The sequence below is a fragment of the Cibotium barometz genome, chromosome 59 (genome assembly GCF_041138505.1).
Source record: "Cibotium barometz isolate CiBa-2024 chromosome 59, ASM4113850v1, whole genome shotgun sequence".
NCBI lineage: Eukaryota > Viridiplantae > Streptophyta > Polypodiopsida > Cyatheales > Cibotiaceae > Cibotium > Cibotium barometz.
Window position 1 is genome coordinate 39,366,336 of NC_141104.1, and position 72,089 is coordinate 39,438,424.

At 44.4% G+C, this 72,089-nt stretch overlaps 2 protein-coding genes across 2 annotated transcripts; one reads left to right on the forward strand and one right to left on the reverse strand.

Moving 5' to 3' along the window:
- Positions 1–23,599: 23,599 nt before the first annotated feature.
- On the reverse strand, positions 23,600–53,113 carry LOC147605786 (uncharacterized). Its single transcript, XM_086793689.1, has 2 exons — positions 50,224–53,113; positions 23,600–25,177 (listed from the first exon to the last, which is right to left on the reverse strand). The coding sequence occupies exon 1, from the start codon at positions 52,963–52,965 to the stop codon at positions 50,398–50,400; it is 2,568 nt and encodes an 855-aa protein (XP_086649815.1). The 5' UTR covers positions 52,966–53,113; the 3' UTR covers positions 23,600–25,177; positions 50,224–50,397.
- Positions 53,114–69,611: 16,498 nt separating this feature from the next.
- LOC147605787 (uncharacterized) lies at positions 69,612–71,602 on the forward strand. Its single transcript, XM_086793548.1, has one exon. The coding sequence runs from the start codon at positions 69,655–69,657 to the stop codon at positions 71,206–71,208; it is 1,554 nt and encodes a 517-aa protein (XP_086649674.1). The 5' UTR covers positions 69,612–69,654; the 3' UTR covers positions 71,209–71,602.
- Positions 71,603–72,089: the final 487 nt, after the last annotated feature.

A 72,089-nucleotide genomic window follows, 5' to 3' on the forward strand; every position in this document is an offset into this window, starting at 1 on the left:
TGGCAGGTTTGTTTGAAGATGTGAAATTTGAATGGAAGATTAATGAAGTAATCCTCTAAGGTGTGCATGCATGATGGAAAGATGGTTAGTAAGATGAGTAGAAATAGAAGTGCAGTGTAGACGTGAAATAGCAGAGTTAGAATTTCAAGGCATGAAATGGTGAGGCGGTCAGTGGTGACTTGTGTTGGTTTTTATCTTTGAATTGGAACATAGATGTTTGAGGATGATGATGAACAAGAGCAAGGGCTAACAGTAGATAAAATCCTTTATTAGACATGAGATGTGTGTATTTCACGACGTGAAGGGATACTTGATCGTGAAATACCAGAGTTTGGATCTCATGCCGTGAAATAGCAGACTACTATTTCACGACTTGAGATCTCTTCCACATTTGTGATTGTGATATCAAGAAATCATAAATCGTTCTTTCTCATGACTTGAGATCTCAATTGTTGATCAATTAATCGAGTTTAAGATTTTGATTCTAAGATGAAAAAGATAAGCATGATCAATAAGTAAAAGTGGATGTGATTTCAATCATGAGGAGAATCCTTGAATCATTAAGCATGGTTGCAAGCATGATGAGAATAAATGAATTATTAATGTGTCTAAGCATAAGAGTCCCTACCTGAGGAATGGAAATGGCAAAGTGCTGGGGGCTGATGATGCGCACGTGATGAACACGATCTTCAGATCTTAGATGCAAAAGTCGAAGGTCGATAGGAGCAAATGCAAGAAAAGGGAAAGATTTTTGCTTTCATGGCCCAACCATGAAAGCAAAAAAGTCGAAGGTCGATAGGAGCAAATGCAAGAAAAAGTGCTGGGGGCTGATGATGCGCACGTGATGAACACGATCTTCAGATCTTAGATGCAAAAGTCGAAGGTCGATAGGAGCAAATGCAAGAAAAGGGAAAGATTTTTGCTTTCATGGCCCAACCATCGGCATGGCGGCCAACTTAATTGGGGATGCCACGTGGTAAAATTGCTGGACCTTGCTGGCCATTTCAAAGCATGAAAAACCCTAGCTCTTTATGATGTGAAATGGTTTGCAGTGTTTAATGACGTAAAATGCTACTAAGTTGAGGTTTTTAGGGCTGAAGTGCTTTCCCTTGTTCATGCAATTGGTGATACCCTAGATGGTCCTATATGCTCATTCAGTCCAAGTCCCAAAATGTGCATATAGAGGAATAGATACTGAGCTCGTGAAACATATGAACCTTTTTCATGGCGTGAAATGGTTTAGACATTTTACGACGTGAAACGCTTAACCTTCTACCTTGTACGCATTGAAAATTAAAGTCATTTCCTTGGTATCTAGGTAATCATACTTCTTCACCTGCCCCTTGCCTTATTATTTCTAGAGAAACCAAGTTAGGACCTTGGAGCTTGTTGTTGGTATTTGTTGTTGTAGATGCCTTAGTTAGAAATGAGAACTCCTTAGTTTCCCCTCTATCCCCAATGGAGGAGAACATCTACGGAATCTTCATGCACCTATTGTTCTTCTTGTGCATGTGGGTCTACTTTTGTTTTACCTTTGTCTAGAACTTGGCCCCGCTTGATCTCCCTGGTGGGTGACGTTGGTATTGTAGGTGTTGAACTCTCTTATCTATTTGGGTTAATTGTTTCCTTCCTCTAGACTGATCTTGGTGCTGCCTTGACACATGATATATCTGGGTCCTGATTTTGCTTGTGCCCTTGTCTCTCTTCTTTTATTTTTGAAGTAAACCCTACACTTGATGATTTTTTATCCTTTAGTAACCATACTTGTGTGGGTCCTTTGATAATATCCTTGGGTGGCTAGTATGTCTTTTCTCATCCACCTCTTTTGAATTTTTGATGGTGCTCGAGTTTGGTTGTGTTGCTACTTCCTCTTGATGGGTTTGTTTCCTTGGCCCTTGCTTGTATCCCTGTTATGTTGCTTTGACACCTCTGAGGTGTTGACATTATCATAATAGCCCTAGGCCTTGAGCTGGTAATTTGGAATCCACTATTTCCTTGTTGGAGACACATGGTTGTCCTTACAGCGGTCCTCTTAAGTGATGAGGTTTGTCTAGAGGTTGATCCCTGTACCCTAGATTCTCCTAATTTGCTTGTTATTGGCATCTGCATGTCACATTCAATTTCTTGCTTTTCATTACTCAAGGGAATCCATAATAGAATGGTTAGGGGTTCATTGCCTTTGGAAATACACCAAAATACCATGTGACAGTGGGGCCATGGGCATATGGTTCTATGCTCTAGGGACAGTCTTAACATATAAAATAGTCCTTTTTTGGTTGCATTCGATTCTAGGCAATGGGTGCTCTTTTCATGCACTTTTGGATTAGGTAAAATGGATTATCCCTTAATCTCTTTTTTAATCACTTTAGCTACAAGCCTATAAATAGGTTGGCTACCCATTGAATAAAGATATATGAGATTTTTCTCTCCACTCTCTATCTTGCAATTGTGCTTGAGTTCTTTGTTTTTCTCTCTCTCATTCACCATGAATTCCAACATGATATCAGCCCCATGATCTATAGTTGATTAAGACCCTAGTAGCTATGGAGCTTTCATGTTTCTTAACTCTACACCCCCAGCCAATGGTGGATTGATCTTGTTTCCTACACTCCATCATTGATCGATCTACAACCTTAGGCGGTTTTCCAGCTCCTAAGTGGAGCACCTATGGCCTTCAATTCAAAGAAAATGCAATCACTTCCATCTCTGCAGATTAAAACACACCTATGTTTTTGGGGAAAAATGCAATGGCAAGCATCTCAGAGTGATTCAACCTAATTCCATCCTTCCTTGGGGGTTTTCAAATGTTGTGAATAAAGCTACAATGTTATTTTTGTGAATAATCTCTCGTAACAGCCACTCCAGCTCTATGGGGACCTCAATAAGCTTCTTTTTCAAAGTCATGATTAATCCTAGATTAATTTAAGTTAATCTTAAATTGTGGGCTTCAAACTTTAGCCCATGGGGTGCTATTTTATTGTCTTGAATCTTTCTTGAAGAGAACTTGAAGAAAGGTTTCAATTGTAAGCTCCAATGTGTTGCCTTTTTTGCCTTATGATTATCAATCATTCACTAATCATAGTGAATAATGATTGATTAAGGTCTAATATCTATGCATAATCAGAAAGACATTAATCATGACTTCATCTTGTGAATATTTGAATACAAGATACATCATACAAAGCAAGAAGATTAAAAAAGCCAAAACCAAACCAAGGCAAAATCCCATTGTTATTCGGTGGTGCCAAGAAAATGGGCTTCTCTGAACTACTTGCGGTCATGGTTTCCATACATGGTAAACCAAGATCAAGTTCATGCTAATGAAAAAAATGCTAATGAAAAAGGGTTTATGGGGTGTTACTGATAGAAAGGAGAGAATGCCTACTACCAAAGAAGGAGAGAGCATCTCAGCAGCAGGCAAAGATGAAAAGGCATTGGCGATCAATGCCTTAGGTTGGAGCTCAATCAAAAAACTCAAAAATTAGTTTGCTCATACAATTATTTAAGTTGAAAATGAATGTAGATAAATATCTTCCAGCTCATTTGAACTACATGAAGAGTATTTTAACTCAGTTGATAGGCATCAAGAAGCATATTGAGGAGGATGTTATCATTGCAATTCTATTGAGAGTCTCCCTCAAGAAGAATTCGGTAATATTGTTACTACCCTTACGAATTTATCCGTACCTACATTGATAGATGTTGAAGCATCTCTATTGGAAGAGTCGAACAAGATTAAGAATAGGAAAAGCATCTCAGAAGGAGGATTTTGCAACAAAGGTGGAATTAAGAAGTTTGGTCAAAAGCTTCTTTCAAGGGTGCACATTCAAAGGATTCTTCTACAAAATATTGTAATTTTTGTGGAAAGGCAGGGCATGAAGAGAAATATTGTTTCTTCATAAATAAAGCAGAGAAAGCTTTCCGTAGCGGCGGGGCAGGTGATGATGGATCAAGTGACAAAGAAGCAGAGGTGAAAGAAGAAGTGACCCGAACAAAGGTCAACTATGTCCAAGATGATTGGGCTTTCTAAACCAACTAGAATAAAGCCCACACCCCTCTATCCTAAGTGAATTGTAATCATAAAACTAGAAGTCTAGCATCCATCATTGTCTAGAATTGTAACCCACCATGATTAAGACCTATGGGCACTTGGATGGTCATCATAAATAGCTTTGTAGTAGTAACTAGAGCTAGCATTGAAATCATAGTAGCCATGGATCTTTTGTTGAGGGAGGGTGTTGTAAATACACCAAAATACCATGTGACATTGGGGTATCATTTTCTTATCCTCTAGCTTAACAAGCTTAGAGTTTGGCTTTGAAATAAGAATTTATCAATGAGAAGCATTCTTTTACTAAAGAATTAGCCATAGGAATGACTATTCTTTTTGGACAGAGAGATATACATAAGAAAGCATTCTAATTAAGCATTAGAATGACTAAAGAATTAGCCATAGGAATGACTATTCTTTTTGGACAGAGAGATATACATAAGAAAGCATTCTTTTACTAAAGAATCAGCCATAGGAATGACTATTCTTTTTGGACAGAGAGATATACATAAGAAAGCATTCTAATTAAGCATAAAGATTAAATTTTTCTTGATTACACATTAAAATTATTAGGGAAATCTTGATTTGAATTTAAAACAATCAATTAGAAACTTCTCAACCTTGAGAGGGGTTGAGAAGAGAAGTCATTTGAGAATATTAATAAAAAACCATAAAATTCATTCTTACCTCTCAAGGATTAGCTTGCTTCTTCTTCTAGAAGTGAAGCCCCCAACCAATAAATTGGTTTAGCAAGTGGAGAAGAGAGCTCCCAGAGTTGTTGAAGAGAGAGAGAAGCTCCAAGCTCCCCAAAAGTAGAGTATTTTTAAGGGATAATAGAAAATATGATTATTTTAATGTAATACTAGCATGGTATAGCTCATAGATTTTTCTTACAAAAGACTAAGGGTCTATTTATAGGTTAGGGAGGCCACTAACCAAGTCCAACTGGGTTCTATAATTTTTTAGGTTCAGTTTGTCTCAATTTGGACAAGATTTGGACCAGTTTGGCTCCCTTTTTTATCTAGTTTGATCCAGGAGAGAGGAGAGATAAAAATATCACAATTTTTTTGAATTAGAAAACCTTACCACACATGTGAAGGAGGTGCCTACCTCAAAGGTCCCCCCTTCCTTACCAAGGTGTCAAAAATTCATCATTTCTCCAAAATATATCATTTTTTAAGTAATATCTCTTAATTTTTAACTAATAAACCTTGTACTTAGTCAACTCATCTTATGTGAGCATTTACTCATTTTTGGGTATTTTTCTTTTAATTCTTTAGATTTATCTCATCCCAACACTTGGATTAATCCTATTGGCCCATAGGAACCTTAATTGGATCATAATCCAAAAATTTCTAAAAATCTAGACCCTTAGGGCCTAAGGTCCCTTATATCATTTTTAATTGATTCCTAATGTACATTGAAAAGTTCATTTTGAACTTTTGTTTCAGGGGAAACCATTTTAGACACTAGGATAATTTTTATATCCAAAGATATCTCAATTTTGGATTATCTCTCTCTAGACATTTTCTCTCTCTAGGATAAAACAAGATCTTTCTTTTATTTCAGAGAGGGGAATAATTACAAGAACAAAAGGGGAGGTTCTTACACCTTTACACTTGAAAAGATGGAGGGAGGAATCTTACATTCAATGAGCACAATATAGCAACTGTCTTGGTCTTAGGTGAGGATATTCAGTGCTTGTATGATTTTGTCTACAAATTAAGCACCAAATTAACTCTCTCGGGGGTAGATATGGGCATTCCCCGATGCTTTCCTCCCATCCTAATTTTTAGCTTCTCCAAGATGGCAATACTGTGATGAGTACTTCAACTATCATGTTGCCAACTTGCTTGTTTCTAGATCTCACGTCTTGATGACTAGAGACTCGTGATGTTGCTACCACCCATGGCATCTTCTGGTTGTGGCAACTCAAGCATATTATCTTCATACTCAATAGCCAACTTATAAGTATCCAAAGTAGTTGGTCAAGCTAACACCAAATAATCATGCATATTATGATCTCGTACTCCTCTTTGAAAATAGGGCAATAAGTGATCATTAGTTAGCCTTTCCCTCAATTTGCATCGTGATTTTAGATTCTTGAGTTGAGAAACATAATCCCTCATGAATTCATTTTCTTGTTGCCTGATGTTATGAAGCTAAGCCACATGACTCTATCTATCATCACTTCGAGTGAAGCTTGGTATAAACACATTCTTAAGCCGAGTGAAATTGATTGTCCTTAGGCTTTAAGGTTCGATACCACTGATGGGCCTTCCCATCTGGAGTTAGAGAAAAGACATGTATCATGGTCACATCATTCATCACCAGTCCCCCACAAGTTTCACATGTTGACTCAAATATCTCTAGGTGTTGGATTGGGTCCCCATCTCATTGTTGAGATATCGAGCTCATCTAGTGAGGCGGTGGACACTGATGACCCGCCTGGGGATAGGCCCCACACTTACACCACTGGCATGGTTGGTGAGATCATGGTGATATGTGGCTAGTGGGATGACAGGCTGTGTGACTGCCATTCTAGAGACTGGCATAGTTATAGTGCCAGCTCATTTAGTTGGGTTCACACTATAGAGAACCCTAGTATATATTTGGTTGAGTACCTTTTCATATTTGTGTACTCTTATCTTTGTATATTGTGTGTTGTGTTGTGTGAAGAAGAAGAAGATTTTCAGCCTCTCACCTTGTGTGTTCTCTTTTAGAGTTTTGTGAGTGTGTGTGTGCTTGCAAGAGCTCAAGCTCTCTTCTCCCCTGCATCTTTTCATGGTATCAGAGCCTGGTTTATGCTAAGGGCTGAGTTGCAAGCACAAGAAGCGGTACGAGGGTAAGAGCTTCAACTACTCTTTCCTATTTGTGTTGGCGACTACACCCTTGTCGTCGAGAGCTCTACGGGAGGCACCAGCCAAATGATCTCTAATTGAGGAGCTTTCTTCGCGGGAGTAAAGCTATAGGACATCTATACAGTCCTATTGGACAACATTTTTTGGGCCGAAAACATGTTTCGGGCACGTTAGGATCTCCGTTTTTCGAAAAGCAGGCGATTTTAAGCACTACGGGTAAGTCATCAATTCTCTGTAGAACTCTATTTTAAGAGCTGTAGGAAGACAGATTGGCTGTGCAGACATTGTGTGTGCTGCAAGGAGGTCAATAGTTGCCATTGGGTGTATGTATGCACATTGAGGTCACTGGTTGTGACATTTGAGTGTAGTACAGTACCGCGGCAGAAAATACAACAGTTTGTGCAGGACAAACCAGAGTACTGTTTTTGGTAAGTTTGTGTGTCTAGCAAGATGTCAAATGATGGCATAAACCAGATTGTTGCTGAGAAGCTTGATAAGAACAACTTCCATGCTTGGAGGTTCAGGTTGACAAATTTCCTGATGGAAAAGGGTTACTGGGACTATATAGAAGGTGAGCATGAAGAGGCACCGGAGACACCGGAGATCAATCCGATTGCTGCATATGTGAAAGAGTTCAAGGATTGGAACCAAGGAGCCAGAAAAGTTATGTATTGGCTCTCTATCAATATACAGGACACCATGATTGGGCACATACAGGATGCCAAGTCCCCCAAGGAGGCATGCGACACCTTGGTAAAACTCTATGAAACGAATACCAAGGCACGAAAGATACAGTTAAAGAATGAACTTCATACTGTGGAGAAAAAGAGTATATCTGTGAATGACTGCATTGAAGATGAGGGGTATTGTGGAATCCCTTGCATCTATTGGTAATTCAGTAGATGATGATGATAAGGTGAAAGTCTGTCTACGTGGTCTCAGACCACAATACAAGGCGTTCAAGACGTCTATTTCAGACTCGGGAAAATATTCCCAATTTCACAAATTTGGTGCCTATGTTGATTATAGAAGAGAAGAGCCTGGGTGAAGACCAACAGTCTTCACAAAACAAAAACAGTTCAGAGCAACAGGCCTTCTACACAAGTTCAGGAAGAGGACAAGGTAGAGGAGGCCGTTGGACGTGGCCAAGAGGTGGCCGAACAGGTAATCAGAATTATGGCCAGTAGTAGTAGTAGCAACAACAGTCCTAGAATTCACAACAACAACATGCAGGTGGAAAAGGCCAATTTAGAGGCAGGGGGAGTCAAAGAGGTCGTGGAAATTGGCAAAGGCAGTATAATGATATACGTGGATGCTTTTATTGTGGTAAGCCTGGACATGTGCAGGCAGATTGTTATAAGAAGCAAGCTGACATGCAAAATGAAAAATTGTAACAAAATAACTATGCATCCTCGAGCAGAAACAATAAGGATAATGAAAGGTTGTTTGTTATGCAGCATGTCGTTAATGCCATGTCTGAAAATGTTGAAGCAGCACATAAAGATGATGTATGGTATGTTGATTCAGGTGCTTCGAGCCACATGACAAGTCATGGGGGAAGTGGTTCAAGGAGATGGAAAACCTTGAAAGACTAGGTTTTGTGGAAATAGGAGATGACACTGCTCATCCAATTGCCCATGTTGGAGATGTGCCATTGTCTATGCAGGATGGCAAAGTGAAGTACCTTGCAGATGTACTTCATGTTTCGAACATAACAAAGAATCTGGTTTCAGTTGGCCAGATGATTGAGCAAGGTTTGCAGGCTCGGTTTAACCCTGATGGTTGTTATGTTGAAGACTTTAAAGACAAGTGTAGGTTGGTTGCAAAAGGCAATAGCGTGGGCAAAATGTTTACATTGAATGTAAACATGCCTGAAGTGAGTGCTGCAATGTTTGCAAATGGTTCAGGAATTGTTGCAGACACAAACACTTGGCATAAAAGAATTGGACATGTGAATGTGCAAAGAATGAAATCTATGCAAACTAAAGGAATTGTGACAGGGCTGCCAAAGTTTAAAGTTGAAGGTATGCAGAAAATATGTGAAGCATGCCAATTTGGAAAGCAAACAAAGCATGTATTTCCACGTGATAGAAATGTGAGCAGAAATGCACTAGATGTTGTGCATTCAAATGTATGGGGTCCTATGAAGACCATGTCTATGGGAGGCTACAGGTATTATGTGACATTTATTGATGACCACACAAGAAAAGTGTGGGTATACTTCATGAAGGAGAAGGGTGAGGTGTTTACTCATTTTCAGAATTTTAGAGTTATGGTTGAAAAGCAAACAGGGAAATATGTAAAGTGCCTAAGGTCAGATGGAGGGGGAGAGTACTTCTCCAATGATTTCTCTGAATTTCTGAAGAAGAATGGTATTCGGAGACAGTTTACATGCAGATACACTCCGCAGCAAAATGGAGTTGCTGAGCGAAAAAACAGGCACATTATTGAGATTGCGCGAGCATTGATGGAAGAGAAGAATATGTCGCATAGCTATTTGGCTGAAGCTATTTCTACAACAATTTACATCATGAACAGGACTCCACAACTGCAGCCATACATGATGTAACTCCAAAGGAGAGATTTACTTGGCAAAAAACCTGATCTGTCCTCATCTGAAAGTTTTTGGATGCATTGCGTATGTGCATGTGCCAGATGAGCTGAGAAGTAAGCTGGATCCAAAAGTTGAAAAATGTGTGTTTATTGGATATTCCCTTGAGCAAAAGAGATACAGGTGTTATAACCCTGCCTACACGTGAGTTGAGGGTAAGCACGGATGTTGTTTTTGATGAGATGAGCAGCTGGTATGCTGCTGAAAAAGAAGCTGTTGGGGCTGATGTGAGTGGAAGTGTAGTTGCATAGAATGCAAGTCAGCAATCACAGTCATTGAGTGGACTAGGAGAGTCCTCATCTAGTGGTTCAGTTTTGATAGACCATGGAGTGGCAGGCTGCGTCATAATACCAGTCCTGCAAATGTGATAGTATATCACATAAAGGCAAAGAGATAGTGGTTGAGCCCCTTAGTATGCCTGACATTTCTACAGGGCATTCTCATGTTGAGTGGCTCAGAGATGAACCTTGATGAGGATCTTGGGATACCAGGTACTATGAGAACACCTAGTGTAAAGAAGGCTATGGAAGCCATGAATGCAAAGCTACAAAGATCTGCGCGGAGGTTTACCTATGATGGTTATGTGGCACATCACTATGCATACATGGCAAAAGTTGCACAGGTTGTAGAGCCCACATGCATTGATGAGGCTGTTGGAAATGTGTGTTGGGAGAAAGCTATGGTGGATGAGGAGATGGATGCACTATATGGAAATGAGACTTGGGATTTAGTGTAATTTCTTGAAGGCAAGAAAGCCATTGGGGATGCAAGTGGGTGTACAAAGTAAAACATAACAGTGATGGAAGCATAAGCAGGTACAAGGCTAGATTGGTAGCCAAAGGATATGTGCAGACATATGGCATTGATTATGAGGAAACTTTCAGCCCAGTTGCCAAGATTGCAACAGTGAGTTGTGATAGCAGTGGCTCCACCCCCTCTTCTTCTTTTTAAGAGTTGATTTCTTAGGTGATGGCGATGTCGTGCAATACCTTGAGATATTTGAATCGGTGTGCAAAACTTGTGGGCTTACTAGAAACAAAACAAAAATCTTTGTGTAATCTCTTACATTACAAGGGAAAGCACACAAATGGTATTGATCGCTTAAGCCTAATGATAGGATTAACTTTACACAACTTAAAAAAGTGTTCATGATACTAAGTAGTGGAGCCCTATAGCTCAGCTATATAACATTAAGAAAGAAGAGCATGAATCTATAGAGATTATGTCTTGCATCTTAAAAACTTGAATTCGAGGTATAAACCTAGAGAAAGGTTAACCGATGAGAAATTATTATCTTACTTCCATAGGGAAATAAGAAACATAAGGATGCACGACTATTTTTTGTTGACTAACCTAACATTTCTTGATGATTGTAATAGCCATCGATTTTGAGTAATACATGCTCAAGTTATTTCAGCTTGTTGACGATGCTAAATCCGTCACTTTGGTAGTTCCATTGTATGTGTCAGCCACACACACGACAACCTTGAAGAGATGAATTAAGGATAAGACCTTTGATGAGCTAAGTATTATGATTATAGATAAAATAAATCTAAGGGAGGTAAGGGATGTGCCCATTACCACAACATCTATACCCCAGATGGGATTGGTATGGTGTTTGATATACAAACAAAATTACACAAGCACTGAATGTCCTTAATACAAACAAAATTACACAAGCACTGAATGTCCTCAATTAAGGCCTCACCCCCCTTGATACATTGCATGCATTGTATATAGTACATCATGGATAGTACATCATGGTTACCAAGTTGCATTGAATACAACTTGGGAACCATGATACCAGGATTTGTAGGTACCCACATCAACCAACAACAACAACCTCAATTACCTATGTTGCCTCCTATACATGACAAACTATTGGCTTTACCAGCACCACTTAGGTTAGGGAATGCTCCAGATGCAATTATATCAAATGTACAAAACTTGAAGAGGGGAATGTATAGAGTACTTGAAGTGCCTATACCGCCACATGTCCTACCACCACAACCATCGACACCTCTTAGAGTAATACCAATGAATCAAATGACCATTGAAGAGGTTTTAAAAGAAGGAGATTATGCATGAGAATCTTGATAAATCATGGAGTGAGATGACACTTTGGAGGTAACCTCGAAATATTTTTTGCTACAAGGGCACACACTGATACAAATGTTCTAGATTGCAGTGCAATGTAAGGGCAAGGATGCCACAACAAGAAGGAGAGCCCTACTACAATGTTATCACTACCAAGTAGCTCACCGTGTGGTGAAGTGTCCTCACAAGGTCAATACAACAATCCTACAAACTACCCAAGTAAGTGCATACCCAGGGTTGAGTTGTGTGAAATGTAGAATTGACCACCTAATTAAGGACTGTCTCATAGAAGCATAGGAGAGGATTTGACAACCACTAACCCAACCATGAGACTCCAAATGATTGGGGTGTGATAAAGGGTGGTGGTGACACCACTTAATGTCATGACACATGCGTAAGTGCAAAAGACCCCATTAAAAAATGGAGAATCTCTAGTTAAGTCTTGTACTCGTACATCAAGGAAAAGAAGAAGGGCTAAGAAAGTGGGACAAGGAGACTCTATTGTGGTGATTTTGATGAGTGAGGAACAATAAATGCTACATCCACTGAGTTAAGCCAAGATAATGTGTTAATAAGAAGAAAGGAAATGGTGACACAAGAAGAAGTCGAACTAGCCATTGAACCCAAAAAACCAAGAGGGGTGTGTGAGTTCTCAAATGCTCAAAAGGAAATAGAAAAACTAGAGGCCACACAAGCCCTAGTTTAGGATTTCTAGAAGTTTAAGGAATAATTATAAGCCAATTGGGCCATTAAAACGATCTACCCTGGATAAAACACCACGTGGGAATCAAAACAGTTAAATGTTATAGAGCCTATGCAAGAATGAGGGCGAGACTGACCCTGAAGAAGAGGGAAAGAACGATTTGTTCTCCAGGATATTTAAGGAAAGAGGAGACTATCCTCTATATAATTGGATAAATCCTAACCTCGAGCCTGATAATGATGTTGGTCAAGTCCAAACTCCCAGAGATAAGGGCTGACAACATTTCTCTTTACAAAAATAAGAATGCCAATTGGAACCTGGTTGAAGGGAAACCCTCAACTATGGGATGATTTGAAATCATGGGTGGAAGGAGGAATGTAAGCCAATCCGCTAACTAAGGAAGTATTACCCTTGCCTATCAAGGAAAAATTAGAATTAGTTGAAGGAAGGAAGGACCTGCCAAAATTAGCTCAAATTTTAATCAACCGAATGGAAAAGTATTATGAGAGTGATGACAAGAATGTAATACTTCCAAAGGTGCATAAGGGTTTTTAAGCTCTTCTGATACTTAATGGTGGAGAACGAGTGAGAATCCTCACGAAAAAATCTTGGGAAAAGTGGAAAAGACTAGCCTTAGAGAAAACAAACCTCGTTGTGAAAATGGTAGATGGACGATATCACGACCTATGGGGATTCTACAGAACTTGAAGATGAAAGCATTCTCATTCCTCTACTAACATATGTTTACAGTCATGAAATTTTTTGGACACATCGATTTGTATGATGTGATAGTGGTTGGGTAGACCTTTTATGAGGAGTGCTAAGCTAGTTCACTGACTAAGCAATGGATCAGATTTATCTATGAAGGAAGGACTCACAAATCCTAAAAATAGACGTGTGGACAAGGAAAACTCATTCCATAGATTGAGGATTGTTTGGAAACAATTCTAATACCATGGAAAGGATAGCCTCAATACAACTATGTACAACTCAGCAGGCGAGCGGCGGATGATCAAGAGAATCACAAGAAGAGGGCATCTTGTTTGCCTTGCTTCTTAATGAGGAGTTTTGTGAAAGCTGGATGCATGTACTAGCAACAATCGATGTTATGGGAAAGATTAGGACAAAGTATGTGGAGCTAGATTGGGAGAATGAAGATTCAATCACCACAATGCAATTGATAAGACAATCTATGATGGACGAATCATGGGGAAGCCCTTCAGAAGAGCAAGATTCTAAAAATGATTGTGGGAAAGAGACTTTAGTCTTCAACTGCTTTGAAGACGGATGAAGAAGAAGAATTACCATGCTAACATAGTGACATTATTAGAAGAAAACCCACAAATGCTCAATGGCTAAGATACACCAAGGCCACAAAAATTCATGAGGAGTTTTCTAATAATTGGAAAGAAGAGTTGTTAGATATTGCTGTAAGAACCTCAAGAACCAATAGTAAGCCAAGAAACACCCAAGCTCATGAGATCACAAAAAGAAGAAAAAGAAACAAGGCATTAGCTGAGGCTGAACAAGAAAGCAAAAAAGGCATTGGCAAAAAAGCAGGAGAATGAGGAGAAACATGAGTTATGAAAGGTTCCTAATCATTTCACCTTTGATGTCGACGAATTCACCTGAGGGAGAAACTTTCAAAGGTGAGCAAAGAGGCATTTTATACGATGGACTTGTGGAGGTAAAAGAAGTAGATATTGCAGAGTCTGGTGAGGAACCCAAATAAGTCTTTATCACCACGGATCTAACCCCATAGGAGGAAGAAGAATTGATTACTCTTTTGAAAGAGTTTAAGTATTCCTTTGCATTGGAACTACGAGGATGAGTGGCATAATGTCAGAAGCAGTTTAACACACCATCCCTATCATGGAAGGCTCAAGGCCAGTCAAGCATTGTACCTACCAAATGAATCCAAAATAGTCAGCAATTGTAAAGGAGAAAATTAATAAACTCATTGATGTGGATTTCATTTATGAGATTAACAAACTCCAATTGCAATTGTACCCAAGAAAAATGGAAAGCTTCGTGTGTGTATAGATTTGAAGAAACTGCCAACAAAAGGATCACTACCCCATTGCCATACACAGAGTACATTTTGGAGAGAGTGGTTTTGGCAAAAGATTACAACTTCCTAGATGGATTCATTCTAGAGTTTGATGAGTGAAAATTTGAAATACTACTTGCAAAAGTGGTTAGAAGTGTTCATTGATGATCTTTGTATGCATTCACAATGGGCAGAGCATTTAGCTTGCCTAAGAAAAGTGTTTGAAAGGTGTGGATTATATTGCATATCTTTAAACCCTTTGAAATAATTATAACTCATATTAGAGTTTCCATTGTGCCTACCAATTACAAAGGGATGAAATGGTTTATGGGTAGTATAGGGTACTTCACAAATTCAATGTGTCTCTACGCTAAGATAGCCAAGCCATTTTACAAACTTTTGATTATCTTCAAAAATGGAATGAGGAATGTCAGCAAGCTTATGATGAATTGAAGAGGGAATTATCTAGTGTACCTATCTTGAGACTACCAAATTGGGGCCTCATATTCCATGTGCACATCAATGTATCAAACGTTGCAATTGGGTGTGTTTTGTCACAAAACGAGAGGTTCAATGAAGAGGGAATTATCCAGTGTACATTTTGGAGAGAGTGGATAGCTTAATACATTTTGCAATTGGGTGTGTTTTGTCACAACGAGAGGTTCAATGAAGAGGGAATTATCCAGTGTACATTTTGGAGAGAGTGGATAGCTTAATGAAGCTGAGATAACTTACACCATAATGGAGAGGGAAGGATTAGCCATTGTATATGTTGTTAAGAAGTATAGACGCTATCTACTACTGTGGCTAATAAGTTTTTTTCCTTTGTGGATCATCAAGCTTTACTATATCTTACCAATAAACCTTACATGATAGGGGAGATTACCCACTGGTTGTCATTGCTGATGGGATTTTTCACTATAAACTTGTAAAACCTTGCAAGCTATAGGGTATGGTGCCAACTATGTTTGGCACCATAACCTCACCATCAACTATAAAAACCATCACTACTACACCAAAGTCGACTGGCCAAACTCGGATCGAGCAGAGCGAAAGAAACAATGGGTCCTTGCTGCCATGAAAACAAACACTCAAAGCCAAGTAACAAAGAAGATGGGGATGCTAAAACAGAAGCCAAGTCAAAATCGGACCTCACTAATCCTAGCCCAAGAGGTCAAGGTTAGGTGGGAATGGCAACGTAAATAGGTGTTTCCCACACTGAAGTTATCATTGGGAAGCCACAAGAACCTTACCAGTTCGTTACACCAATTGCTAATCAAACTGGGATACAACATGAGAATTGTGCAATTCCCTATCCCAAGTATAAAGCTATTGTTGTAGACACATAAGAACACATCTCCAAATAGGACATGTATCCAGAAGAATCCTACAAACTATATGGACTAGATTCAGTGTGGGGCTCAGTGTGGATGATGGAACAAGAGTTGCTATGTACAAGAAAAATCCCTCCACATCAAGAGTTCCATCGAGGTATGCTTGGGTTTAACCAAATAAGGGTAACGCCAGTTCCAAAGAAGCAAAGGAAGTCAAAAAGAAGTTGCAACATCAAATCAAGAGGATGATCCATGGCATGATAATAGTCACAGAACTAGCCCCAATAAGGTGGACTAACTTGCTAACAAAATTCCAACACTACTAAACAACCCATGGGAAGTCACTCCAATCATTGAGTAGAGTTCACATGTAAAGTCATATTTTAGCCTCACAAGGCATAACCAACCCCCCTAATACCTCAAAACCATGAAAATGTCAAGTTCTATTATCGTGATTCTGTAGAGAATCATGGTCTTGATTCTTAGCCCTAGAAAATCACGGCAATAAAAGTAAGTCAAAATGAGACAAAACCTCCATATCCTAAACCCCCATGATGTGCTGAGACTTCCTATGCTTGAATTTCACCATTCTCATGCATTTTTCATCATCATCCATCACCACCACCACCACACACATAGCATACTTGAGGTAGGAGCATCACCCTTTCTCTTATTGTTGAATTCTTTATCAATCCATCATGCATGTACACAAGAAGGTAATTATAAACATCATGAAAAATGCAACTCAAATCTCCTTTATCTCATAAGATGATTGTCACCATGTGCGCCTAGTGGACCACATAGACCCTTTCACATGAAATTACAAAAAAAAAAGAGAGAGAGACAACCTAGGTGAACCCACAAGAACAAGAAAATCAAAAAGTATGATTATGCAGTCTGCACAATCACGCCGATCTGCACTATCGTAACTATATAACCCAAAGTTCAACAAAATTCAAAATTGACAAGACAGAGCCATAATTGGTGATTGCAATGGCCCTCCTGAGAGCAAATTGCAACGCAAATCTAACCATGATTTTACCCTTTGCAAAATTATGCATTTGTTCACCATGTTAGCCACGTCATTAATCACGGCCATCGAACTTCAATAAAAATAATAGGTGACCATACAATGATACCATTAGAGGTGCCAATGGCCCTTTTCAAGATGAATTTCATCAAAAAAAAATCTCATTGTGATTTTACACCTGTAAAATCACGGCTGGGATTACCAGATCAACAAGAATCATGGCATCTAAAATCATTGAAAAACATCAATTAACCACTCCAAGGTGTAAAAGAAGAGGCCAATAGACCTTCGAAGGTAAAGCTACAAAAAATACTCACCGTGATTCTTAACCCTGCAAAATCACAAAAAATACTCACCGTGCTTCCATATTTAAGCATAAAAGCTTACCAATTGCAATAGAACCGATGATAGCGGAAGTCTTCATGAAGGTGGTCCTACCAGTCCCCCGAGTGATAAATCTTCTTTTTTAGTGGAATGGATAGGGAAGGAGATAATCCCCGACCCTTTTAATGAAGACCTGAGGTCACCATTAACCTTAAATGGAGAAGAAAAAACCCCAGCAAAGAAAAGCAAGGGCAAGCCAGTGCATACCAGAAAGCCAACTACCTTGCCCCACTAATGGATAAATACTAGGGGACAATACTTAGCCAGACAAAAATAGTGGACATCATAAATGTATATTTTCAGTACCATTCCCGAAGTGCGTGGAGTTAGTCAATGATGACGAAGTGAAGGAGAAGTTAGCACAGACAGGGTTGGGGAGTTTTACAGAAGTAGTCCAATGCAATGTCAACACCAAGCATCCTACCAGCAAGGTACAAAAAGAGGAATAGTAACCTACCTCGACGATCCAAAATGTCAATTTTAATCTCCACCGAGAAGCTCCTAAGAGAAGCCCTACAACTATCAGTACCCCATTCTCAAAGAAAATAGATTTCTTTGAGATCTACTCATCAGACAAAGTCAATAACAATGGAGCAGAGTTCACTTACCTCTGAGATCCCAAACTGGAGAAAGCCTGCAGAGTCGCATCAATGATAATCCAGGTGAAGTTTATAGATAGATACAATAGGGTTGACATGCACAAGGTGTACAGATTACGCAAGGGAGAAAGAGGCGACTAGGCAAGCATATTACACAAAGTCTTCACGCATTATTTGACAGAGGCCCATGGCAAGGGAGCAGCTGAAGACTTAACAAGTGAGCCATTGAATTGGCAGGTTTATTAGCTAGCTAGAGTATCATGTTGGCCCAAATAATGGAGCGCAACTACCATATACCGGCCTCTGCCAAGCTAGCTTCTCAAGAGGTATGCCAAGCACCTTAAGAAGGAGAATGACAAGACCAAAGAGCAAGTCAACCAGGTATAAGGTAGAAACAAGGAGCTCGAAGATAATAACCAAGAGTTAAGAAGATCAAAGAGCTTGTCAAGCAACTTTAAGAACAGAAACAAGAATTGGTGCAAGAGAAAGAGCACCATCAAGAGTTGTAATTAAGGGTTTCGATAGAATCAAGGAAATGCATGATGTGGAGGTAAAAGTCATCAAGTCCCAAGCACACAAACATACCTTCTTGAAGTAAAGACCCAGCTCAACAATGAGGAGGATAGTTGTAAATCCTTGTAGAAGAGGCTAGAAGAGAAAGAAGCTTCAAGCCATCGAATCCAGTTTGAAGACTCAGATCGTGGCTCTTGAAGATCAGAAGGAACATGCTAAAGAGATCTACACAGTCAGCCTACTACTATCATAACTATGATTTACAAGTCAATGATCTCAAGGAAGTACTGTGGGGGCATTACAAATAGAGAAGATCAACATGCTCGAGAGGTGGTAGATGTGCTACCACCAAAAGGCGGTAGCACATCTACAACCAAATGATTGATGCTCACACCATCACCCCCACAGGCCTACAAGACAAATTGGATATCCTCACTAAAGTAAAAGAAGATCTCACAGCAAAGAGCTAGCAACTCACTGGACATGGCAAAAACATGAGGTAGAGGTAGCACATGCACTACCAGCTTCGAAAAACAGAAGAAAGCCCAACAAATCAAAGGATGATACTTATGACAAACTAGTGGAACGGATTCCTTGGGCCCCCATCGAAAACTTTCACCATGTTCTTTGATTCACTAACCCTCTCATTATGCCAATATAATCTAAACTTAAGTGAGGAACTAACCTAGGGGGATCATGCATTGATTAAACAAAATACTTATAGATATTCAAATCCATACTATTATGTATGTGTTTAATCAATGGGAACTTAGAGCTAACAAAGGGGGGATCCATCTATATTTACCCCCTACATCCCATTGTTCTTAACTTTAGATCTTGGTGTAGAGTACTTCTTCATTCCACTAACTTTACTAAGGGTGAGGAGCTTTTAACCCCACTAACTTTGATTCTTGTGTAGCCCCCCTTCCCAAGATACAAAGAAGCCTTGAGTGGATGCTTACACATGGTGGGGTGGGTGGAGGCCTGGGATACACACCCACATTTGCTCTTACATAACAGCCAAACATATCATCCATATGCTATTCTAAAACTTTTTGATATAATATGTGCACATTTCCATACCTTAATGGATACACTTGTTTATGATTTTGACCAAGTACACATACCCAACATTTTCTAAGGAGGAGGAGGATCTACATGCACTTCACGACATATTCATCTCTAAAAATCCACAACCACCCTCCGATGAAGGTGATAAGGATAAGGATAAGGAAAGAAGACCCCACCTACCCAATGTTTAGCCTAGTCACATCTTATTTATCTAACATCTTTGATAATAAAAATGAAGGGGAGGCTAACCAACCACTAAAACAGAGAGTGAATTTCCTTCTACTTCTTTTGATTTCACTAGTAACCCACTCAACACTGAGGAACCATTGGACGGCCAGGCAAAGGCTGAACCTTCTCAACCAATTCAAGAAGAACCAGTCGATTATAGCAAGAATCCAATCCGGATCTCCCACCAAAAGAGTATGAGCAGAACAGAAGATTATGCTAACGCCCCACAAGCTGTAAATTTGCCATATCCATTGGTCCAGTGATAGAGGCCAGAGGCAATGGAGCTTGGACCATTGCACCAACAAGAGACATTGCAAATTTTCCATATCCATTTGTCAGTGATAGAGGCCAGAGGCAGTGTAGCTTGGACCTTTGCACCAACAAGAGACATTGTGGGCTAATGTGGCAAGGAATTTAAGGCTCACAAATCCATAGCTTGTAGATATGCTAGAGATCAAGGTGGTAATACTTATGATTGCTTATGCCTACAAAATACAGAAGAAATAAAATCTAGAAGAATCAAGATGTGGGTATCACAACATACATGCTGATGCTAATGGCCACATACCAGCAGAAAGGTTTGGTATTCAGCCAGCCATCCTGGAGGGCACTCATCCTTGCAATCAAGCAGTGTGCAGACATCTACATAGCTGCCCTAAGACCACTAAGAATTGACCCTCTATACAAGCTGATTTAAAGAAGTTATATAGAAAGGGAGTTTCAAGAACGAAGGGCCCAAGACCCTCACTTCATCTACAATTTTTTCCACTTCTAGCATAGCAGGTTTGACACACTGAATAAACAAAAAGATAGTGTATGCTCACGCTCACACTACAATCCAAGCGTGGAGAGCCATACTAGATCCTGCCATAGTCAAAACAATAAGATTCTTCAAACTAATCATCCTTCTAACCGACATCCAAGATGACTATGTGCACAGTTATAGCAAGGAGGGAATGAAGTTTGATCTGAACAAAGGGCCTTCAGACAGTAGCATAATGTACTACTACCATAGGCTCAGATGTCTTCCATCCTACATGCATACGATATTTGAAGGCATGATCGACACTCGATTCTAGAAAACACTATGCTTCCTACAAAGAACACTTCAAATGCTCCACACGAGGAAGAGCTGCTACAAAGAATATCTAGGGAAACATGCCCTATGGCAATGAGATTCCAAGGATGGAATCTACATCAGGTTGGGGGGATGTTAAGCCCATTTTATGGTTAATTGAGCATCGCTCCACTACCCATGGGAGATAGCATAACTAGTGCCATGAAATAGCACTATAAAAGTTAGAATTATGAGAATGGTTGGGCATGCCTAAGCCTAAGTGGCTTTATAATCATTTAGTTTATTTCTTTTTAAGGTTTTGGTGACCAAGTACGAGTAAGGGCCAGTTGTATAAATATCAATTTCTCATAATGCAAAGACACAATCTCCCTTTGTGCCAATTGAGTGTGGGCTTATCTCCTTGTTCTCTTGGGTGTGTCTGTGGTATTTGAGAGAGTTGAGAGGAGAGAGTGCTCTATTCTTGGTGCATGTTCCTCTTGTGCTTGTGTCTATAAGTGTAAGAGTAGAGAGGAGTGAGAGTCATGTTGCGAGAAGAGTGGCAACCTCTTGGGGTGACATCAAGTGGGAGGAGGTAAAGGAGTGGAGCTAGCAACTACTAGTGCAACTTGGAGTCTTCAAGAGATACAAACTTGCAGCCAATAAGTTCCCCACAACATGTTAAGGTAAGTATTATCCATTGCACTCTAGGAGGGGTAGTGTAGTCGTTAACATTTGGACTCAACAAAAATAGAGGCATTGCAAAAAGGGGGGTTTGTTCTCAAAAAAATAGGTGTGGCAGTTGGGCAGCAGGCAGTTCATGTGAAACATGTAAGTCTACGAATAGATGTAGATATAAAACCCTCACATCATTGGAGGAAAATTAGTGTTTGTGACAAGAGTGGTGACATGAGAGATGTAGATATAAAACCCTCACATCATTGGAGGAAAATTAGTGTTTGTGACAAGAGTGGTGACATGAGAGATGTATCCAAGGATTAAAAAGGCTTGCCAATTGGATTGTATTGTGCATAACAAGCATGTCGTAGAGAAGGATGAGCATGTGTAGTATATCATATATACACTTAGAAGGGCTAGCGAGGAGGGGAGGCATATAAAGTGATCATATTTGCTTTTCCTTCTTGCACCTGCAAGGACTTCCAAATCAAAATATAGGCAGGGAAGAAATGCATTCCCTTTAAGCATCTATACTACATGTACACAAATGAGCTAGGGTTGGATGTATGTGTGCATAAATTTGTTCACACTGCATCATTAATCAAAAGAGAGTTGCATCAAGAACTTAGGTTGGTGACTTAATTATTGGAATCACAATCATTAGGAGGAGAAGTTTTGGGCCAATCAATCACATGGCTACAAATTGTATAAGAAGTGTATGTGTGGCAAATGTTTTTAGAGTGAAAGAGGTGAGTCCTTGTAGGAAGGTGGCCACATTGAATGTTGTCTAGCTCCTTCTACAACGCGTGGATTCTTCCATGTTTACTAGCATCTTGAGATATATATTGTTTCGTTTTTAATGATTAGAATAAGCAAGGCATAATGATGAGAATGTGAGAGTATTCTTCCATTAGATGAGAGCCTCATTAAATAGGCTAAGTATAAGAGTGATTAGGTCAAACGAATCAAGCTTAACTACTAAAATAAATTTTCATGATTCTCTCTCATAATTCTCTCCATGATTCTAGCCTTCACATTCTCCTCCACTATTCTAGGTACAAAAGTCAACATAGGTGGTCACATTGAATGTTGTCTAGCTCCTTATACAACTTATGGATTCTTCCATGTTTACTGGCACCTTGAGATCTTCACTACTTTGTTTATGCATGGCTTTATTACCTTAGAACCTAATGCCCTTTTAATGTTTCATTTCAACAGGATCGGCACCAAATGTTTGAAATATTTTGTGGGATCTAACAAGGTTTGAGGGAGAAGCCTTGAGGTTCCTAGTCTTGCTTCTGCTCCTTCACTTGGAGCTTCACCCAAAGATAGGGCAGTTTAGTGCGGTGTTTATAGAGCCAATTGGTGAATCTAGAGCTTGGAGGATTGTGTGTGACTCCTTTTTCTAGGTGTTTTGTTGTTCCTCTGCTCACATTTGCATTTTTTTGGCTCATTTCATCCCAAAGCTCCTCACTATAGTAGAGGTGAATCTGACGGAGTTTTGCCTTCTTAACAAGGAAGCGTTTTGCTTCGTATTGTTGTGGCCTCCTAAGCAACACAAGGCAATATTGGGAGATCCCAATAGCCTGGATCGATGGATGAACAGAGTCCCCACTAAATATATTCAAGTCAAGAGCTTACCTTAGCCTTGCCCCAAAGCATGTGTTGTTGGGTTTTACCATAGAGCCACAAATACAACTTCCCTATACGGGTGGACTAGCTTGTCTGTGTTGTGTCCTTACTCTGTTGTCACATCAAAATGCTCCTTGCCGATGGGGTGAAAGGAGATCTCTCTTCACCTAGATGAAGGCAAGTAGAGATATTCCTTTGTGATGGTTCTCTCTCACAAAAGAGGAAGAGGAAGCGAATGCAAGCAAAATACCTACAACCAATCCTATCTAGCAAGAATCCATCAAACGTGCAAGATTCAATAGCAACAAAATACTTGCAATCAAGAAGAAGAAAAAGGAGAGCTCACAAGTATTCTATTTGCAAAAGAATGGTTCATAATCACTTATTATAAAAAATGACTTATATAAAAATAATTTTGTATTTGATTCTGAAATATTTATTATAAAAAATGACAATACAATTGACTAGTTTTTAAATTAGGCCCTCCAAATGATACAGTCTCTATAAGCAAGCATGTACACGGAGTCCTTGGACTTTCCTTATTCACATGATATTCATCCACAATCTCCCTCAACTATGCAAAGCTTTATGCACTCAAGCCAATAGAAGATGCTTTTGCACATGATTTTTAGGTATTGGTACCCAAGAAAATATGAGCAGAGATTAAAGGCAAAATCTACAATGTCAAAAGTGATACCCAAGGTAAAGCACTACAAGTTTTGTGGCTGCTATAATAACACTACAAGTCATATACAATGTTAGCATAGTCTTACATGAAGAGAAATGGAAGGGTTGGTACAAGAGAAGAAAGTGACAAAAAAGATGCTACGAGTTGTGGACTTCAGCTAACAAAGCAGCAAAAGGGGCTATGAGCTAAAGTCCTTGGCTCTTTTTTCACAAGGATGTGCTTCACCAAGTTGTGAATGGTTGGCTTCTAAAGTAGCTTCCATGCTTACGAAATAATCTCCTTTGGCATTTTCAGCTGAGGATGTGCTTTTCCAAAGATTATGTTGCTACAATGTTGGGGCCACACTTCATACAAAGGGCCTAGGTGATTGTTGTACAAATAGCTCATGCAAATGGCCTAGGTGATTGTACACATGGCTACTTTCACTTGGGTAGCAGAGCATGTAAGCTGACACTTGAGGACCTCAAAAGACCCTCATTTCACGCCTAGGATGGACAGCCTAGTAGATATCCTAGCATAGTTAAGAGAGATCACAATGGACCCTCTTCTCACCCTCCCTACAGAATAGTCCTCCATGGGAAGTATTTGAGGAGATCATGTACGTCTTGGCAAGGGTAGCCCTTACATGCATACACTAACTTTGGCCAAGTCTCTACAAAAGGTGGTATGACATAGAACGCCAAATTGCATGGAAAAAGGTGACTGGCACCAATTATAATCAAGAGTAGGAAGCATGTTAGAGTTGCCACACACTAACTGGACAAATGGAGGGCTTGAACAAGGGAAAATCAATGCCTAAATTCACTCAACTCATGAGAAACTCTCCCCTCTTTACCATGGAAAATATCTGAGCAAGTGTCCTCTCATAAAGCAGAGAACTTGCAAAAGATCAAGGTTGAGAAGCTCGAATGAACGTTATCCATTTGGCAAACACACCATGCAGTTCAACCCAGCAAATGCACCATGAAATGCCTAGAGGGGTCCATTGTTGCTTTGTGGATTTCAAGGAAGTATCCAGAGGAGCTCAAACGCACCATGAAATGCCTGCAGAGAGGGGTCCATTGTTGCTTTGTGGATTTCAAGGAATTATCCTGAGGAGCTCAAACAAGGATTTCTGCTTAACTCTGCAAGAATGCGATCTCTAAGATGCTAAGCAGGCATATAACAGTGTGTAAACAAGCCTCTCAAACCTGCTCTCTCAAGGCTATGCATTGACAAACTCTAAGCCATGGTTTCTACTTCCACGAGCAGGATAAAAATTTAAGAGCATTCTTCTTTTGAGTGAGGTTCTCATAATCCTTCCCCGCCTTTTGAGTGAGGCCCGTTACCCTTTCACCTTCCATCCATTGCTTTATTGAGGAACCATGCTCTCTTGCTTTCCTCATCTGGTGGCTGCTCCAATTGCTGGTCTTTTCTGGTACATTCAATCACCAAACCTTTACCTTGCACCACTCCACTGAGGAACCATGCTCTCTTGCTTCTCATCTGGTTGGTGGCTGCTCCAGTTTGCCGAGCCGGCCTTTCTTTTCAGAAAATTCAATCACCAAATCTTTATCTTGCTTCGCTCGTACGTGTGTTTTCTGGTAAGGATACCTGAAAATTGACATCATCTTAGAACAGATTTGCGTGCACACAACGCTAATGGTGGACATAACAAAACTAAAACCATGTTAGTTAAACCTTGGTAAGGGCCTCTCCTAGTCATGCTTTACCACAAGTGATTAAGAATTTGTAAAAATCATCTTTCTGGCACCTTGGTCACATTTGGGGATAGCATCTCAACCACAGATGCCAACAGAACTGTTGAATAAACCTCATTATCATTTTGAAAATCAAACACCAGAACCCATAACTGCTCCTGACGTCAATGAACTTGCTGATTGAAGCCCACAAAGAATGGTTAATTACAAACTAAGACTCCAGTAAATAGCCCTATAAGGTGCCAAAGCTTACATAGGAAGCAAGTTGTAAAGTGGAGAGCCAATGAGGTGATAGCCCAAGTGGTGAAGGTGTTTACCTAGGCCCAGGAGGTCTTTCGTTCAAAAACCGAGAGGTGCTTCCTCGACGGCATCGCCTACAGGCGGGCACCTACGGGCAGTGAAAAAAAGGCTAACTACGGGAGGATCTTGGGCCTAAGGCTAATTGAGGGGGGAGGAAAAGGGTTACATAGGAAGCAAGTTGTAAAGGGTTACATAGGAAGCAAGTTGTAAAGTGTAGAAAACATTTCAAAACTCTTGTACTTTGAGTGAATGGCAATAAATAAGATGCGGAAAGACAACAGCTCCGAATTCCATCACCTCGTCTCTGCCTGTAAGCTCTCCTTTCAGGACAGGGAATGTGGAGCCATTTGTTATGTGACGAGCCACTATATGCCATTTGCACTATTGCTGCCATTCAATGGTACCAATAAACCTAGGTCATAGGAACAATGTGAGAGACTGAGAAGCACATCACTCCATCATGGAATGTCCAACTTTTACAACCGTACTCAGTTCCCTGAGAGGCGTGTCAAATCTCTGAAAGAATTTACCCAACCCACAACATATGTGAGAGTAAGAGGAGAGCAAATCCATCTTTTTCAAACCACAGAACCAGGACAATTTTCATGGTATGTAGTGGCAAATCTACAACTTGGTAGGAACAGGAAGCAAGAAAGAACCCCTGGGGTACAACAGCTAGATGTAGGCCATTGTCCACATCCTCTGTAACATGCGGAAGCTCTGGGAGTCTTCTTTCAGCCCTAAACACTCCTGGCAACATGCTGATGCAAAACGTAGAGAGAGAGAGAGAGAGAGAGAGAGAGAGAGAGAGAGAGATGCTGGAAATTCAGAATATTGATATAGTACAAAAAGGTACTCTTACACACAGCCCTAGCCTAGGCTGCCTTGAATAAAAGGTGAATAACACCCAAAACTGTCCCCCTATGGGACTCCTACTGACCCAAACCCCTAGAGGGTTGAATGCCTTTACAATGAGCTTATGCGCCTATTTATAGGCCTTGGAACCATTGTAGAACTGGCCGACTGCTGGTCCGTGGGCATAATCCATACAAAACCTGCATTTGTGTCTGGTCTGGACCAGCCGCCTCTGATCTGGTCCAGCCGCCCACCTTTGCAAGCAGCCGACAGCTCCACCTTTTCCTTCCATGCCCCTGCTACAAGTCCACACTGGCCTCTGCTGCACTAGATGCTCCTAAATCCTAGTTCTACTAATCTTTTACTGGCTGCCCCCTTCTGGATTAGCCCTGAGAAGGTACGTGGCATTGATCATGCACATGACATCCTCCTCTGCTAAACTTGATGACGGGATTCCAACCTGCTCTTAAATGACTGTCATCATCCCTAATCTTTTCCCGAAGTCCCTTTGTCATCCATTTATCCCTGGCAACCCTTTTTTCTGAAAGCCTGGCCTGTTCTCCAAACCACTCTGTCTCAGACAAAGATCTATGCATCTGTTCCATCTAGTCCACAATCCATTCCTGCCTTGACTCTGAACACCGTCTTGGTCTTCATTCCTGAGAAATGAGTCTGGCACTCTCACATCACCCTTGGAGGATAAACCTCCCTGGGGACCGTTGCCAGAGAACCTATCTGGCTCACAGGACTGCCATCCCCTTTGGCTTTGTGGAACACCACCAACAAACCTCCTCGGAGTTCTTTCCGCTTCTTTTTTTTTTCCCGAGAAAAGATCCTTTCATTAGTTTTAAAAAAACGCCCACTGGGCTACAAAAAAAAGCTCTCCTGCTCATAAGAAGGCAGAGCAGAGATCCAATCAAGGCAGCTAGGGAGACTCTCCCTAGGTGCAAAAAGGTACAAAGATCAGTACAAATGACTGAGAGCTATATCATACAATAGGAGGGGGGGAAAGCCAAACAGGTGGCCTGTAATGCCAGCGGGGGGTACCCGCGTGAAGTGTATAGAAGGGGCCGCTGCGCCAAGTGGTGTGGAAGGCCTGGCGCCGCAAGATCGCCGCATCCGATGCGGTCATACTGTCCGCGTAGGGTGTGGATCAGCTCCTGCCAAATCCCCCGAACAGTCTCTGCTAGTGGCTCCAGTCTCCCCTCAAAGGCCCTGAAGCACCGGGCTCTCCAGGTGAACCAGATGGTGAGGCTGCTGAGGAGCTCTCATCATAAATCCCTCTCCTGTGTCCAGACGGCGGACGAGAAATCCGGTGAAGGAACAAGGCGAGGCTGGCCCCTAATGAATCTGATGGCCTGGCTGTCCTGCTCCGTCTCGTATCCCAGAGCAGGCCCTGATGATGTACATGCCCTCTAGAGAGGGGGGCCAAAATGCGCAGCATCCTCAGCCAAATCTATTGCGCCTGTGGACAGTCCCATAGGCAGTGTCTCTGTGTCTCCAATGGGTGGCCGCATCGGACACAGGTCGCCGGAAGACCACTGTAGACAAGCCACGTGCCAACTGCAGAGCCCCTGTGGGCAACCAGCCACTGAAAAGTCGAGATCCTGCGTGCCTGTCGACTAGCCCAGAGCCTGGCCCAAAAATCCTCCAGGAACTCCTGTGAGAGTCCCTGTAGCCACCAATGTGAAGGGAGAGAGTTAGGGTTTCATGTGGGAGACACACACAGAGAAGAAGGGAGAGAGAGAGAGACATATGGGGATAAGTCAACTCACAAGTATGAGTGTGTGACTCCCCTATCACACATGTATATTTGCTCTAGTACACATAGTGCACTTAGTACATTAAAAGTACTAAGTGTACTATGTACTATAAAACTTATGGGCTTGTACACACTATAAGGGTGGGCATAATGCCTTTAACCCCAACAACCTCCCACTTAAAGGCAAAGTGCCCTTAAATGAAGGAAAAGAAAAAATCAGCATGTACATGATAATATACAAGGCCATATCAAGGCTGAAACTGGCCTCATCCAATGCCCATCAAGTGTCTGCAATGAGCAAACCGCTCTGGAGGCAAACTCTTTGTCAACAGATCAGCCGGGTTGTCATCCGTATGAATCTTGACAAGCTGAATCAGCTTGTTCTCTATCACCTCTCTGATGAAGTGATACTTCACATCCACATGCTTCGTCTTTGCATGAAAGACAGGGTTCTTTGCCAACTGGATGGCACTCTAACTGTCACAATGCAACAATGGAATATCCCCTGTATAACCCAAATCAACCACTAACCGAGATAGCCATAATGCCTCCTTGCAAGCTTCTGTGGCTGCAATATACTCGGCCTCTGTAGTAGATAAGGCAGTGCACTTCTGCATCCTGGATATCCATGACACAGCACCTCCTGTGAATGTAAACACATAACCGGTAGTAGACTTCCGGTTATCTCGATGACCGGCATAATCCGAATCCGTGTAACCATGCACTAATGCATCCTGTTTGCCAAAGCAGATGCACATATCCTGTGTCATAATCAGCCCGCCTCTGAAGTGACTCAGCCTCTCCACCTGGACCGCCTCTAGGAGACTGCAGAAGGCTTGCCAGTCTCCAAAACTGCGTGCTGGGCCTGCCGCCAATGGTCCCCAGGCTAGACGAGGCCGAGAGCCCAGCATATGACCCTGCTTAGTGCGTACCGCGGGGCTCCAGATGAGCGGCTGTCTGGCCCGCTCCTCATCACAAGTAGGAGGTCTCTGAGAAAGCCCCGGTCTCAGCAGCTCCCAAGCTCGCAGGATGCTCAAGGCAAATCTGTCCTCCCATCCTCTACTGAGGCCTGTCCTCCTCATCTCTATGAAGATCCATCGTATCACTGGTACCCAAGTGCCCCCTGCTGGAGGAGCCCTAGCCTGCAGTCGCTGAAAAAGAAGCTCCTTCCAAGGCTCAGTGCCTGGAAGCAGCCCCCGAACAATAAGCTTCCCCAATAAGGCTCTACTCTGATCAACTGGATCTATAATGCCCAAGCCCCCCTGGGCCAGCGGAAGAGTAATAACTGCCCAAGCAACCTTAGCCCGGGCTGGCTGACCGTCCCACCCAAACCAAAGAAAGTTCCTGATCAGCCAATGTACCTGGCTGATGCAAGAGCTCGAGAAAATCCAACAAGACGTGATGTACCACATGGTCGCTAAAAGCACCTGATTTGTCACCACCACCCTCCCAGCCAAGGATAGCCGAGCTGTACTCCAATACAAAAGCTTCTTCTGAATGCTCAGAAGAAGCGGGGCGATCTGCTGCTCAGGTGACAAATCAAGTCCAATCTGGCATCCCAAATACCGCACTGCTGTGCCAGGAGGAATCCATCTAAAACCCGGGTCTGGGCTCCATGCCGGAGTGGGAGCGCTACTGATCCACTGTCTTGCGCCAATTGATCAATGCTCCCGAAGCTGCACCAAAAACCTGCAGTGACTGCTCTGCCCTCTGAAGACTGGCCTCCTGGCCATGCAAAAATAATCCCATGTCATCAACAAACTCAGAATCGAGCAGGTCCTCACCCCGGACTGGGAGCTGGAGTCCTCTCAAACCAACCTCCTCTGCTGTCAGATACATGCTCATAGCCTCAGCAAAGAAGAGAAAAAGAAACGGGGCGAGAGGGCACCCCTGACGGACTGATCCGGTCAACTCAAAACTCGGCCCCCGTCCTCTTGCCATCAGCACCTGGCTACGAGCTGTGGAATATAGAGCCGCCACCCCTCGAATCCAGACTGGCTCAAAACCCAGGCGAAGCATAGTGCCCTCTAGGAAACCCCAATCGACTCTATCGTATGCCTTCTCAAAATCGAGAAGCATAACGACCAGGTCCTTGCCGAGAAATCTAGCTCGGGCCGTCGCCTCCCAGAAGGTGAAAATGTTGTCAAGGATACTGTGCTCCTTGACGAATCCCGTCTGGGAAGCATGAATCAACTCCCCAAGGAAGGGCTGGATCCTCAAACTCGAGGCCTTGGCCAGGACCTTGTAGACAATGTTAAGGATCGTGATAGGAAATAAGAAAGATCAAGCCCTCTGAAAAGCTCCAGAGCCGAATATCAGACACTCCCTCCCCCTTGGGAATAAGAAAGATCAAGCCCTCTGAAAAGCTCTGTGGCATCACCCCAGTGTCCAAAACATACTGAAAGCCCCTGCGGAGGCCTGGCCCCAAAATGTCCCAATAGCGCATAAAAAAGACAGGCGTCAATCCGTCCTCCCCAAGGCAGCTATGGCGCGGAAGGACCCTCAAAGCCTCAACAAGCTCATCCTCTGAAAGAGGCTCCCCAGCACTCTGCGCATACGATCTGTGACTCTCCTCTGTACATGGGCCCACACAGTCTGTCTGCAAGCATCACGTGCCTCCGTGGCTGGCTCCGCTGAGAGCAGGTCTCGATAGAACTCAGTGGGCAATGGCTCTAATCTCCCCGGGCTCAATGGCTAACGAGCCGTCCGGTCTCCTGAGTTGGCGTACACCTGCTCGAGCATGGCAGGGTCCGGTAATCTCAAAGAACTCCCCCGTCACTCTATCACAAGCTGCATCCACTCTGAGGCCTGGCGATGATAGTGGCGAGGCAAGGCTACGTCTCAAGCGGCGCTCCCGCTCTCGTGTCTCTCCCAGCCGTGTCAAGGCTACTGCGTGCAAAAAAGAGCTGAGCTCGATGAGTCCCTGGGCACACTGGCCTGCTGCATCTAGGTCAGAGCTCTGACTATCATGCCATATCCTCTCAATGTCCTCAGAAAGACTGGAATCTGTAAGTATCCTCTCTGGGATCCTCAACTGCAAGCTGGTCTCCCGTGTCCCCTCCTCAAGTGTCAAAATAACTGGCGCATGGTCTGAAAAAGAAGTGCCAGTGAGAATGCCAACGGAGCCCCCACGCTCCCCGAACCTGTCGCCCACATAGAAGCGATCAATCCATGATAGATTAGTCCCTCCCTGCCGGCGATCCGACCGAGAAAAACTAAGACTGTCCTGAGAGCGGGAGAAAGCCTCATGCTGCCATGCATCAGTAATCCGCAGTGTCATGCAAAATCGCTCCCAAGCTGCAAGCTCCGTGCCGTGCACTATAACATGACTGCCTCCCACCCTATCGGCCGGGTCCTCAAGCATGTTGAAGTCTCCTCCGACACACCAATGTGCGGCCTCGGGCAATGCATCTGTAACAAGGGTCCAGAACTCTGCTCTGGCACTAGCATGGTTGGGCGCATAGACATTGAGCACGCCAAAGAGCTCATCGTGCATCCTCAGAATAACATACTATGCTCTACCAGGCACAATGACCCCGCGATCCACAATGGCTTGCCCGCCATGCATCCGCAATGACCATACATACTCCTCCCTGCCCACCCAAGGGGCAAACCCTGCAGACCAAAATGTGTCCCATCGGCCAGGCATCACAGAACCATAACTCCGAATCCTGCTCTCACTCAAATGGTGCTCCTGCATCATCAGAATATCAATACTGCCCCCAACCAGGCATCTCTGAAGCTCCTGCCTCAAGCATCCACGATAGCGTACATAGTGTGCGCCGCCAAGGCCTTGTACATTCCATGAGATGATCCTCATGGATGACCTGCTGAGGTGGAGGCTGTCTCAGCCATACGGCGGGACTTCGCAAGCGGCTTGGATGGAGAATAGTCCCCATCCGAGCGGCTACGAATCTACCCACCCGGTGTGCTGCAAGAATCTCGGATCAGGCGCCAATGGCTGTGGCCCATGGCAACTGCCTCCCGCTCAGAGAGAGCAACCTCGTGTATACATACATATCCAGGGTCGCGTGCTAGGTCCGCCACTATGCGAACCACCAAGTGGCGAACCCCGGAGGCATCCGCACTCCCGAAATCAAAGAAGTGAGCCAGCTCCCAGAGTCGGCCTATCACGTCTGTCACCTCCAGATCGCTCACATGATGAGAAAACTCAACTGCCTGAGTCTTCAATATGCTAAGAGCGAGATCCAGAGTCCACTCCCTGTCACTAGTGCCACAGAGAGGGAAGGAGAAGGCCACCGCTGAATCAAGTGCCTCCTCCCCTCGGGCCGGAGGTATCACCACATGCACTCTGATGGGTGCTGGCTCATGGGGGCCCTCCGCTCCAAAAGGCCGTGTGAAGGAGTAGTCAAAAGCCTCCGAGCGCTGACTAATGTGGAGCCTACTCAGCCGACTGCGGATAGAGGATATCCGTGAAGCCCGAATCGGCATGGTAGGTCTCCTCTGCGGTGCTCGCGCAAGGTCGGTGCTCAGTGCCCGCCGGACAGCAGGTGAGCGCCAAGGTACTGCCAAGGCCTCCCGAGGAGCTGAGGCGAGCGGAGGGGGAGGGGGGGGGGGAGAAGGGGGTGGGGAAGGAGCCACTGACAAAACGGGAGCGGGAATGGGAGGAGGCGAAGGCGAAAGCGAGGCGAGAGGGGGGGACGGGGGAGGGGGGGTGGGGGTGGGGGTGGGGGTGGGGGTGGGGGAGAAGGAGGGGATGCTGGCATCTCCTGGTCCTCTGTCTGCGTTGGGGTCTCCTCCTGGAGGGGAGCAAAGCTGTTCCTCACAGGAACCCAGTGATGCTGAGGCTGTGACTGCTGCTGCATCGGCCTTTGGGCCTGCTGCTGTGGTTGTCTCCCTCTACGGCACCCCTGTCCAGGCTGCCAATCCGAGGTCTCTATGGGCTAAGCAGGTGTCCCGGAGGCTGCCTGCCGAGCCGCATCTGTGGGCGGGCCATGGGGGGCCTGCTGCTGCGCTGAATGTCGGGGTCTCCTGCGAGGGCAAGCCTTGGCCAGGTGGCCGACCTGCCTACATATAAAACACTGGTTCGGGAGCCCCGAGAACTCCACTCTCTGATCGATCCATCCCCCCCCTATCGTAGGTAACTGAATGACCTTCGGAAGAGAGGAGAGGTCACGAACCAGAACTCTGACCGAAGGCAGGCCAGCTGCTCTAGCCACCACTGAAGCTGCTATGGGGCCAGTCTCAAGCACCGAACCCACCAATGCTCCTATCCTAGAAAGGAGCGGAAGGTACTCGCGGCGAAGTACAGGGAAGCAAACTGTGACATGAAATAGACGCTCTCCTTGCTCGGCCGCTGCTGGGTCGAAGCCATGCTGCCAAGGTCTCAAGAAGGCCCGAGCGCCCCTGATGTCAAGGGGACTCATGGCTAGGACCTGGGCCACGCTCTGGGCTGTCTCGAACTCAATCTGGTAGTGTCCGCCGCCCAGTAGCTGAACATCCAGGATCTTGCCCACATCTGCAAGAAGGCAGGCCTGGCGAAGATCCCGGATCTCCCCTCTGCTGGGGCGAGTGCCGACTATACGGCAGATGGTGGAATGTGCCTGGAGGCGTTCCACCTCTGCGGCGAGGCTCGCTTCCTCTTCTGGCGAAAGAGAAAGCCTGATGGGGGTATCCTCAGGGGCGGGCGAGAGGGCTGCGGAAGAGTCCCTCTGAGGTGGGGCGGGAGGAGCCTCCATCAGAGTCTGAAGCTTTGTCGAAGGCGAAGCGAAAATGGAAGGCCCTGCAAGAACCAAGCTGCACAAGAGGCGGAGCGGGGAGGGGCGGAAGAACAACGGGGGGGCGGAAAGAAAATGAGGAAAGGATTAAAACAAAGGCCCGGGGGGGGGGGGGGGGGGGGGGGGTTGAAAAAGAAACGAAAAAAGGGGGGGGGGGGGGGACGAAGGAGACGGAGAGGGGGGGGGGAGGGGGGGGTGGCGCGAATGAGCAAAGGCGGGGGGGGGGGGGGGGCTGGCACGAATGAGCACAGGCGGGGGGCGCGAATGTGAAAAGGCGGCGAATGAGCAGAGAGACGGGGGGGCGCTAATGAGCAGAGGCGGGGGGGGGCAGGCGCGAAGGCAAACAGGAGGCAAGGAGGCGGTGTGCGTGCAAGCTGCAACGCGAGCAGGGGGGAGCGGAAGCTTCAGCGAGCCATGAATCAGCCATAGTTCTTCCCGCTTCTGTGTTCCTTGCCTTGGGCTTCGTATTCGTGTACTTTCCTGTACCTTGGACCTGTACACCATCATATGGGACTGATTCAGTGTTTAGCTTTGCTCAGCCTGATGCTCTGATACCAATGTAACATGCGAAAGCTCTGGGAGTCTTCTTTCAGCCCTAAACACTCCTGGCAACATGCTGATGCAAAACGTAGATATAGAGAGAGAGTAGAGAGAGAGATATGCTGAAAATTCAATATATAGATATAGTACAAAAAGGTACTCTTACACACAGCCCTAGGCTGCCTTGAATAAAAGGTGAATAACACCCAAAACTGTCCCCCTATGGGACTCCTACTGACCCAAACCCCTAGAGGGTTGAATGCCTTTACAATGAGCTTATGCGCCTATTTATAGGCCTTGGAACCATTGTAGAACTGGCCGACTGCTGGTCGGCCAGCAGTCGTGGGCATAATCCATACAAAACCTGCGTTTGTGTCTGATCTGGACCAGCCGCCTCTGATCTGGTGCAGCCGCCTTGAACTGGTCCAGCTGCCCACCTTTGAAAGCAGCCGACAGCTCCACCTTTTCCTTCCATGCCCCTGCTACAAGTCCACACTAGCATCTGCTGCACCAGATGCTCCTAAATCCTAGTTCTACTGATCTTTTACTGGCTGCCCCCTTTTGGATTAGCCCTGAGAAGGTACATGGCATTGATCATGCACATGACATCCCCCTCTGCTAAACTTGATGACGGGATTCCAACCTGCTCTTGGATGACTATCATCATCCCTAATCTTTTCCCGAAGTCCCTCTGTCATCCATTTATCCTGGCAACCCTTTTTTCTAAAAGCCCGGCCTGTTCTCCAAACCACTCTGTCTCAAACGAAGATCTATGCATCTGTTCCATCTAGTCCACAATCCATTCCTGCCCTGACTCTGAACACCATCTTGGTCTTCATTCCTGAGAAATGAGTCTGGCACTCTCACATCACCCTTGGAGGATAAACCTCCCTTGGGACCGTTGCCCGAGAACCTATCTGGCTCAGCCATCCCCTTTGGCTTTGTGGAACACCACCAACAAACGTCCTGGGAGTTCTTCCCGCTTCTGTGTTCCTTGCCTTGGGCTTCGTATCCGTGTACTTTCCTGTACCTTGGACCTATACACCATCATATGGGACTGATTCAGTGTTTAGCTTTGCTGAGCCTGATGCTCTGATACCAATGTAACATGCGGAAGCTTTGGGAGTCTTCTTTCAGCCCTAAACACTCCTGGCAACATGCTGATGCAAAACGTAGATAGAGAGAGAGAGAGAGAGAGAGAGAGAGAGAGAGAGAGAGATGCTGGAAATTCAGTATATAGATATAGTACAAAAAGGTACTCTTACACACAACCCTAGGCTACCTTGAATAAAAGGTGAATAACACCCAAAACTGTCCCCCTATGGGACTCCTGCTGACCCAAACCCCTAGAGGGTTGAATGCCTTTACAATGAGCTTATGCTGTCAGAATACGCAGCACCAGATCTGGGAACACAAGAGCAAAACGTATGCAGAAAAAATACAGCACAAGAGAGAGAGAGATATAGGCGTGTAACTCTGCTCTATATACACAAGAAGATCCCGGAGTGTGATACAAAACTGGCAAGGGGGCTGGGGGACTATTTATATGGCCCCCCAACAGCAGTCGGCCTGCTGTAGGGCAGCCGACTGGCCCTGAAACTCCACGACCAGCTCATACATCCAGTCAGCCAGCTAGTCAGCAGTCGGCCACCTCAGACATGAAGTCGTGGACAAGTTCCAGCAGTCGGCCAGCAAATGGGCTCCCTCCCAAGCCACAGAAAAAATAGGAAAAATAGGGGAAAAATGCGGAGAGTGGGGAAAATGATAAAACACCTCATAAGGGCAGGCACACCCACAACAAAGGCCCTGGTGTATAAAACTAGACAGGAGATGACTTCTAACACCCCCTCTCAGCTCCTGGCTGTGAAACCAACCACAGGGAGCTGGGGTGCCGCCTGAGCAAATCTTGAGAGAGCGACTTCGTGAAGAGGTCCACCGTACTGTCCTCCGTCGAACAAAACTCTAGCAAGATGTCATCAGCAACAATCTGTTCACGAACAAAGTGCCTCTGGATGACCATGGGTTCCTCCAGTGGAAGCCCAAACCTACAATGCAACCTCTGCATCCTCACCACCTCACAAGCAGCATCACAAACAGCCCGGTACTCTACCTCTGTGCTCGACGAGGCAAAAGATGACTGCTTCTTACTGCTCCATAAAACTGCTCCTGGGCCTGAAGTAGATCTCCTCGTGTCCGGATCTCCTCCCCAAACCGAGTCACTCCATCCGTGGAGTCCGACTCCATCCAACAATCCCCCCTCCTGTGTACAAGAGTCCATGATCCTTCGCATGCCGCAGAAAACCACAGGAAACGCAATCCTACCTCCCAAAGAGTCATCCGCAACCATGAGCTCAACTGCCTCATCAGGAAGCTCCTGTCCAATCTAGTGTCCATCAACCAGATCAATGAACCATTATGCTTCTGAGTCAAAGAGGCATCACACTGCTCACAAGGATCTACACCTGTTACGGTGCAAAAACAAGTCCTGGAAACCTGCTGAAGACCACGCAAGGCCTTCTGAAAACCTGTCAACCACCCCCTCTCAATCCGGAACCACAAAGCCTGGAGAATGCACCTCCTTCTGCAAGTCATCAACTGCCACCTACCTGGCTTTCCAAAAGGTCCCCGTGGAAAGAACATCCTTATCTACAGGAGGTTCACCGTTCTTTGTCCCGAACACTACGAGACATCAGAGCATAAGTTACCTATTCAGTTTCCTCTGACTCACGAACACAAGAACCACCAACATCAGTACTGGAGAGTTCCTGCCAACTACTGCCATCTACTGGCAAGCTATCCACCATCTGGTCCCCGGAAAGCCTGCACCTGTAGCGTATCCACACTTAAGTGGCCATTACCAGACTGCCACTCATCACAAACCTCAGGACCTGGGAGAGAGAGTGCTGAAAGCTTGTAAACTTCATTCTCCACTCCGCCTTCCCAAACCACTTGGCCTGTTGCTTTGTCCCGGAGAGCAACAAAATGCTCATCAAACTCCACCCGTACGCCAGTCTTGCAAACCTGATGAAAACCAAGTGCCGGAACATACAACACCTGGGAGGAATGCTTCACCCCTCTGCCATCGGGAACTATCTCCATCCTGCCCTCGCTGTGAACTGGGATAGTGAATGTATCCCCAGTAAGAATGTGACCAGAAAGCCTGCAGAGATCCTGTAAACCGGAACGGGAAGCAGTCATGTGCCTGGAAGGACCACTATCTAGAATCCACTCCCGAGTATCCGTTGCGGAGAGTCCTCCAATCTCCTCCCTGCCTGAAGAAAACGAAACATCGGTGTCCATCACCTCCAGGTGCACAAAAGCCGGAGGATTGCTGCTGAGGAATCTTCACCCTTCTCGGTCTTCCGCTTGGGACATTGCCTCCAATAGTGGCCTTTCTCGCCACAATCATTACAAGTCCTCTCTGCCTTTAGTTTCTCACGGTTAGTAACGGACATCTTCTCAGAAGACTTCTCCGACGACGCCTTCCCTTTGCTCGTGTTACGGCTGGCCAGTTAAGGCCTCCGAACCTCCACCCTGAAGAGGGTTCGTGAATCGTTCCTCGTGGTCCAAGACCATGGGCACAAGCTCCTCCCACGTGATGGTGCTGAGCCTGCCACTGGTAATCAAAGACGAGTAAAATGCTGAGTACGAAGAGGGCAAATGTGACAGCAACGTGATGGCCATGTCCTCTGACGATATCTCCTTCCCAGCCTGAAGAACTTCCTGCTGAAGAGCCTGCAGCTTGTTAATATGCTCCCGCATGGTCGACAACTTTGCAGGGTTCATAACCCGCATCTGTACTTCCAAGGAAATCCTCTTCATGGGCGATACCCTGTTGTAGAGAGAAGCCAAATGCTGCCATATACCTCTGGCCAGCGTCATATGCTTTACATGATTAATTACCTGCGGTGTGCAGTTGAGAAAGATAAACGAACGGACCCTGGCGTTGACGCGATCCCACATCTGTATCTGAGCCTCCCGGTCCTTCCGGGTCGACGGTAACTCCCCTTCCTCTACTTCCGGCCGTGGAACCCCAACAACGACGAAATCAGCGAGGTCGTAAGACTCCAGAACAGATTCCATCATAACCTTCCATATGCCGTAGTTGCTCCCGTCCAACTAACGGTCCACCGGGAACATGGGGAGTGTCGGGATCTTCACATGCCTCTCGGCCATCTCAAACAGATCTACCATTGCGGGGATGTACTCTGAAAAGGGTGGGTGGGTGGGAACAAAGAAGAACTAATACCTGCAAGTGGCTGTCCAGCAAATCAGCCCGCCGTCCTCTTGCTTCTCCTCTTCCCGAACAGTCCCGTACGGTCCACCAATCAACCACACAACAGTCCCCCTCTTGCTCACACAAATCCCAAGAACTATCTAGAGCCTAGGCTCTGATACCATGTCAGAATACGCAGCGGAGATGATGACCAGATCTAGGAACACGAGCAAAACGTATGCAGAAAAAATACAGCACAAGAGAGAGAGAGAGAGATAGGCGTGTAACTCTGCTCTATATACACAAGAAGATCCCAGAGTGTGATACAAAACTGGCAAGGGGGCTGGGGGCCTATTTATATGGCCCCCCAACAGCAGTCGACCTGCTGTAGGGCAGCCAACTGGCCCTGAAACTCCACGACCAGCTCATACATCCAGTCAGCCAGCTAGTCAGCAGTCGGCCACCTCAGACATGAAGTCGTGGACAAGTTCCAGCTGTCGGCCAGCAAATGGGCTGCCTCCCAAGCCACAGAAAAAATAGGAAAAATAGGGGAAAAATGCGGAGAGTGAAGAAAAATGATAAAACACCTCATAAGGGCGGGCACACCCACAACAAAGGCCCTGGTGTATAAAACTAGACAGGAGATGACTTCTAACATATGCGCCTATTTATAGGCCGTGGAACCATTGTAGAACTGGCCGACTGCCGGTCGGCCAGTAATCGTGGGCATAATCCATACAAAACCTGCGTTTGTGTCTGATCTAGACCAACCGCCTCTGATCTGTTCCAGCCGCCTTGAACTGGTCCAGCCGCCCACCTTAGCAAGCAGCCGACAGCTCCACCTTTTCCTTCCATGCCCCTGCTACAAGTCCACACTGGCCTCTGCTGCACCAGATGCTCCTAAATCCTAGTTCTACTGATCTTTTACTGGCTGCCCCCTTCTGGATTAGCCCTGAGAAGGTACATGGCATTGATCATGCACATGGCATCCCCCTCTGCTAAACTTGATGACGAGATTCCAACCTACTCTTGGATGACTGTCATCATCCCTAATCTTTTCCCGAAGTCCCTCTGTCATCCATTTATCCCTGGCAACCCTTTTTTCTGAAAGCCCGGCCTGTTCTCCAAACCACTCTGTCTCAGACGAAGATCTATGCATCTGTTCCATCTAGTCCACAATCCATTCCTGCCTTGACTCTGAACACCGTCTTGGTCTTCATTCCTGAGAAATGAGTCTGGCACTCTCACATCACCCTTGGAGGATTTTCTTATTTGAGCATCTCAAAACCTGGTGGTTGAGCTACATATACCTCCTCCTTGAGATGGCCATTCAGAAATGCTGATTTAACATCCATATGAAAGACTGGCCACTTTTTGTGAGCAGCCAAGGCAAGTACCGTCCTGATAGTTGTCATACGAGCTATGAGAGCAAAGGTTTCATCAAAGTTGAAACCCTCTACTTTGGCAAGTCCCTGTGCAACCAACCTAGCTTTGTATTTTTCAAGTGAGCCATCAGCCTTATACTTAGCTTTCAAAACCCATTTGGTACCAATTACCTTCTTGTTTGGTGGTCGGTCAACTAGCTCCCAGGTGTTGTTCTTTATGATGCTATCATACTCGGACTGCATCGCGGCTTTCCATTCCCGGTGGACCGTCAGTTGGACGGAAACAACTACGGCATATGGAAGGTTATGATGGAATCTGTTCTGGAGTCTTACGACCTCGCTGATTTCGTCGTTGTTGGGGTTCCACGGCCGGAAGTCGAGGAAGGGGAGTTACCGTCGATCCGAAAGGACCGGGAGGCTCAAACACAGATGTGGGATCGTGTCAACGCCAGGGTCTGTTCGTTTATCTTTCTCAACTACACACCGCAGGTAATCAATCATGTAAAGCATATGACGCTGGCCAGAGGTATATGGCAGCATTTGGCCTCTCTTTACAACAGGGTATCGCCCATGAAGAGGATTTCCTTCGAAGTACAGATGCGGGTTATGAGCCCTGCAAAGTCGTCGACGATGCGGGAGCATATTAACAAGTTGCAGGCTCTTCAACGGGAAGTTCTTCAGGCTGGGAAGGAGATATCGTCAGAGGACATGGCCATAACGTTGTTGTCGCACTTGCCTTCTCAGTACTCAGCATTTTACTCGTCTTTGATTACCAGTGGTGGCAGGCTCAGCACCATCACGTGGGAGGAGCTTGTGCCCAAGGTCCTGGACCAGGAGGAACGATTCACGAACCCTCCTCAGGGTGGAGGTTCAGAGGCCTTAACTGGCCAACGGTCGAAAGGCCGTAACACGGGCAAAGGGAAGGCTTCGTTGGAGAAGTCTTCTGAGAAGAAGTCCGTTACTGACCGCAAGAAACTAAAGGCAGAGAGGACTTGTAATGATTGTGGCGAGAAAGGCCACTCACTATTGGAGGCAGTGTCCCAAGCGAAAGACCGAGAAGGGTGAAGATTCCTCAGCAGCAATCAATTATCATGAAGACTCCGGCTTTTGCAAGACTGGCGTACGGGTGGAGTTTGATAAGCATTTTGTTGCTCTTTGGGACAAAGCAACAGGCCAAGTGGTTTGGGAAGGCGGAGTGGAGAATGGAGTTTACAAGCTTTTAGCACTCTCTCTCCTAGGTCCTCAGGTTTGTGATGAGTGGCAGTCTGGTAATGGCCACTTAAGTGTGGATACGCTGCAGGTGCAGGCTTTCCAGGACCAGATGGTGGATAGCTTGCCAGTAGATGGCAGCAGTTGGTAGGAACTCTCCAGTACTGATGTTGGTAGTTGTGTTCGTCAGTCAGAGGAACCTGAACAAGTAACTTATGCTCTGATGTCTCGTAGTATTCGGGACAGAGAACCTCCTGTAGATGAGGATGTTCTTTCCTCGGGGATCTTTCGAAAAGCCAGGCAGGTGGCAGTTGATGACTTGCAGAAGGAGGTGCATACTCCAGGCTTTGTGGTTCTGGATTCAGAGGGGGTTGGTTGACAGGTTTCAGAAGGCCTTGCGTGGTCTTCAACAAGTTTCCAGGACTTGTTTTTGCGCCGTAACAGGTGTTGATCCTTGTGAGCAGTGTGCTGCCTCTTTGACTCAGAAGCAGAATGGTTCATTGATCTGGTTGATGGACACCAGATTGGACGGGAGCTTCCTGATGAGGCAATTGAGCTCATGGTTGTAGATGACTCTTTGGGAGGCAGGATTGCGTTTCCTGTGGTTTGTGCGGCATGCGAAGGATCATGGACTCTTTTACACAGGAGGGGGATTGATTGATGGAGTCCGACTCCACGGTTGGAGTGATTCAATTTGGGGAGGAGATCCGGACACGGGGAGATCTACTTCAGGCCCAGGAGCAGTTTTACGGAGCAATAAGAGACAGTCATCTTTTGCCTTGTCGAGGACAGAGGTAGAGTACCGGGCTGCTTGTGAGGTGGTGAGGATGCAGAGGTTGCATTGCAAGTTTGGGCTTCCACTGGAGGAACCCATGGTCATCCAGAGGCACTTTGTTCGTGAACAGATCGTTGCTGATGACATCTTGCTAGAGTTCTGTTCGACGGAGGACAATACGGTGGACCTCTTCACGAAGTCGCTATCTCAGGATTTGCTCAGGCGGCACCCCAGCTCCCTGTGGTTGGTTTCACAGCCAGGAGCTGAGATGGGATGTTAGAAGTCATCTCCTATCTATTTTTATACACCAAGCCCTTTGTTGTGGGTGTGCCTGCCCTTATGAGGTGTTTTCTCATTTTCCCCCCCTCTTCGTATTTTTCCCCCATTTTGGTGGGTGAGAACAAAGAAGAACTAACACCTGCAAGTGGCTGTCTAGCAAATCAGCCCGCCGTCCTCTTGCTTCTCCTCTTCCCGAACAGTCCACCAATCAACAACACAACAGTCCCCCTCTTGCTCACACAAATCCCAAGAACTATCTAGAGCCTAGGCTCTGATACCATGTCAGAATACGCAACGGAGATTTTGACCAGATCTGGGAACACAAGCAAAACGCAGTGCAGAAAATCACAGCACAAGAGAGAGAGAAAGAGAGGCGTGTAACTCTGCTCTATATACACAAGAAGATCCCGAGTATGATATAAAAATGACAAGGGGGCTGGGGGCCATTTTATATGGCCCCCCATCAGCAGTCGGCCTGCTGTAGGGCAGCCGACAGGACACAAAAACACCCCCACGACTGAAAATCCACAGTCGGCCAGCAGCAGAGGAGGTCGGCCAGCATCTGGGAAGTCCACGACTCATGCAATGCAGTCGGCCACTTCCAGAGTCTCTACAGATGTAGTCGGTCAGGTTCAAGGTCCTCCTGCCACTACAAGACTGCCTCCCATGCCACAAAAAAATAGGGAAAAATGGGGGAAAAATACGGAGAGTGGGGAAAAATGAGAAAACACCTCATAAGGGCGGGCACACCCACAACAAAGGCCCTGGTGTATAAAAATAGACAGGAGATGACTTCTAACACCCCTATGGGACTCCTACTGACCCAAACCCCTAGAGGGTTGAATGCCTTTACAATGAGCTTATGCACCTATTTATAGGCATTGGAACCATTGTAGAACTGGCCGACTGCTGGTCGGCCAGCAGTCGTGGGCATAATCCATACAAAACCTGCGTTTGTCTGATCTGGACCAGCCGCCTCTGATCTGGTCCAACCGCCTTGAACTGGTCAAGCCGCCCACCTTTGCAAGCAGCCGACAGCTCCACCTTTTCCTTCCATGCCCCTGCTACAAGTCCACACTGGCCTCTGCTGCACCAGATGCTCCTAAATCCTAGTTCTACTGATCTTTTACTGGCTGCCCCCTTCTGGATTAGCCTTGAGAAGGTACATGGCATTGATCATGCACATGGCATCCCCCTCTGCTAAACTTGATGACGGGATTCCAACCTGCTCTTGGATGACTATCATCTGTTAGAAGTCATCTCCTGTCTACTTTTATACACCAGGGCCTTTGTTGTGGGTGTGCCCGCCCTTATGAGGTGTTTTATCATTTTTCCTCACTCCCCATATTTTTTCCCTATTTTTCCCCATTTTTCAGTGGTGTGGAGGGATGCCAGAAGTTGGCAGAAGACTCTGGTGGCTAGCCGACTGCCCATTCTGCAGTCTTGTGGCTGGCCGACTGCCCAGACATCAGTCGTGGACTTCTGTACTGCTGGCTGACTGGATGTATGCAATCGTGGGCTTCATTTATTGCTGGCCGACTGCTCATGCAGTCGTGGAGGGCCACCAGTGCTGGCCGACTGCTCACATGGGGCATATAAATAGGCCCCATGCCCCCACCACTTCCTCATTCAGTTTTCTGCGGGATCTTGTGTATAGAGAAGAGTTTACACACCTATCTCTCTGTGTTTCTTGTGCTGTCTATTTTCTGCATTCTACTTGCTCTTGTCTACCCAAGTTTGGTTATCATTTCCACTGCATATTCTGACATGGTATCAGAGCCCTAGGCTCGTGATAGATCTTGGGAGTTTTTCTGAGCAAGAGGGGGATCGTTAGGTTTCTGATTGGTGGACTGTTTTGGACTGTTTGGGAAGAGAAGGTGCAAGAGGAAGGCGGGCTAAGGTGCTGGACAGCCACTTGTTGCAGGTTTTACAGATTTTTTTTCCCCACCCACCCACCCTTTCAGTTTACTCCCCACGATGGCAGATTTACTAGAGATGGCTGAGAAGCACGTGAAGATTCCGACTCTCCCCACATTCCCAGTGGATCGTCAGTTGGTCGGGTCCAATTACGGCATCTGGAATGTCATGATGGAGTCTGTGTTGGAGTCATATGACCTTGCTGATTTCATCATCATCGGGGTTCCACGGCCGGAAGCAGAGGAAGGGGAGTTACTGTCAACGAGGAAGGACCGAGAGGCACAGGCACACATGTGGGATCGTGTCAACGCCAGGGTCCGGTCATTTATTTTCCTCAACTGCACACCACAAGTGATCAATCATGTAAAGCACACGAGCTGGCGAGAGGCATATGGGAGCACTTGGCTTCTTTGTATAATAGGGTATCACCCATGAAACGGATCTCCTTGGAAGTGCAGATGCAGGTTATGAACCCTGCAGAGTCCTCGACGATGCGGGAACACATTAACAAGCTGCAGGCCCTTCAGCAAGAAGTCCTACAAGCTGGGAAAGAGATATCATCTGAAGACATGGCCATCACTTTGCTGTCCCACTTGCCTGCTCAGTATTCTGCTTTCTATTCCTCGTTGATTACGAGTGGCAGGCTCAGCACCATTACCTGGGAGGAGCTTGTGCCAATGGTCTTGGACCAGGAGGAACGTTTCACGAACCCTCCTCACAGCGGAGGTTCGGAGGCCTTAACTGGCCAACGGTCGAAAGGCCGGAATAACAAGGGCAAAGGGAAGGCTTCACCGGAGAAGTCTTCTGAGAAGAAGCCTGATTCAGAACGAGAGAAGCTGAAGGCCGAAAGATCCTGTAATGATTGTGGCGAGAGAGGCCACTATTGGAGGAAGTGCCCTAAGCGGACAGGGAAGAGTGCTGATTCCTCAGCCTCAGCTGCAAAGACTCCGGCATTTGTGCACTTAGAGATGGTGGACTCCGACACTTCATCATCTTCGAGCGAGGAGGCAGTTGGCTTCACCGCGAAGGATACTCGGGAATGGATTCTTGACAGTGGTGCTTCCAGGCACATGACTCCATCCCGTGACTTCTTTCTCGATCTGAAACGGCAGACAGGTCGCATCTTTATTGGCGACAATTCCACTATCCCGATACATAGTGAGGGCCGGATGGAGATTATTCCCGACGGCAAGGGGGGCAAGCATGCTTCCCGTGTTCTTTATGTCCCTGCTCTGGGTTTTCATCTTCTGTCAATGCATGAAGTATGCAAGACTGGCTTTCGGGTGGAATTTGAGGAGCATTCAGTTGCTCTAAGGGACCGTGAGACTGGCCAGGTTGTTTGGGAAGGCGACGTGGAGAATGGTATCTACAAGCTCTCTGCACTCTCCTCATTGACAGGTTCTCAGATCGGCGATTTGTGGCACTTTCGTTTTGGCCACTTAAATGTGGATGCATTGAGGGAAGCTTTCCGAGACCAGATGGTGGTTGGCTTGCCAGATGTTGGTAGTAGGCAAGGGCGTTGCAGTTCTTGCATACGTGGTAAGCAGCACAGGGAATCCTTTCCAAAGCAGGCTTCCAGGCGGGCTTCGAAACCATTGGAGTTGATTCACACTGACTTGTGTGGACCTCAGCAGACACCATCTTTGGGAGGATCTCTCTACTTTATGCTACTTGGTGATGATTGTACCAGATTCACGTGGGTCTACTTTCTTTCCCAGAAGGACCAGGCTTTTGCTCGGTTCAAGGATTGGCATGTGATGGTGGAGAAAGAGTCTGGATTTCAATTTTCAGGTCAAGACTCTCTGGGCTGATAAAGGAGGTCAACTGTATTTCTCAGATTTTGCGCAGATCATGGCATCAAAAGGGAACTGGCCAATACTAGATCGCCTTCGGAGAATGGAGTTGTCGAACGCAAGAACAGGACTGTAGTGGAGATGGCGAGGACCATGCTGGAGCATCGTGATCTTCCTCGTCCACTTTGGGGAGAGGTTGTGGCAACGGCTGTCCATACCCTCAACCGATCTCCGACGACTTCAGTACCCCATATGACTCCATTTGAGGCATACTTTGGCAGGAAACCTGATGTCTCGCACTTCCGTGTCTTTGGGAGTGACGCGTATGTACATATTCCGAAGAAGCAGAGGGGGAAGCTTGACTCCAAGTCCCGCAAGCTTGTATTTGTGGGGTATAATTCTCTTTCCAAGGGATACAGGTTGTATGATCCAAACAGAAACGAGATTGTTGTCAGCCGGGATGTGGTCTTTGTTTGACGAGCATGTTCCAGTATCCACTGTCGAGGAGCCGCCACTTCTTGGAGATCCAGAGGAGTCTGATGATGATTCCCATACCATCATTCCAGTTGATCAACCTCAATCACTACAGGAGGTTGAGCCCGCAGCTGGAGTAGAGCCCCCGCGATCACAGGAGGCTCCACATCTGTTCGAGTACCTAGGTGGTTGTTAGACACCCTTCGGGAGTCAGGTGTCACGGAGCTACCTTCCGAGTGGACCACAGAGGACGGCCCTCGAAGATCACATAGAGTCCGAGATAAAAGCAACACAGCGGAGCTTCTTCAGGTGAACTATGCTTTGATGTCTCGTATCATGCGGGACAAAGAGCCCACTTGCGTAAAGGAAGCCCTTTCACAAGATACTTGGAGGAAAGCCATGCACGTGGAACTTGATGCCATCGAGAAGAACCGCACTTGGGAGTTGGTACCGAGGCCGTCGAAGCGGTCAGTCATTGGTGTCAAATGGGTCTTTAAGACCAAATATGCGTCTGATGGGTCGGTGGACAAACACAAAGCCAGACTTGTGGCTAAAGGTTATGCTCAGCGGGGCCAGGCATCGACTACGAGGATACCTTTGCACCGACAGCGCGGATGTCCACGATTCGGACCGTTCTAGCCCTTGCTTCTTCTCGGAGGTGGCCCGTGTATCAAATGGATGTAAAATCTGCGTTCCTTAATGGTGACCTGCAGGAGGAGGTGTACGTTGAGCAGCCTCCAGGCTTTATTGTTCCAGGATCTGAAGGGATGGTCTACAGGTTACGTAAGGCCTTGTATGGTCTTAAGCAGGCTCCCAGGGCTTGGAATCAAAAGCTTGATTCCTTCTTTAATCGGACTGGATTTCAGAGATCGGTTGCAGATCCGAACCTGTATCTCTTTCGGGAACGCGGCATGGTCACGCTTATCATCCTTTATGTGGATGATCTCATTCTCACCGACGGTCATGTGGAGCACATTAGAGTGACGAAGGCTACCTTGTCAAAGGAGTTTGAGATGACCGACTTAGGCTTACTCCACTTCTTTTTGGGATTGGAGATCTGGCAGACCCAGAGGGGTTTTTTCGTCTCTCAGCAGCGGTATGTTCATGAGTTGCTTGAGGCCTTTGGGATGGAGAACTGCAAGCCTATTACTTCGCCGATGGACCCGAACACAAAGTTAATCGTTTTACTGATCCTTGTGAGCCAGTTGATGCCTCGCAGTACCGGAAGTTGGTTGGTTCATTGATCTGGTTGCTGAACACCAGATTGGACTTGAGATTCTCCGTGGGGCTGTTGAGCTCTTTTATGCACACGCCATTGAAGACTCATTGGGACGCAGGATTGCGGATCTTGCGGTATCTGCAGAGTACGAAGGATCTGGGACTCTTTTACACAGGAGGGGATGGAGTCAGGCTCCAAGGTTGGAGTGACTCAGATTGGGGAGGAGATCCAGACAGGAGGAGATCTACTTCAGGATACAGTTTTACCCTCGGCTCAGGAGCAGTTTCTTGGAGCAGCAAGAGGTAGCCAACTATTGCTCTTTCTTCGACAGAGGCAGAGTACCGGGCTGCTTGTGGTGCTGCTTGTGAGGTTGTATGGCTGCGGAGGCTGCTGGCGAGATTGGGTTTCCACAGAAGGAGCCCACAGTCATCCAGTGCGATAACCAGAGTTGTATAGCTATTGCTCGGAACCCAGTCTTCCATGCCCGGACCATGCATATAGAGATACAGTATCACTTTGTACGTGAGAAGATCTTGGCTGGTGACATCTTGCTACTTTATTGTTCGACGGAGGACAATGCGGCGGACCTCTTCACGAAGTCTCTACCTCAAGCTACGCTCAGGTGGCACTCCAGCTCCCTTGGGTTGGTTTCACAGCCAGGAGCTGAGAGGGGGTGTTAGAAGTCATCTCCTGTCTACTTTTATACACCATGGCCTTTGTTGTGGGTGTGCCCGCCCTTATGAGGTGTTATATCATTTTTCCTCACTCCCTGTATTTTTTTCCTATTTTTCTCCAATTTTCAGTGGTGTGGAGGGATGCCAGAAGTTGGCAGAAGACTCTAGTGGCTGGCCGACTGCTCATTCTGCAGTCTTGTGGCTGGCCGACTGCCCAGACATCAGTCGTGGACTTCTGTACTGCTGGCCGACTGGATGTATGCAGTCGTGGGCTTCATTTATTGCTGGCCGACTCCTCATGCAGTCGTGGAGGGCCACCAATGCTGGCCGACTGCTCACATGGGGCATATAAATAGGCCCCATGCCCCCACCACTTCCTCATTCAGATTTCTGCGGGATCTTGTGTATAGAGAAGAGTTTACACACCTATCTCTCTGTGTTTCTTGTGCTGTCTATTTTCTGCATTCTACTTGCTCTTGTCTACCCAAGTTTGGTTATCATTTCCGCTGCATATTCTGACATCATCATCCCTAATCTTTTCCCGAAGTCTCTCTGTCATCCATTTATCCCTGGCAACCCTTTTTTCTGAAAGCCTGGCTTGTTCTCCAAACCACTCTGTCTCAGACGAAGATCTATGCATCTGTTCCATCTAGTCCACAATCCATTCCTGCCCTGACTCTGAACACCGTCTTGGTCTTCATTCCTGAGAAATGAGTCTGGCACTCTCACATCACCCTTGGAGGATAAACCTCCCTTGGGACCGTTGCCCGAGAACCTATCTGGCGCACAGGACTGCCATCCCCTTTGGCTTTGTGGAACACCACCAACAAACCTCCTGGGGGTTCTTCCCGCTTCTGTGTTCCTTGCCTTGGGCTTCGTATCCGTGTACTTTCCTGTACCTTGGACCTGTACACCATCATATGGGACTGATTCAGTGTTTAGCTTTGCTGAGCCTGATGCTTTGATACCAATGTAACATGCGGAAGCTCTAGGAGTCTTCTTTCAGCCCTAAACGCTCCTGGCAACATGCTGATGCAAAACGTAGACATAGAGAGAGAGTAGAGAGAGAGAGATATGCTGGAAATTCAGTATATAGATATAGTACAAAAAGGTACTCTTACACACAGCCCTAGGCTGCCTTGAATAAAAGGTGAATAACACCCAAAACTGTCCCCCTATGGGACTCCTATTGACCCAAACCCCTAGAGGGTTGAATGCCTTTACAATGAGCTTATGCGCCTATTTATAGGCCTAGAAACCATTGTAGAACTGGCCGACTGCTGGTCCGCCAGCAGTCATGGGCATAATCCATACAAAACCTGCGTTTGAGTCTGATCTGGACCAGCCGCCTCTGATCTGGTCCAGCCGCCCACCTTTGCAAGCTAGCCGACAGCTCCACCTTTTCCTTCCATGCCCCTGCTATACAAGTCCACACTGGCCTCTGCTGCACCAGATGCTCCTAAATCCTAGTTCTACTGATCTTTTACTGGCTGCCCCCTTCTGGATTAGCCCTGAGAAGGTACATGGCATTGATCATCCACGTGACATCCTCGTACCACAGTGAGATAGAGCAAACTACATTTTCTTCAACAATGGAGTTCAAATATGTTTATGATCAGTAACAACAAAAGTAAGAAAAAAACAGAACCCTGATAGATGTAGGCTCTTGTCCAGAATATCACTGTGTGGACACTTGTGTCTTTGCCACCAAAAACCTATGATAATCCCAATAACAGTGTGATAATAACAAACAAAGGATGCATGCTTACGATAACTTGTGTTTGCATAGTCATTAGCACACACCATGATATTACAGTACTTTACAATAAGGGTGTCCAGTGGCAGAGAAATCTCTGTTCTGCACTCCGGTGGTGGAAAAAACAATTTCAGCTGCAACACCCAGCATGCCAACAACAGTGCTTTAAAAATCATACGCCATGGCATTACTTTGATCCAAAGATGCTGATGAGGTTGCACTTAATGGCCATTGGGCAGAGTAGGCTTCCATAATGACAGGCCATGGAGTGCTTGGCCTTTCCAACCTAGCAGCATCCAGCACCCATCCTCATCCACACTAAAATTCTTGTCATAAATGCTTTTGACAATAACCTGAGCCTCCCTCACCACATTTTGATCCAAAGGCATCTGCTCAAATCCAGCCCTGTGTGTTCGATTTTGCCATTGCCCGTACAACTCAGGCCTCTCTACCCTCTCTGGCCCTTCACATGCAACAACATTAAGAATGTCCCTACCCAAGACTTCCCTTTCAATCATCATCCTTTCTTGGTTGTCACTTTGGACTGTGGCATCCATCATGTCGAATTTACTGGAAAAGAAGTAGAGAGCTTCCTTGAATCTTGACATAAAAAAGGGGGCATTGTAGCTTCCATTCTTGATTCCTTGTACAAAAATCTTTGGGTGCATGCTGCGGATCTTACTGAGCACTGTCTTCCGAGGATTTGAGGCCAGTACTGTCTCATCAAGCAGATGGCGGAGCCTGTACATGCTGTTTACCACAAGAACCTCATCCTTCCTCAGATGTAGAGAAGATGTTTGGACATTCTCCCACTTGCTTGCGACTGCATGATACTCGAATGGGACTCCATATGTTTTCGCATATTCCGCTAATCGCCTACCTGTCATCTCTACCCTTTCTGCAGATTTGATTCCTGGCTGAGGAAAATCAATCCCTGTTATGCGAAGGAGTGGAGGTCCACCTTTGCGCTCAGCAAGTGCACTGATTAGACATGGCCATTGCAACCCATACAAAATACCATAATCTACAATGTGCAGCCTAGAAGCACCCTCGGCTGCTTCAAGGATGGCTTTGTTGGCAAAGTAGTGAGAAACCTTCACAAAGGGGCAAACCTCCACAAAGAGATGATGGGCTTTGAGCATCTTGGCTGCTGAAGGCGTATTGTTAGTGAATGCTGTGTACAAGCGACCACCTGTACCAGAGAGGCGGGCAACCAAGCCTTCAGCAAAATAATGAGCCAACCGTTGTAAACCACTGCCATAAGGAGAGGCATCGTGCCTGATCTCTTGCAAAACCTCATGGGCTCTTCGTATATCGTCTGCAAAAACGGCTTGTGCACAGCTCACTAATAGACCCCTCAAATCAATTGTTGTTGCAAACGTCCGTACTCCTCTCCCAAAATCCTTCTGGATGGATGCAGGCAGAAATCTGCGGACTTCATCCTCCATGAAAGCCAGCCCATCATTGAGTATCCTGGCATACCTTTCTGCATTCAAGTCCTTGTTTTGCACAAAAGAGATTACTTCCTCACTCCTGGAATCCAGAGTTGTGTCACTACTCCCTTCAACTGACAAAGGGGAGCTGACACTTCGAGACCACTGCTGCCCTTCCACCGTAGAATCTACTTGTGATGAAGCTCGTTTGACCCTGCCACCGTTAGCAGCATGCAATGTCTTGCGAGCAGGCATCTCCAGCGTATGAGAGACAGACCTTCTCAAAGGCTTACTATGTGGGGTGGGGCCATGGGATCGGCTGATATCAGCCCCATTTGACCCTAAGATTGGGCTGTGTTTCCCATTCGCCTTGGGTTCATTATGGATCCTATTAGCATACCGGGGAAAGTTCAGGGGAGAAGAGCCGGAGAATATAGATGCATCATACCACATGGGGGCTTCAGGTGATGACAACGAGTCCATCTTAGAGGAAGGATCCTGCAGTGAGACACCATCGTTGCTAGCTTGGGAGCTGGTATCGGAAGACTGTTGGGGAGAAAGGAGAACATTACCTGACGAATCAGAAGACCAGGGAGGTGAAAGGTATGCAGCACCAACCACAGTGGGCGCCACTGCCTCTGCAGCTTCCTCTACTGCAGAAATGGCTCCAATGTTGAGCAGATCGTCCATCCATTGGTACTCCTCGCCGCTCGGATCCAAGTTTTCATGATCAGAAGGCCTAGCAGGGTCATCCTCCTTCTCGGCTAACCTAAAGGAGTCTTCTTCATGAACAGAAATCCTAAACTGGTCGTCCTGTTGCGCAGAAGCTCTGAGATGCTCATCCTCCTGTGCAGAATGCTCTTCTTCCTGCGCAGAAATCCTAAAACGTTCTTCCTCGTTGGTACAAACCCTAGAAGGATCCTCGCCTGCACCGAGGATGTCATAGAAACCCTTGACTGTGGCATGGTAAGAGATGCACTCCTGCATCATGCATTTGCGATCCTCCATGTCCTCTTCCATGAGCATGTCATTGATGTACTGCAAGACGGGGTCACGGAAGTAATGCTCATCAAGGTCTTGTTGCTGCTGCTGCTGTTGCTGCAGGGGGAGCGAAGCAACGGAGGCAGCAGAGACCCAGGAACCATCGGCAGCAGGGGCCCAAGAAGACGATGAAAATGAAGAACTGGAAGAAGGGGAGGTGTTATTCTGCGGAGAGGATTTGAGCGGGGGCGAGGATGCATGGCCATTGGAAGTCGGGGATGGAGACGAGAGGTCGGGCAGGTGCTGCTGCTGCTGTTTGCGCATCTGGGTCTGTAGCCATGCCTGCTGGAGCTGTCGTGAAAGCAAGGTCTCCATAGCTAGAGCTGTCTCTACACCATCGATATGGGTTTACGGTGTTGAGGGCTTGAAAGAAGAGAGAAAAAAAGACTAGTGTGTCTTGTGCGAATGACAGTAGAGAGCGAGAGGCTACAAGAGAAACAATGTAGGGGATATTTTTTCTTAATAATTAATTTTGCAGACGCTGGAAACCACGAGTTATCAACCTTGGCAGGCTTTCAAGTTTCACTACAGGAGATTTTTTTTAAAAATGGCTCATTTGTCTTGGGTGATTGTCCAATCATAGCAACTTTGGATTTTCGACTCTCCATTTGAGAGCAGGCAGTCTCTCGTGAGGGTGTAACATACCATACATGTTGGCATTTCTCCCTTCCCAGAATCCCATGTGGATGAGACTTTGGTGGCTCCGAGAGATCCCATATCTTCCTTCCTTCTTTGCCTGCATGCAAGCTTTCTCTGGTGCGCGCTCTCTCTCTCTCTATCCTTCTCTACGTTGTGATTGCTTGATTGCTTGTGTATGTGGGGGGCGTTTTTTTCCCATGTTCCAATTCGACTCTTCATTTATAGCCTCTCCCCGAGAGTAGGCATAGCCCCAATGCCCATTCTGGGGTTTTTAAACCATAGCTCGGGGCAGCAGCTAGCCCAACAGCTCGAGCTCAGTGCTCCTTAACGACTCCAACCAAGCTAACCAGCACCACTCCCCCAGCGACTCCAAACAACGTCGCCCATAGCCAACCAACGCCCACGCACCATATACAACTAGCACCAACCAAGCATAGCTTGACCAGCCCAGCGGGAGGCACAGAGTGCCAACATACAAGAGCAAAGGTCCAGAGAGCACGACGTCAACCTTGGAAAAACAAAGGTCCGTTATTTTTTTTAAAGAGTGGGTTCACCCAACTAGCAAAAGTATCCTTCGTGGTCGCTTTGGTGACACCCAAAAGCTGCTCGGCCATTCCGGAGAGTGAATGGTCTATCTACCTCCTAGAGCAAATCAACAAGCTTGGAGAACAATACAACACACTCACGAGTCACGGGTTTCATGAACTTGGAAATGCCATAAAGTGCTAAATTTTTAAGCCATCTCCATCAGTTCGAGAACCGTCAAAGGTTCTTCAAAGGCAAGCTTGCCGAACAAGGTCCGCGGATCAGGGCCCAACTAACGCCCATCAATCGGCACACAAATAGAAATCATCACCAAAGTCAAGGAAGAGTAAAATTTACAAGAAATGGTGTAAACAGAATCAAGTCGGTGGCCCAAGAAGATTTACGAAAGCAAGCCGAGGAAAAGAAATTGGGGTAGTCAAGGCCCCTCAAATCCACGTGGTAGTTCACCTAAAGGGTGGCACATGGATGGAGAAGAGGAGGGATTCCTTACCAAGTAGCCAAATCCGCACCAATTACAAACTAGGATCATTGCCGTGGCTAGCGTTTCTCACAACGAGGTAACCATGCAACAATAGTCAACTACCACACCAAAGCCCAGAAGATGTTCTCAAACAATCAAAAGTACTCAAAGACACAAAGGCATTGGATCTCTCAAGAATTGACTCCAATGCAACTCAAGAAAAAGCAAACCCAAAGTTCTAGCAACTGCTCACAAAGAAGGCAAGTGGGCAGTCTACTACAAGTGCAAAGCCCTAATTGAAGACTTCTGCCCCAAGCCACATCCCAAACCCAAGCCCAAACCCCAGTACCCCAATTTCTAGAGGAATACTGAGGTGAATGTATCTAATATCTAGCATCGTAGATATGTAAATGATTGGATTAGTGTGTTTCTTCTTTTGTTTTCAATCTTTCCGAGATATTTAGCTTCATAGTCTTTGTTGGACGGGATATTTAGCTTAAGATCTTATGGTCTTTGTTTTACACCTTGGTCACATGGGTCACTTCGAACTTCTGTAAAGGTCAATATAAGTTTCTCTCTCTCTCTCTCTCTCTCTCTCTCTCTCTCTCTCTCTCTCTCTCTCTCTCTCTCTCTCGCTTAAAAAAAGAAACGAAAACATGAGAGATAGAGATAGGAGGGGGTTTGAAAGCCAAAGCCTACACTAGACATAGTTAGGATCTACATCTAAACTTTATTAGGGACCCCCTAAATGCTTCCCTAGCATTCTTGACATAAAACAGTCATTTAAAAACATGTCATAAATACAGTTTCTGAACTCTCGTCTTTCCATATTGTTCCACATCAATTCTCATTTATTTCATATGTATTCTCATTCTCATCACATTATTTTCCATCTCATCACATCTTTTCTCATTTATCTGCATCATATCTCATCCACTCGCATCTACCCATATCCACATCTCATCACATCTATCTCCATTTTCATCACATCACATTCATTCATATCTATCACATACATTCTCATAACCATCCCATCACATACATTCTATCCACATTATATCACATCACTTCTATCCACATCATATCTCAGTCATAATAAAATTAGCAAAAAGGGTGGGTCCACTTAAGACAGAGGCTTTACATGTACCTTAATAAATGGGAAGTCACAATAGCATGCCCTCTACATGTGTGTGTGTGTGTGCGCGCGCGTGTGTGGTTTAACCACTCCGTATAGGTTAACACGGTTTCACCCGCCTAACCTATTGCAAGGCGCTTTGCCATCTTACACACTCAAACGGGCTCTTATCTTTTGTAAGATGGCATTGGAGCATATAAAGCGGCCTTACCTTAAGCTTAATGTCAAATAGGGAAAGTCTAAGGACTTCGTGTAGGAGGCCATATTATTTTTAAGTTTGGCTGGCCTAGTGTGAAAACTAGTCACTTTTATATAAGTCATTTTTTTAGCACTAAGAAATACACAATCATTCCCTTGAAGTAGAATATTGAGCTCCCCTTCTTCTCTATTCTTGTGAGAGAGAGCCACCATGAAGACAAATATCTATTTGCTTCCATATATTGAATCTTGCTTGCTTGATGGATGCATGCTAGATAGGTTTGTTTGTAGGTTTTCCTTTTGCATTAGCCGCTTCTTCTTCCCTTGCCTTTTATCGTGGACATGCCAATAAATAAATAAAAAACATCATGAACACCAAACCCCCTTAATTGACAATTATAACAAAAAAAATATTCTTGAAGTTTTGTGATTTTTAAAAATTTTTAATAAGGAAAAATGGAATGCCACAGTATTTCCTCAATGCCTTCATTTTTAAGAGACATGCCATAAAAACTCTAAAACATATGCTAATACATGAACTAGCGTTATCCAATAATAACTTACCAAAAACCACATCATAGAGGCACTATTTAAGTTTCCAATTCATTCAAAGGCTGTTGGAATTAAAGGATTCTAAAAAAAGAAACTAACGAAAATTTTTATGTTTAATTAAATAAACAAAGATTTCTAACATTCCTTCAACCATACCTTTAAAGTCCTCCTTTTGTTTATTTATATTCCCTACCAAGACATAGCATAAGTTTTTTGAGTTGTTTTTTTCATAGGAGCCTAGCCAAGGTAAACCTATCTTGTTTGGCATCGTGGAGGAAGAGTTGTGTGTTGAATCCTTGTTGAAAGTTGACTTTCTACTTTATTTCTCCATGAACATGTTGCCTCTCTCAAAACATTGAGATGTCATTCAAATCTAAGAGGAGTGCATTCTCTACACCTTAGGAAATGGTTTAAATGTGCATTCAAATCTAAGAGGAGTGCATTCTCTACAACTTAAAAAATGGTCTAAATGTGCATAATCATGTGAATTGTTTTATCTTTTGAATAGCTATACTAGCCAACACATAATTTTAGCACATATACTAGCCAATAGTATATTGATGTTTAAGTTTTTATGAGCTTACACTTACCAAGTAAGATTTTGTTTACTTTGGAACCCTTGAAGTTTCAAATTTCTTTTCCTTTTTTAATGTAGATAAACTTTAGAGTTTGACCTCAAATTAAACTTGTGGAATGTAGAAAATAGTTTTCACAAAATAATTCCCTTTCTTTTAAATTTAAGCATGTTGATTGGTCCTCCTTTCATTATAATTTAATGCCTCAATCTACAAGGAAGATCTATATTTTTGCTTTTGAAATGTAAGGATTTGAATGTTGACATGTGTATTTATTAAGCTTGAGCATACATGTAAGCAATGATGTAAGTTTTGATGCTCTTTACAAATAATTCATGGTACCTAACGAACATCATTTACACATGCTTACCACACACGTGTTTTCATTTTTTAGTCAATACTAGGACTATTATGAGCACTACATTCAAACCCATGTGACGGCATAAAAGTAAGGCATTTGAATATTTCCAAGAACCTATTTCGCGAGAGATTGCCTTCTAATCTTTAAAAAAATCTTCTAGTGTTAGAAAATGAACCTTTTCTCAAAAAATCAAAATAAGGAGACATCTTGGCCTTGGATAGTTTTCCTTTCAAAAATCTACATACTAATCAATTTTATGGCTAAAAGTTTTAAAACCTCTACCATTACTTTTGGAGCAAGTGTAAATTCCAACGTGCTTGTTTATCAGTTTTAACCTTAAAAAATACATTCAAGGACCATTTTTTTTAGCAATGGTACCTTCAATAAAACCCTTACTCTAAATTTAGGCTAACTTAAATTCAAGCCCAACCTAAGACTATACCCAATTCCAAAACCTCATCTTAATCCACTTAAACCCTAACCAATCTCCTAGAAGAAGTTATTTGCTAGAGACACAAATCTCACATGGATGGTGGGGAATTGTAAGAGAGTGGAATAGGTTCCAAGTTATCCCACATGCATGGAAAATGTGAAAGATGAAAGGACATAAATAATCAAGTGTGAAAAGATGCAGGGGATAAGAGAGCTTGAGCTCTTGCAACCACACACACACTCACACAAACCCTAGAAGAGAACACACAAGGTGAGAGGCTAAAAATTTTTCTTCTTCTTCACACAACAAAAGAGGTCTACAAAGAAGATAAAGTGACTAACACACATAATAGAGTATATACAAACGGTCCATAATGTCAACACGCTAAGTGGAGCGGGTAGGTGTAGTCCACAAATGTAGAATCTCTGGCAAAGATATGTCGATGCCAGCTACCAAACCTCGCAATGCTGTAAATGTCGAACAGTCATGCAGGCGCCTCGTGAGTGTCAGCTCATGTTGAGCTTGATATCTCAACACTCCCCCTCATGCTCAACTCCAACTCATGACTCCAAGCATATCTCGAAATCTGCGGAGCTTCTCAGCTCCGGAAGGCCTTCGTGTGAAGATGTCAGCGGACCTGATCCTGTGTGCTGACATAGGCCAAGTCAATGTCGCTTGCCAAGACTCTCTCCCTGATAAAGTGGTAATGTACCTCCATGTGTTTCGTTCGCACATGGAAAATTGGGTTCTTGGCCAACTTTATACTGCTAAGATTGTCACAATATATGACAACCTTTCTCTCCAAATGTAACCCCAAATCAGCAAAAGTAGCTTACGTAACCAAGCTACCTCACACGCTGCCACCGTAGCTCCTCTATACTCTACCTCTGTACTCAACAAGGCAACTATGCGGCGCTGCTTCTTGCTGCTCCATGTCACAACAACACTCCCCAATGAAAACATAAATCCACTGGTAGATCCCCTGTCAGAGATGCTACCTACCCAATCTGCATCTGTGTACCCATATAGCTCCAATGGTACACCTGCTGCATAAAACAATGCAGCAGGTGGTACCCATATAGCTCCAATGGTACACCTAATGCATAAAACAATGCATAATCAACAGTGGCCCTCAAATATCGAAGTGTGTGTCGCACACTGTCAAGATGTGGTTTGCGCGGAGCTTGCATAAACTGGCCAATAGTGTAACTCAAATCTGGCCTGCTAATCATGATATAGATCAAACTCCCCACAATCTTCTTGTACATAGTGGGATCCTCCAACACATAACCTACATCTAAGCTTGCCATTTTGATCTAATGGCACCGAGATTGGCTTATAATCAGCCATTCCATACTTGGACAACATGTCTGATACATATTGTCTTTGTAATAGCCAAATACCATCACGTGTGCGAATGACCTCAATTCCCAAAAAGTAGCACAGATCTCCAAAATCCTTTATCTCAAACTTCCTTTTGAGAAGACTTTTCACATGCTTAATCTCATCCAAGTTGTCACCCCCCCAACAATAATATCATCTACATAGATGGTGATGATCACAACACTCTTATCACTTTTGTGTACATACAAAGAGTGATCTACATCTGCCATATGAAAACCAATAGTGACAAGATACTCAGCAATCTTGTCATTCCATGCTCATGGAGCTTGCTTCAGCCCATACAAAGACTTACGAAGCTTACATACATACTCCAGGTGACCTGTATCCTCAAAACCAGGTGGCTAATCCATATACACTTCTTCTTGCAAGTCACCATGTAAGAATGTATTTTTTACATCCATCTGATGTAAAAACTAGTTTTTAGCTACAGCCACTACAATCACAGCTCTCACAGTTGCCATCTTTGCAATCGACGAAAATGTCTCCTCATAATCAATCCCATGTGTCTGGGCATATCCTTTGGCTACCAATCTAGCCTTGTACCTACTTATCCTACCATCACTGTTATGTTTCACCTTATACACCTGCTTACAACTAATAGCTTTCTTGCCTTTAGGCAATGGCACCAAATCCCAAGTCTCATTTCCATACAATGCATCCATCTTCTCATTCATAGCTTTTTCCCAACACACATTTCCAATAGCCTCATCAAAACATGTGGGTTCTACAACCTGCACAGCTTTTGCCATATAGGCATAGTGAGATGCCACATAACCATCATAAGTCAACCTCTGCATAAGGTTTTGTCAGAATGCGCAGCAGAAGACTAACGCATGTAGGAGATGCGTCACCATCGAGCTCCACGAACACCCCCAATGGGCACTGCAACATCCCTCCACCGGGCTCCCATCTCCCGGTGAGCTGCCTCCCAAAACACCCGCCGGAGGAGATGACTATGACAAGGTGCCACCACACCCTATATATGGCGCTTCAACTTCCCATGCTTCCACTTATGGGATAATCAAGGCATGCTCTAGCCATAGATCACAAGCTCGAAATCGTCAACCTTCCAACACCCTCCCTCAATTCGAGCTCCGCAAGCCACCGAGGCACGAGGGGGTCGCCCAGGACCACACACACCTGAGCCGCCAACAAGGACCACACATGCCCAGCTCTGATACCATGTCAGAATGCGCAGCGGAAGACTAACCCACGTAGGAGACGCATCACCATCGAGCTCCACGAACACCCCCAACAATGGGCACTGCAGCATCCCTCCACCGGGCTCCCATCTCCCAGTGAGCTACCTCCCAAAACACCGGTTGGGAGGAGATGACTATGACAAGGTGCCACCACACCCTATATATGGCGCTTCAACTGCCCATGCTTTCACTTATGGGATAATCCAAGGCACGCTCTAGCCATAGATCACAAGCTCGAAATCGCCAACCTTCCAACAGGTTTTTGACTCTTAGAGATCTTCATAACTTTGCATTCATGGCTTCCATAGCCTTCTTCACACCAAGGGTCCTCATTCCTAGAATCCCAAGCTCCTTATCAAGGCTCATCTCCGAGCCACTAGACTCTCCATCAACAAGAGAATGCCCTGTAGAAATATCACGTATACCAAGGGGCTCAACCACGAGTCAACCACTTTCTCTTTGCCTTTATGTGATGTACCAACTACACTTTTCAGGGCTGGTACTATGACGCAGCCTGCCACTCCATGGTCTATCAACAGAACCGCTGGTGGATGAGGACTCTTTTGGTCCACTCAATGACTGTGATTGCTGACTTGCATTCTATGCAACCACGTTTCCACTTACGTCAGCCCCAAAACAACATCTTTTTAGCAGCATACCAGCTACTCATCTCATCAAATACAACCAACATACACATTTTTCTCAAGGGAATATCCAATAAACACACATTTTTCTGCCTTTGGATCCAACTTGGTACACAACTCATCTGATGTATTGCACATATGCAATACATCCAAAAACTTTCAAGTGAGACAAATCAGGTTTCCTGCCAGTAAACTTCTCCTCTAGCGTTAAATCATGTATGGTTGTAGTAGGAGTCATGTTGATGATATAAAGTGTTATAGACACAATCTCATCCCAATAGCGATGCGGCATATTCTTTTCTGCCATCAATGCCCCGTGCTATCTCTGTAATGTGCCTATTTTTCCGCTCAACAACTCCATTTTGTTGCGGAGTGTATCTACATGTAAATTGTCTTTGAATGTCATTCTTTCGCAAGAATTCAGAGAACTCATTAGAGAAGTATTCTCCCCCTCCATCTGACCTTAGGAACTTCACATGCTTTTCTGTGTGTTGATGATGATGATGATAAGGTGGAAGTGTGTCTACGTGGTCTCAGGCCACAATACAAGGCATTCAAGACGTCTATTCAGACTTGGGAGAAGATTCCCAACTTTATAGATTTGGTGTCAATGTTGATCATTGAAGAGAACTTGGGTGAAGATTAACAGTCTTCACAAAACAAAAACAGTTCAGAGCAAAAGGCCTTCTACACAAGTGCAGGTAGAGGTCGTGGACGTGGCCAAGGTGGTGGCCAAACAGGTAATCAGAATTATGGTCAGGCTCAGCAGTAACAGTCCCAGGATTTGCAACAACAACACATAGGTGGAAGAGGTGAGTTTAGAGGCAGGGGGAGTCAAAGAGGTCGCAGTAATTTGCAAAGGCAGCATAATGATACATGAGGCTGATTTTACTGTGGTAAGCCTGAACATGTGCAGGCAGATTGCTATAAGAAGCAAAGTGACACGCAAAATGTAAAAGTACAGCAAAATAACTATGCATTCTCTAGCATAAATAATGAGGATAACATTTGAGATTGTTATGCAACATGTGGTTAATGTTGTGTCTAGAAATGATGTAGCAACATGTAAGGATGATGTATGATATGTTGATTCAAACCACATGACAAGTCATGGTGGTAAGTGGTTCAAGGAAATGAAGAGTCTTGAAAGACCAGGTTTTGTTGAAACACGGGATGATACTGTTCATCCGATTGCCCATGTTGGAGATGTGCCGTTGTCTATGTAGAATGGTAAGATGAAGTACCTTGCAGATGTACTTCATGTTCCGAACATTACAAAGAATCTGGTTTCAGTTGGCCATATGATTGAGCAGGGTTTGCAAGTCTGGTTTAACCCTGATGGTGGCTGTTATGTAGAAGAATTTAAAGATAAGTGCAAGTTGATTGTTGCAAAGGCAACAGAGTGGGTAGAATGTTTACATTGAATGTAAATATGCCTGAAGTGAGTGCTGTAATGTTTGCAAATGGTTCAAGAGTTTTCGCGCATACAAATATTTGACATAAGAGAATTGGGCATATAAAGGTGCAAAGAATGAAGTCTATGCAGACTAAAGAAATTTTGACAGGGCTACCTAAGTTTAAAGTTGAAGGTATGCACAAAGTATGTGAAGCATGTTAATTTGGAAAGCAAACAAAGCATGTATTTCCACATGATAGAAATGTGAGCAGGAATGTACTAGATGTTGTACATTCATATGTATGGGGTCCTGCGAAGACTATGCCTATGGGAGGCTACGTAACATTCATTGATAACCACACGAGGAAACTGTGGGTGCATTTTATGAAGGAGAAGAGTGTTCACTCATTTTTAGAATTTTAGAGTGATGGGGCTGAAAAAACAGATAGGAAAGCATGTGAAGTTCCTAAGGTCAGATGGAGGGGGAGAATACTTCTCTAATGAGTTCTCTGAAATCTTGCGAAAGAATGACATTCAGAGACAATTTACATGTAGATGCACTCCGCAACAAAATGGAGTTGCTGAGCGGAAAAATAGGCACATTGCAGAGATAGCATGGGCAATTGAGGCAGAAAAGAATATGCCACATAGCTATTGGGCTGAGGTTGTGTCTACAACAGTTTATATCATGAACAAGACTCCTACTACAACCATACATGATGTAACGCCAAAGGAGAAGTTTACTGGCAAGAAACCTGATTTGTCTCACTTGAAAGTTTTTGGATGTATTGCATATGTGCATGTGTTAGATGAGTTGTGTACCAAGCTGGATCCAAAGGTAGAAAAATGTGTGTTTATTGGATATTCCCTTGAGCAAAACGTGGATGTTGTATTTGATGAGATAAGTAGCTGGTATGCTGCTAAAAAGATGTTGTTGGGGCTGATATAAGTGGAAACATGATTGCATAGAATACAAGTCAGCAATCACAGTCATTGAGTGGACCAGGAGAGTCCTCATCCAGCAGTTTTGTTGATAGACCATGGAGTGGCAGACTGCATCATAATACCAGTCCTGAAAAATGTAATTGGTACATCACATAAAGGCAAAGAGAAAGTGGTTGAGCCCCTTGGTATGCATGATATTTCTATAGGGCATTCTCTTGTTGATGGAGATTCTAGGGGCTCGGAGATGAGCCTTGATGAGGAGCTTGGGATTCCATTAATGAGGACAGTTGGTGTGAAGAAGGCTATGGAAGCCATGAATGCAAAGTTATGAAGATCTGGAAGAGTCAAAAACCCTGTGCAGAGGTTGACTTATGATGGTTATGTGGCACATCACTATGCTTATATGGCAAAAGTTGTGCAGGTTTGTAGAACCCACATGTTTTGATGAGGCTATTAGAAATGTGTGTTGGGAGAAAGCTATGGATGAGGAGATGGATGCATTGTATGGAAATAAGACTTCCGATTTGGTGCCATTTCCTGAAGGCAAGAAAGCTATTGGTGTAAGTGGGTGTATAAGGTGAAACATAATAGTGCTGGTAGCATAAGCAAGTACAAGGCTAGATTGGTAGCCAAAGGATATATGCAAACACACGGGATTGATTATGAGGAGACATTTACCCCGGTTGCAAAGATGGCAACTGTGAGAGTTGTGATTGCGGTGGCTGTAGCTAAGGCTGGTTTTTACATCAGATGGCTGTAGCTAAGGCTGGTTTTTACATTAGATGGATGTAAAAAATGTGTTATGACTTGCAAGAAGAAGTGTATATTGATCAGGCACCTGGTTTTGAGGATACAGGTCACCCAAAGTATGTATGTAAGCTTCGTAAGGCTCTGTATGGGCTGAAGCAAGCTCCACGAGCATGGCATGACAAGATTGCGGAGTATCTTGTCACTATTGGTTTTCATATGGCAGATGTAAATCACTCTTTGTATGTGCATAAGAGTGATAAGGGTAAGGTCCACGAGCATGGCATGACAAGATTGCTGAGTATCTTGTCACTATTGGTTTTTATATGCAGATGCATATCACTCTTTGTATGTGCGCAAGAGTGATAAGGGTATTGTGATCATCACCATCTATGTAGATGATCTTATTGTTGGGGGTGACAACTTGGATGAGATAGTGCATGTAAAAAGTCTTCTCAAAAGGAAATTTGAGATAAAGGATTTAGGAGATCTACGCTACTTTTTTGGGAATTGAGGTCATTTGCACACCTAATGGTATTTGGCTATCACAGGCACGGTATGTATTAGACATGTTGTCCAAGTATGGGATGGCTGATTGTAAGTCAATCTTGGTGCCATTAGATCAAAATGGCAAGCTTAGTGCTGCGGATGCAGGTTATATGTTGGAGGATCCCACTATGTACAAGAAGATTGTGGGGAGTTTGATCTATGTCACGATCAGCAGGTCAAATTTAAGTTACACTGTTGGCTTAGAGAGCCAGTTTATGTAGGTTCTGCACAAACCACATCTTGACAGTGTGCGACGTACACTTCGGTATTTGAGGTCCACTGTTGATTATGCATTGTTCTATGCAACAGGTGTACCATTGGAGCTATATGGGTACATAGATGCAGATTGGGCAAGTAGCATCTCAGACAGGAGATCTACCAGTGGATTTATGTTTTCATTGGTGGTGGAAGTGCTGCTGTGAAATAGAGCAGCAAGAAGCAACCCACAGTTCCCTTGTGGAGTACAGAGGCTTAGTATACAGAGGAGCTGTGGTGGCAGCGTGTGAGGTAGCTTGGTTATGCAAGCTACTTGTTGATTTGGGGTTGCATGTGGAGAGAAAGGTTATCATATATTGTGACAATCTTAGCAGTATACAGTTGGCTAGGAACCCTGTTTTCCTTGCACGGACAAAACACATTGAGGTACATTACCACTTCATCCCGGAGAGAGTCTTGATAGGCAACATCGACTTGGCCTACGTCACACAGGATTAGGTTGTTGACATCTTCATGAAGGCCTTGGAAGCTGAGAAGCTCCATAGATTTCGAGATATGCTTGGAGTTCATGAGCTGAAGTTGAGCTTGAGGAGGAGTTTTCAGATGTCAAGCTCAACATGAGCTGACACTCACAAGGTGCGTGCATGACCGTTCGACATTTACATCAATGGCGGGTTTGGTAGCTACCCCAACATATCTTCGCCAGAGATTCTACAGCTAGACTACACCGACTATTCCACACCTACCCACTCCTCTTAACGTGTTTACATTATGGACCGCTTGTATATACTCTATTATGTGTGTTAGTCACTTTATCTTCTTTGTAGACCTCTTTTGTTGTATAAAGAAGAAGAAGAATTTTCAACCTCTCACCTTGTGTGTTCTCTTCTAGGGTTTGTGTGAGTGTGTGTGTATTGCAAGAGCTCAAGCTCTCTTCTCCCGTGCATCTTTTCATTTTTGACCATTGACTTCACCTTTTACATATAACCATACAAATCAACCTTTGACCCCATTCACTTAACCTTTTACATATTACCGTACAAATCAACCTTTGATCTAGGACCCTTAGTCTTCGCTCTACACTTGTTACATCCTCACATAGGATCTATCACCTAACATGTTACACTGATGAACCTACACTCCTAGTCATATGCTGGAGTGGTCCGCCGTCTGAACTTGCCTTGTGGGCTACAATGTTGGCTTTGACTTGACACTTTACACATACACACGGGAGGATGGGGCTACAACCATGGGTGAGAAGCTATGCTTTTTGTTCTCTCTACTTCTTAATTGAAGTTACAAAGGCTTACATAAAGGAGTTGCTAAATAACTTCCCTTTCTCTTTAATTCTAATATCTCAAGGAAAGAGAAGACAAGAAAAGATTTTCAAACCCCAAATGAATACTTAAAATCACACTTTAATGGAACAATCACTTGCTATGGCTAGCCGGCTCTAATAATCTGCTAAACACACAACCTCTCAATAAGAGCCAGTGCTTTGATACCATGTTAAAAATTACTAAGTTAAGGAGGTTCAAATGCAATTAAAGCTATGATGGTAGAACTAATGCCTTAATTAAAACTTGATTAAGCAAGTAATTAACTATTAATAATGATAGCAAGAGATAGACACGCAAAACCACTTACATTAGAGTTGATCCAAATACATTAAAAATTACTAAGTTAAGGAGGTTCAAATGCAATTGAAGCTATGATGGTAGAACTAATGTCTTAATTAAAACTTGATTAAGCAAGTAATTAACTATTAATAATGACAGCAAGAGATAGGCACGCAAAACCACTTACATTAGAGTTGATCCAAATACATTATTGTATAACTCTCATGGATATCCCAAATCACAAGATATAAGCACCCTTCTACCATTCACATGTCAATAAATGTATACACTCCATGTGACACCTTGTGCTTTACATGTGCTACCTTTTTGACCATTGATTTCACCTTTTACCAAGGAAAAATAGGGGCTATTTATAGCCTAATGGCTATTTTTCAAGGGTCTTCAAAATCATTTAGCTATTTTACGAAAATCATTTCTCAAAAGATTTGCACAAATTTTCCCAATTTTTGGGGGGTTTAGAGAAAGATTTGCCAAAAATACACTAGAAACTACCATTTTGTGTTAAAAACTTAAAAGATTCATCCCAAATTCTATACTTATAGGTTTATGGTGGGGAAGATATATTCACCAACTCATCTACACTCAAACATTCTTCAAGGTGCCTTATTTTTTATCATGCCTTTTACATATAATTATACAAATCAAACTTTGATTTAGGACCCTTAGTCTTTTTTTTCCCTTTCTAATGTGCATGCACTCCCCTTGTTTTACACTTGTTGCACACTCACACATTACTATTTCAACACAGCTATTATGAGTGCCTAAGTATATGATCATTGCTTGTAAAGTGCAAAACCCTTGTGAATAGCATGGGCTCTATGAGGGTTGAAAGTGTGCTCGTGTGTTCTCCTCCGTGGGAAAATCTAACTTTTTTGCTTAGTCAACATGCAAGTGAGTGGCTATGAGAACTATCGATTTAACCATAAAGTAATGAGTTATGTGAAGGGCACATGGTTTTCTAATGGCTTTCACTATTGCATTTAGCCAATAAGCCCACCATATCTTTAAATACTTCTTAGGTGAATATATGTGCCTGATGCTCACCTGCAACTTAGTATTGAATTGGTGATGGCTATCTATGAAAAAGTGTGCTCCATGCTTAAAGCGACTTCCATTGCTTAGATGCCTCTCAAGTGATGGCATCCCATTTCCATTGTTATTAAATTCCAACCTTGGAAGCAAATATTGAGCTAATAACCCAATGTGCAATGTCCCCCTTACTAAGAAGTACCTTTAATTGAGTGTGAAAAAAACATATTGTGTTTAAATGTTCAAGGCCATACAAGGCCTCATTTAAAGAAATATAATGTTATGTACAAGGCCTCGTTCAAAAAAAAAAATCCTAAGTTAAATTAGCAATGTTCATGTGCAACCCATGTGTGCACATGTGTACATGAGTGTGCACACCTGCATTTAATATAGGATAAATGCTAGATTTATTTGGAAAAGAAAATAAAAATTACTAAGAAAAGTGCCATTATTTAATTAAAAATATCAAGTCTAAAATTGCAATAGTTCCCCTTGAAAAATTAATTGGTAGGCACATCTATGTGTCTGAAGGAGAAGGTTAGATTAAGACTCTAAAATTAATTCTAGAAAATCAAGTTGATTGAATTGTGATTAATTAAGTCAATCTCTCTTACGAAAAGTATATTTTTGGAGAGAGAAAGTCTCGATTAACCCTTAAATCAAGAGATTGAGAGTACCTTAATCAAGTGAAGTTGTATCTTAAAGCAAGTCTAGGGTGCCTTGAAAAGGCTAGAGTAAATGACTCTTGATGAAGAATAAGGACCAAGAATAAAATCAAGAACATGATAAGTAGGAATTAATGTGCTTAATTCAAAGAGGTCCCTCAAGAAATGTAAAGATGATTAAACTTGAGAAATTGAGATTGGAATAAGTTTAAGGGACCTTCAAGAAGAGATATCCTTAAGGTCCTTAAGAATGACCAAGGTTCCTTAAAAGGATTCTTGATATAAGATATGGCCCAAATACGAGAGCTAGACCAATGACTTTAGAATGACCATCTTCATATGTCTAGGACCTTAAACAAAGTTGATTGGATTAGTTTATGGAGTCGAGACTTGGAAATAATCCCAAAAAAGGAAGAACCTTGGAAAGAATTGGCTAGGGTGTGTTGTGGCTAGAGGAGTTCGTTGTTCGAAGTTTCGACTAGAGAGTTGTGATGTCTTGTTAAGCTTGCGAGAGTTTACACTATACTCTACCATGTATAGATAGAGTACTTGATAGATAGTCAAGGCCTCCACAATTACCTATCCAAAATCCCAAAGTAAAGAATAATTTAAATCTCTAATTATTTTTTTGAGCTCATTTTACAAAGAAAGATTTGAATCAATGAAGTTATAAACAATGACTTATAATACCTAAAGCAAAAGTTATGAATCGGAAATGTTGCAATTGAATAAGGTTATCTACTAAAATTTAGCATGAAGAGTGAACGCGTAATTTGTTACGTACGAACAACAAATATTTAGACTCTCAACTTGGCAATAATAAAGTATACAAAAGGAATTGTATTGTAAAAAATACCCAAACACTAAATATAATAAAATTTTATTTACATTGATACAAAAAATGCCGCGAGGGCAAGTTACAATAGATCAATGCACAAAAATAGAGCCTAATTTTTTATATACGTAAACTAGAACTAGACAAATTATGTGGTCCATGCTCTTGGGGATGCACAAGCATCCCTATTGCAAGTTGGGTAACAATTGGCAAGGAAGGAGAGAACGCCACGTCTAAACCCTCATCATTATTGTTGTTGTTCTCATTTTTGTTCTCTTCATGGAAGAGGCGTAAGGGAGGAGCAGGATTGTTCTCCTTCAGTGTCTTAGTCTCCAAGAAGGAAGAGGGACATGATGGAGGGGGAAGGCCTAATAGAACAAGGGAGTGTGGAGGAGGGCAGCAAGCGGTGGGGAAGGAGGTTGAGAGACCTTCAGATAAGGTACGTTTGCTCAAGATGTACCTCAGGGCGTGGGTATCAGATAAGGTACGCTTGCTCAAGATGTACCTTAGGGCATGGGTATGGTAATGCAAATGCAATGTGAAGAGGGCACTCAATTAGATACCATCACTTTCCACTATTCTAAAGAGGATACTCTATTCGATGCCATCACTTTCCACTATTCTAAAGGAGGGAATACTAAACTAGATGCCATGAGGTAAAAGGCTATGAAAAACCTACTAGAACATTTTTCTATTTATATGTAAATATATTTAAATATATTTATATGTAAATATATTTAAATATATATTTATATGCATCTGATTACGCAGGCGCAAGCGACTCGGGAGCAACCAGCCATTCTTGTTTCTGCTGTCGCCTTGTCGGGCCAGCTATGGTAGCTCCATCATCAAGTGCATGCAAGGTGAGGCTGGAAGTGCTAGGAGACGCTTCAAGCCAGATGAGAGATGAGTTTCTGGCCATGGTGGATGACCCCGCATACAGCGACATCTGCTTCCTGTGTAAGGACGCCGTGAAGGTGCACGCCAGCCGCTTGCTGCTCATGGCCAGGTCGGAGGTCTTCAAGAGCATGCTCTCCAATGGCATGGCGGAGTCCAGGATGGCGGAGATCAGCCTGCCGGAGATCCCCTCCTCCGCCCTCCTCCCAACCTTGGAGTACCTCTACACGGGGGCCATCACCAAGCACGAGATGGACCTCCGCACAGCCTTTCAGGTCGTCCATGCGGCTAGGTTCTTTCTACTCCCCAAGCTCGAAGATCATCTCCAGCCCCGCCTCAAGGTAATCCTCTTTTCCGTGACCGACCCTGTCATTCTAGCTCAGCACTTATCAACACTGGTTTCTTCTTGTATCTGTGAAAACTTGGAAGACTTTGTAGAGTTCATCCTCAAGTGCCTCGGAAACCACTGCACTGTATGTCCCACTAGCTTTCTCCGGCATCTATCCTCCGAGGCCATGGGAATGTACCTCGAATTTTTGAAGAGCAAGAACCCTGCCATGGTTTTATCTTTCATGGAGTACTTGTGCCTTCGAAACATCCTGCTCTGGAGTGCTTGCCATGTATCCCAGGAGGCTGAGGCAATGCTGGATGCTGCCCTTCCAAATGAGATGTCCCTCGCCCCTCACTTCGATGCTCTGAAGTCATCAGACATGTCTTACCTAGAATTGGGGTCTCAGAGGACAGCCTCTCTTATGTCGGGGGCCGATGAAAGACATGTCCTTGATGAAGTACTAGAATTTCTAAACAACTCGGGGATGAATTGGCCACATGTGGTGAGGCTAGAGCGCATTCACCCTGTCATTCTGCTGAAAGTCATAAAACCCTTGAATGTTATCCGCCCATCCACAATGGTTGAGACAGCCCTCCACTATCAAGCAATTCATGCGGGAGAGATGAATGTGATTAAGTGGACTCTCCAAGGAAAAGCTGGCCTCTACTATGAGACTCGAGACAATGGAACTCTACTGGTTGCTAAGTGTAACAAAGGAGAGATTGTAACACGCGCCAACATTTCCATCAAGAAGCCAAGTGGGGTGTATGAATTGGAAGTCATCATCGAAGAACTAGCTGAGAGAACTTGTATTGGGGTTTGTTGCTCACCAGGGTACTCTAACAGTAACTATCGCTCTCTCTGTGGAGGTCTTATTTTGGGCCAAGGAAGGTTATTATTTTATATGTTTCACAAGAACAAACAGGGCAACACAGTTTTAAAAGACCGTAAAAATTTGGGCACTGCATTCTTCAAAAGAAATGATCGGGTGAGGGTGCTTGTGGACATGAGCAACCGATGCTGCATGTTTTCAATTGAGGGAAAGAAGGTGGAGGGAGCTATTGTTAAAGATCTTTTTGATGAAGTATTTCTTATGGTGCACTGCTCGTATCCTGGGAGACTTAGAGTTGTTCTTGTGAGGGAAACTGATTTTTTATAGCTACGTGGATCTTAATGTGTTGGAGCATGGCCAAGCCACCATGCGGAAATCATGTAGCCACCATAGCTGATCTCATATAGCTACCATACCACTGTAGCTGAAATTTACGTAGCCACCATAGTTGGACTCACGGAGCCATCATACTTGATGTTATGCAGCCATCCATGTCTATTTGTGATGCAGCAGTGTTCTGAACCCACCAGTTCCATTTGAGGTAGAATCAGGCACAATTAAGACTTCAGGTTTACACATACATCATACTACGCACTTGTGGTGCTTGTTTGATTCAGGTACCCGAATCATGTTCTTGCTTCAACTTTCCATTCAACTCTTAACATTTTGATGATTACGCTGTAAGGGTGGCTTTTTTGTGAAAAACATGGTAAGCAAGGCTACATGAAGCTCAAAGTGGTGTTATTGAAGTATATTGTGTGCTTTCATTTTTTAATCTCCATGTAACAGTTGGTTCAAATGGCATCAACAAGCCTGATCTTTGGAGGCCTGCTCTGATCATCCCTTAAATCAGAATCATCTCCATTTTTCCATGTAATGCAAGGGATATGATATCAACCTTGGGAATTTGCTTGCAGTATATGATCATCTCCAAATCCTCGTTTTTAGAGTGTTCATGTATTCATATAAAACATACTGTTCATAAATAAATAATTCGAAGGAGCAACTTCATTCTGCCCTGTTTTTATTTTGGATTTTGGTCTTCTTGTGAAGGCTCTAACCCAAGGTAGCATAAGCCGCAAAGAGAGCATGTCTCTTTTTCAACTCTGAATTTTACAGTACCGCTGTGTTGGAGATTGCAGGTTTGTTGCAAGTGTAGAAGTTTTTTGAAAGCACTATTTGGTAAGTAAATTGTGGTTTATTGTGCA

Coding starts and splice junctions, on each gene's coding strand:
- LOC147605786 (XM_086793689.1), bottom strand. CDS start 52,965: ATGGAGACCTTGCTTTCACGACAGCTCCAGCAGGCATGGCTACAGACC.
- LOC147605787 (XM_086793548.1), top strand. CDS start 69,655: ATGGTAGCTCCATCATCAAGTGCATGCAAGGTGAGGCTGGAAGTGCTA.